Source organism: Oryx dammah, unplaced genomic scaffold (assembly GCF_014754425.2).
Source record: "Oryx dammah isolate SB20612 unplaced genomic scaffold, SCBI_Odam_1.1 HiC_scaffold_13, whole genome shotgun sequence".
NCBI classification, from domain to species: Eukaryota; Metazoa; Chordata; class Mammalia; order Artiodactyla; family Bovidae; genus Oryx; species Oryx dammah.
The window spans coordinates 19218333-19286324 of NW_024070197.1; the positions used below are offsets into that span (position 1 = coordinate 19218333).

Genomic DNA, 67992 nt, shown 5'->3' on the forward strand with positions numbered 1-67992 from the left:
CCCGTCAATGGTTTTACGTGTATTCACAGCATTGTGCAAACCATCACCGCAGCCAATTTTAGATCGTCTCATCACCCCAAAATGCTCATCACCATTAACAGTCCCCCCCCGGTTTCCTCTAGACACCTGCACCCCAGCCCTAGGCAACAACGAAATCTCCTCTCTGTCTCTACAGATTGTCTTTTCCTGGTCATTCCATAGGAATGCAGTCATACAATCTGTAGCTTTTTGTGATTGACTTCTTTCACTTAATGTTTTAAGTTCATAATTTTGCAGGATCTGTACAGTGCTCCATTTCTTTTTATTGTCAAGGAGTGGTATTTCATTGTATGGATATATCGTATCTTCTTTATTCCTTCATCACTTGATAGACATTTGGGTTTTTCCCATGTTTTGGTTTTTATGAGTAATGAGCTATCAACAGTTGTGTGCAAATTTTGGGGTGGATGTGTTTTCATTTCTTTTGGGTATATACCCTAGGAATAGAATTTCAGACGCAGATTGGAATTCTAGGTTTAACCTTTTGAGAAACTGTCTTGAGACTGTTTTTCAAAGTGGCTGGACAATTTTACATCCCCACTAGCAATGTATAAATGCTTTCATTACTACACATCCTTTTAGCTGTCTAGTAGGTGTATGAGAATGATAGTTTATTGTGATCTTAACTTGAATTTCTCTAAAGGTTAATGATGTTGAACATCTTTCTCTATGATTATTTTCTATCCAAATACCATCTTCAGTGAAATGTCTCTTCCTGCCTTTTGCCCCCCACCCCCCACTTTTTTTTTTTTTTGCTCATCTTTTAGTTGTTTGATGTTTGATGTTTTTGAATGTTGAGAGTTCTTTATATACTCATTCTAGACATGAGTTCTTTGTCAGTTAAGTGACTTGAACTATTTTCTCCTATAGTTTGTCCTTTCATTCTCTTAAAAAAAACTTTCCCAGAGCAAAAAGAAATTGATTCTGAAGTCCAATTTATATTAGGGGTCATGTTTTGCAGAGTGAGGAAGGGGGGGAAAGAAGGAGGCGTGGCTCCTCCTGGGCAGAGCTGTGGGGTTCCTCCTCCCACCCCCAGGGGAGTAGCCAGCACATAGCCTGGAGCCCTTTCTTCCTTGGGTATGTGCAGCTGCCTGCCCCAGGCACTAGTTCTCAAGATAGGGTGCGAGACCCTGCCGGCCGCTGTGTAGAGAGTGAGCACAGGGGATCATTAGGCCAGGGGCTCTGGAAGCCATGATTCCTGTCCAAGAGAGATGTTCGGGAATGGCTTTTCTCAATCAGGAATGACCCAGGAGTTTGGTGGGAGGGGAGGGACAAAGCGGTCCTTGTTGACATGCCCCGGTGCCCGGCCCCTTCTTCACCAAGTGGTCCCTCCTTCCTGACAGGTGCAGCTGTGAGACCAGCCTGGCCTGGCCAAAGCTCTTCTCCTGCTTGTGTCCCCAGCTCTGAGTCACTGTGACATGGGTGCTGACTCTTCCTCAGCTTGATGTGTCTTGAGAGAAGAGTCCTGTCAGCCTTGCCTGTCCTTAAACATACTGAGTGCTGTGTTTTCCACCAAACTAGCTCCTCTCCGCCTATCCAGAATCTAAGGAAGTGGCCAGCATCTCGGGCTCCTCTCTTCTTCCCCTCTGTATCAGCTGGTCTCCTCAGGGCCCTCTCTAGAACAGGTCTCTTCCCTCTCACCACCCACTTCCCCCTCTCTTGGACAGGAGTCATGGCCTCCGGAGCCACTGGCCTAACGATCCCCTGTGCTCACTGTCTAAACAGCTGCCAGCAGGGTCACCAAAACCCCTCCCTAATGCTCCTCTTTGTGTAACTCTCCAGCAGCTCCCCAGTTCGCTCATAGTCCCAGTCCTGACTGGGGCCTACAACCCTGCTGTGATCCAGCTCCCTTGGGCAACTGCTCAGGCTCCTATACACCACTCCAGGCATGCTGGTTGGCTTCCTTCTTGTTCCATGACCACCGCAAGTACATTCCTGTGCTGGACATTTGCACCTGATCTCGACTTTCCCTGGACCCTCATTTGCCAGAGGTCGACTGAGCTCCCCGCGCCCCTCCCTTCTTTCCGGTGTCTACTCAGTTGACTGCTTTCTAAATCAGCCAGCTTGCAGGCACGTGCTGTCCTTCTATCTCTCTTAGCTTCCTTCCTAGCCCACTCGCTATCTGACCACACGGTTCTCTGGTCTTTGTCTACCTCTTCCACTTGATGTCGGTCCCAGCAGCCAGAGTGTGGGTCTTTTGGTCTGTGCAGCAGCCTCAGAGTCCAGCACAGGCTTGGCACAAGTAAGTGCTCGGTAACCTCATGTTGATGGAACAGGTGAATTCTGGGGAGTCCAGGCGCTGGGCAGAGTGTGATAGCTGAGTTGAGTGTCATCACTAAATGTTAGCCTAAGAGATGGTCTTTGTGTCAGATCACATCACTGTAACCCAAACTTTAATGGTTTGCCTGTGACCTTTAGGACTTTTGTCCTGTCTGTGCACCACCTGAAGTATTGTTATTTTGTATGTTTCTTGAAATCAATTCACTTGATTGGTTTTTTAACTTACTTCTTCCTAAGCTTTTAGCAAAAAAAAAAAAAATCAAATTTCCAAATATCCCTTTGGGGATGGGCATGTACACACTGCTATATTCAAAGTGGATAACCAACAAGGACCTACTGTATAGCACATGGGACTCTGCTCAATGTTATGTGGCAGCTGGATGGGAAGGGGGTTTGGGGGAGAATGGATACATGTATAGGTATGACTGAGTCCCTTCACTGTTCACCTGAAACTACCATAACATTGTTCATCGGCTCTACTCCAGTAAAAAGGTTTTTGAAAAATTTAAAAACAATCACATTTGGCAAGCTAGTTTCCTTTTGCTCGGACACAGACTAAGTGAAGTATGACTATTCACCTGAAAGTCCCTCCACACCGCTCCCCGGGACACCCAGCTCACCCGGGTGGCGCTCTGGCTGGGCCTCGGCAGCACAGGGTTACTCTGATGGCTGCAATTATTGACATTGCTCTGCCTCTCAGGGCGAAGTCCTTAGGGGCATTCCTCCCCAGCCAGACCTGCTGGAGCCAGGGGCTGTTGTCAGGGGCCAGGTGCGTCAGGGCAGGTTCCCACACATGCACAGGAGAGCTGGTCAAAATGTCTAGTGGGGCTGCCTTGAAATCCCTGCTGTTCTCTGCCGCCCTCTCCAGCTTTGGCTCAGCTCCTGCAACTTTGCCAAACGTGTTTCCACTTGGGGACTTCACACAGGGCGTCCCTGAGTGACATTCCTTCCACACAGACACTCCCCCAACCCCGAGACCCTAAGTCTCCTTTCGCTCTAGTCTCTGCTAGCCTTCCCTGTTGGGAGCAGGGGTTGCATGCAGGGGCCAGCTGTTCTGTCTGATGTTATTTATTTAATGTCCTTCTCCCTGAGTGACTGCCAGCAGCGGGAGGAAGGGGCAGGCCTCAGGGTGGGGTCCCGCCCCACTACCACCTGCCTCTCTGCCTTTCTCCCGCACGGGGACAACCCATTCCAGCTAAAGTGGCCTTGTCCCCTTCCCACTCAACACAGTTTAGTTATTTCTGCCTCTAGACCTTGACTTTGGTCTCTGATGTACCCCCGACCTTCTCCAAAAGAAAAACAGGGCACAGCCACCTTCCTTAGGAATCGCCCGAATCCCCCATAGCCCTGCAGCTCTATTCTTACTGCCCCTTTGGCAACTTCATACTCAGAAGCTCCTGCTGCTTCTCACTGAAACAGCAGTGATGTACCAATGGTCAGTGCAGGGGAGGGAGGTGGGGCTCTAGGGCCAGGTCCCAGGTGGGTGCTCAAGTCAGGGCTGCACAGTCCTGTGCTAGGGGCGCTCAGGGAAGTCATGTCACCTTGTTGCCTCGGCCCCTCCAGATTCTCCACATCAGTGCATGGAATCACCAGACGCGTATGTGCATGCTGAGTCACTCAGTTGTGCGGGCCCTTTGCAGCTCCGTGGATTGTAGCTCACCAGGCTCCTCTGTTCATGGATTCTCCAGGCAGGAATACTGGAACGGGTTGCCATGCCCTTCTCCACCAGGAAGAGTCATGAAAACACAGACTGCTAGGCCTGGGTAAGGCCTGAGAATCTGCCTTTTTGGCAGGTGCCCAGGTGAGGCTGATGCTGGTAGTGCCAGGACCCCACTTGGAGAACCATTGTCAGAGTTGTCAGGGAAGGAGGACAGAGATTAACCAGGTAGAATCATGGGGCACATAGTAAGCACTCAGCAAAAATGTTAGTTGTTGATACCAATTCATGCCAGAGAGTCTGGCCTTCTTTAACTTCAAGAAGACTTGAGTCCAGGGTCTGGCCACATGATTTCCTGGCTCTGGGACCCTGGGAAAAGTCACGGGGCTTCTCAGAGCCCCAGAGTTCTCACAGGGTTGTCCTGCAAGAGGTGGGGGTTCCCTTCCCAGGATAGCCCGAGCTTCCTAGAGGGGTTCAATACAAAGCTGGTGCCTGATGGATATTTCTTGAGTCAAATAAGGTTTGAAAGATTGAGAATTCCCTGGTGGTCCAGTGGTTAAGACGCAGGGCTTTCACTTCCGGGGCTAGAATTTAATCCCTGGTGGGGGAAACTAAGATCTCACAAACAACATGGTACAACCAAAATAAATTCTTCATTTAAAAAGAAAGATTGAAGCTGCAGAATGCAGCATAAATGTGAGGCATCAAGCTGACGCAGGCTCAGGAACCACTGAGACTCGGGGTCCCCCTGGGACCCACAGGGGGAGAAGTCAGTGAGTGAAGCCAACCGGGTGGGGGACAACAGGGAATGGCGGGCACTGTGGCAAATCGGGAGCCAGGCTCCTTCCGAAGAAGAAGCCGCCATCTCAGTCAGTGAGATATGGTGGTATGGAAGTGGGAGCCTAGGGCTGTTGGTCACTCTGACTGTGGCACAAGCAGGAATGAGGGTTGTTAGGTGAAATCACCCAGCAGTCAAACATGACCTCCCATGGATCAAACCCAGCCCACAGCTGCCAGATCAGAGCAGGAACAACTTAAGAATAGCTGGCCTGGGTGCCGGGCTAGAATCCCAGAGGACCCAGGGGGAGGGCAAGGGGGTGAGTGGCAGGCTTCCCAAGGATGTGTCAGAAATCATCAGGAACTAGGCGGGTATTTGGTTTCAGGGCATTTATTTCACATCCCTCCGTACAGGTCCTGGGGCCAGGTGTGGGGGCAGGAGACCAGGCAAGGGGTAGCAATAAATAATGTGGACAGACGGAGCTCCCCTCCAGACAGATGAGGTTAAAGGAGGTTAGAGGGAAGCCACAAGGCGGAGGTGGGTGCTGGCGGGGCAGGGCAGCTGGGAAGGAGAGGGAGGCCAGGCCCCCACAGCTCTCCGTCACCTGCCCCGGCCCTTCCCTGCCCCAGCCCCCACGACTTTGGGGAGGAAGGGAGCCCGCAGCCAGTGGGGGCCAGCGAGGGTCTTGGAGGGGGTGGGTGACCGCACAGGGTGCCCCCGGCTCCCTCACTTGACGCGGATTTCAGCATACTCGGCTAGCTCCTCCGTCAGGGTATAGCTGTCCTTGGTGGGTCGTTTTCCCAGGTCCGAGTGAGAATAGCTCAGGTCCAGCTCCGGGGGTTCTCCCCGAAGACCCAGCAGCCTCCTCTCTGATCCCAGGTGCCTCTCACTCTACGAAGGGAGCCAACCCATTAGGCGGTCCTGTCCCACCTTTCCCAGCTGCAGATGCTGGGGTTGCTGGCCCAGCCATGGCTCTAGAGCATGTCAGCCTCCTTCCTCAAGGACCACCCACCCAGCCGACCCCAAGGTCCTGGGTCACCCTTGGGAGCCCTGCCCGCACCAGTGCCCCCTACACAAAACAACCTCCTCGCCGCTAAGCCTGAAAGCTGCCCACAGATTGATTGTCTCCAAGAAACCTTCATCAACCTGGGAATTTGAGGGGCACCCAATTCAACCCATAACGCCTTTCTAGATGGAAGCCACCTGGTCGGGAACCCACTTTTCCCAGTGTTGTAAGTGCCTGGCTCAGCAAATTCGGGTCTGGAGTGATCCCTCCTCAATCTGGGACATCCTCCGGGTGCAACTTCAGCTTCCCCATCACGCCTGCCGTCCTTGACCTCCCTCCTTCAGACACACACACACATAGGACAGTGGCCACAGACAGACAGACGGGAGCAGTAGTGGGACAGAATAGACAAGGCCAGGGGTGCTGGGCAAGGCCACACTGAACTGGGGACCAACCTGGACGCCTGACGGGGACACACACACATGCACGCCAACCCCAAGGCCCAGCTCGGGCCCAGAGGTGGGCACACCGAGGCCCCCGGAACCTACCTCCTGGGGTGCTCATTCCAGGGTAGAGACCTCTCTGGACTATTGGAGAAGGAAATGCAGTCATAGACCCAGGCAGGGAGGGTCAGGGCTTCTCGTTGGCCCCGAACTCTACAGGCCCGCTCACAGCCTCAGCTGAGCGCCCTGTCCCAGCCCAGGGCCGAGTCAGTCTCAGCAGCTCCTTTCCTCCCTTTCTTTGGGGCCAGCTCCCCCTCCACCCAGGGCCTCCCAGGCCCCTCCCAGACCCTCAGTGTCCCCGGCACCCAGGATCTCCAGCCAGCTTGGCGCCACGGGGCTCTGGCCTCACCTCATATTTCTCTGGCGCCCCGGAGATGCGGAAGTCGCTGCTGAACACGACGGGAGGATTGTCCCCCCCCGAGAAGCTGGGGCTTTCCGTCACGTTCTTTCTGCAGGGCAGGACATATCAGCCCCAGTGCGGCTTTTGGGTTCCCTACTCCTCTCTCTGTCTGCAATCCCCTCTACCCTTGGAGTTTGGCCCAAGAGACTCTGGAGCTGCTCCCACCTATCTCTAAGACGGGGTGGGTGGCCGCTTCGGTGAGCAGCCTCTTCCTGTCCATCCTAGCCCATCCCTCTCCTGCTAAGATGAGCCACGCCTGGGCCCCAGTCTCTGCCACCTTCAGGACCCCTGCCTGGCTCCTCTGGGTTCTCTGGGGCCATCTGTACCCCCTGGCTGCCAGGATGCGGAATGGGGAGATTAATTCCTTGTCGGGAGTGCTGATGTGTGTGTGACACAAGGAAGAGAAATAGCAGCAGGCGGGTGTGACTTGGGACTGGGGAGCATTTATTGATACCACAGATTATGTGTAGTTGTTGGGAGTTTCTGGAACCCACTGTGACTGAGGCTGTGGCCGCAAGCCGGGGTACTGGCTCTCCCCATCACAAGGGAGGGGCAGGCGGAGACAGCGGAGAATGTGGGGCACCTGTGATGACTGGCGGGAAGGGTCCCGTCCAGGCACCGACACCTGTGACCCGACCACGGCGGCTCCTGTTAGCCACTGAATTCTCACAGCGGAACCTGCCCTCTCTTACCCACACTCAGCCTCCAGCTGGTCTGCCCTGCCCCGCCCTTGGAGGCTTCCTGCACCCACCCCCCGCCCTCCCACCCCACCACACTCCAGCTCAGCCCCCATGGGCCACTCACTTTCTGCGTGTCTGGGTGATGTAGCACACGATGGCGATTAGGATGGCAAAGACCACCACAGCTCCCACAGGCCCGATCCTGGCCCACATGAGGCGGTCTGAGGAAAGAGAAGAGCCAGGCGCCCTCAGGGCTGCTGGTGGGAGGAGGACACCAGGGTTCTCAGGAGACGGGCTGGGGCAGGGGTGGGAGTGAACGTATTTACACAGCAGGCACACCCTTGCCCTGACTGGTTAGTTGAGCTGTTGGAGGGGCCCGCGAAGTGTCGACAAGCTTGGGGCAGCCTCTCCTAACTTGACCATTCGATCAACAGCATAGCCGGACCATCGCTCAGTGGCCGATAATCAGCCTCGGCGAGGGAAGCTTAGATCCAACAGGGGTCCCATCTGTCCCCTGACTCCCAGTCCCAGGCCACATCACTCACGGGCTCCCTGGAAGGGCAGCTCCAGGCTCTTGGTGCCGTAGAGGTTGTGGGAGGTGCAGATGACCCGGGGTGGGGCCTGGGCCTGCCCCCGCAGCGTCAGGATGCTGGTGAGCAGGAGGCCGCTGCGCTCTGAGTACACGAACTCGCGCTCCGTCTCGTTCACCGTCACGTTGCGCAAGGGCAGCTCGAAGGCCACGGAGGGCTCTGGGTTGGCTTTCACCACGCAGAGGCACTGCACCGTGTCGCGGGCTGCCGCACAGTGGGACTCCAGTAGGATCACAGGAGCGACTGCGGGGGCGAGACCAAGACCCGGTAGGCTGGAGATGCGGCCTTGGGGGCTTCTGGGCTGAGATGAGCTGCCTGTGCCCCCTGCACTCTCTCTTGCGTGTGCTCGCTCAGTCCTTTCAGTTGTGTCTGACTCTGCAACCCCGTGGACTGAAGCCCGCCAGGCTCCTCTGTCCATGGGATTCTCCAGGCAAGAATCCTGGAGTGGGTAGCCGTGCCCTTCTCCAGGGGATCTTCCCAACCCAGGGACTGAACTTATGTCTCCTGCATTTCTGCATTGCCAGCAGATTCTTTACCACTGAGCCACCAGGGACGCCCCACACTCTCTCTAATGCCCTCTCCAATGCTGCTCACCTTGTAAAATATAAATCAGATCATAGAGACTTCCCTGGTGGTCCAGTGGCTAAGACCCTGCACTCACAATGCAGGGGGCCAGGTTCAATCCCTGGTTAGGGAGCTAGATCCCACATGCTGCAACGAAAACATCTCACATGCCGCAGTGAAGATCTCGAGTGTTGCAACCAAGACCTGGCCCAGCCAAATAAATAAATATATATTTTAAAGACACGAGGGCTTCCCTGGTGGCTCAGTGGTAAAGAATCCACCTGCCAACACAGGAAACACAGGTTTGATCCCTCACCCGGGAAGATCCCACAACTAAGCCTGTGCTCCACAACTACCACGTGCTCTAGAGCCTGGGACCCGTAACTACAAAGCTCACGTGCTGCTACTGAAGCCTGTGCACCCTAGAGCCTGTGGTCCTGCAACAAGAGAAGCCGCCTCCATGAGAAGCCCAGGCACTGCAACTAGACAAAAGCCCGTGCAGCAACTGAAGCCCAGCACAACCAAAGATAAACACAATTTAAACAAAAAAACCTGAAATAAAATCTTTAAAAGTGATCATTATAATCTAAATCAATCAATCAGATCACGGCGCTCCCTGCTTAAACTCAGGCCCTCCAACTGCTTCCCGCGTCACCTAGACTAAAGCCCCAATACTTTGCCTTGGTCTGCAAGGCCCTGCAGGACTTGGCCACACTCAGCTCCTCTGCTTTCACTCTGGCTCACTGTCTTCTGGCCACACCAGCCTCCTTGCTGTTTCTCATACTCGTGGAACCTTTTCCCACACTCGGAGGCCTTCCGTTTCTCCCTCGGCCTCGAGCACTTCCCTGACACCTGCAGCACTCACACCCTCACTCCAGGCAGCTTCTGTGCAGACCACGCTCTTTCTCTGACCACACCATGTAAGCGGCACCTCGCTGCACTAACCATTCACTTGGGTTTGCTCCTCAGCACTTAGGTCTACCTGGGTTACATACTGATGTGAGTGCTCTCTTATTTCCATCCAGACAAGCACTTGCTCTGTCTCCACTCTGTCCCCACTGTTAGAATATCCTTTTCTTTTTTCTCTTTTTGCCACACTGAGAAGCATGCAGGATCTTAATCCCCTGACCAGGTATCAAACCCATGCCCCTTGCAGTGGAAGCTCAGAGTCTTAACCACTGGAAGGTTTCTGGAATATCCCTTTCGCCTGGCAGGAGCTCTGGGAAGACTCATGGGATGAGTGACTGAGTTCAGCCAGCTCCGCCTCCTGGCTATCCTGCAGATGCCTCCACTCACTCCCCAGAGACCCTGCGTCCTGACCCTCCTTCCCTCATAGGACACACCAGACACCACCCTCCACCCAAGATAATTTTGTTGAGCTTTGCTGCCATTTGAATTACAAAAGTGATACTGGGATGGTTTTTCCCTTTTCATTTCCCAATATGAGATTATAATAGAACATTGAATGCTACTTTTTAATCTATGTTCTCTTTCCTTCTGAGAGTTTGGCACTCGCCTCCGCTCACTCTAGACTGACCCTCAATTTCCATACGAAAAGAATATGCAGGTAACAGTGATGGGGCAGGGAGCCATGAGACTTGGGTATTTGCAATAGGGATCATTCCATTTGGAATGGGTACATATCTCTAAGTCTAGTAAATTAAAAGTTAAATAGCCCAAATTCTGTTTAGGTAGACATGTATATGCTTGCTATGTTGTTGTTTAGTTATTAAGTCATGTCCAAATCTTTTGGGACCCCATGGACCACAGCCCGCCTGCCTGTCTCCTCCTTCCATGGGATTTCCCAGGCAAGAATATTGTAGTGGGTTGCCACTTCCTTCTCCAGGGGATCTTTCCAACCCAGGGATTGAACATACGTCTCCTGCATTAGCAGGTGGATTCTTTACCACTTAGCCACCAGGGAAGCCCGATGCTTACTATAGTATTAACGAATTAACACACCACAGAGTAAATTAGTAATGACCAACCTGAACTGACAGTAATTATTTTAAAAAGTAAAAACCTTTTCATTCTAGACTGTACCGCTAGTACAGCTGTGACAGGGCTGCAGGAATGCTGACACCTTGCTGTGTACTCAGCATCTCTGCAGAGCTGCCAGCAGCCCCGAGACCTGTGAAACCCTGACTGACACTAGACAAACCCCAGGTCCCACGAAAGATGGGAGGTCTGGGGCGTGAGACAGCTTTGGCTTGAATTCCAGCTCTGCCATCTACTGGCTGGTGGCCCGAATCAGGCCACTCAGCTTCCTGGACCTGCAAGATGGACTTCTCCTCTGTGCAAGCAGGGGTAATGGGTGCTTGACTTGCCAGGGGCTACGGAGAGTACACTCTGAAGTGGGAGTACGAGTGTGTTGAAAGGAAAGCTTAACATCCCACCTCGGGATTTAGGATTAGATAAAGTGACTGAGCACGCACACATGCACATAGAACTATTCCCACAGAGGGCGCACGTGAGCAACGCCTTGGCAGCAGGAAGGCAGTGGATATCCAGCCAGGAGTTCAGGGAGATGAGTGGGAAATTAAGAGGGTCTCTAAGACTTACAGGGCACGTGGGCTCCTTAGTGCAAGATACTGTCACACTCATTTTTCATAGAAGAGAATCAGAGCTCAGCAAAGGTGAAGTCACTCGTCTGGGATCACACAGCAAGACGTGTTTGATCCAACAGAGCTTGGATTTAGACCCAAGTCCATTCAGCTCTGTCGGGTGCTGGACACCAGTAACACTTCCACTTCTTCATGTCAAACTGGAGTGACGAGCGATCCCTACCCCCAGTCACATTGTTGTGAGAACGAAACAGGTCAATATGTCCAAAGGGCTCAGACCTGCTCATCACAAGATCTCAGTGAGGGTGAGTGCCCTGCAGGGCCCCTGCTGGGACCCCCTCCTCAGAAGCACCCACCGTTGTCAGCGAGCATGGAAGCCCCAGTACTAGGAGACACAGACTTCGGGCACAGAGACGGGACTGAAGGATGGCTCTGCCCAGCAACCTGGGGCTGGACTCCCAGAGCGCAAGCACTGTGACCCAGACCTCAGAGCCCAGCGAGGGGCTCAGTCGGGGTGGGGGTAGGGGCACGGCTGCTTGTCCCCTCTGGCACATTGAAAGCCTTGAGTCCTTGGGTACCAGGAACTTCAGGGAAACTGAAACAGCCAGAGGTTTATGAACTGGACAGACAGGGTCCAGAAGAATCTTGACACTGGCCAGCCTCCCAGCTGCATGGCCTTGGGGAATTCTGTCCTTCAGTTTCTCCTCGGTGAAGGGAGATGATGACAATATGCAGCTGCTTCAAGAGGTGACCAGGGAGGGGGAGGGGGACTTAGTGTTTAATGGGGACAGAGCTTCAGTTTAGGAAGGTGAAAAGTTGGGGAGATGGGTGATGGTGAGAGCTGCCCAAGAGTATGGATGTACTTAGTGCCACTGAGCTGTACAGTTAAATATGGTTAAGATAGTGTGTTTCATATTGTGTGACTTTTACAACAATAAAAAAACACATAAAAAAAAAAAAAAGAAAGAGGCCACCACAATAACATGTGCTGGGATGCAGTCCTGGTGCGGGGTAGCCCTTCAGCGTTGTTTGCTGCTGCCACTCTTACTGTGCTTCCCTGGCAGCTCAGGTGGTAGAGAATCTTCCTCCAATGCAGGAGACCAGGGTCCAAACCCTGTCGGGAAGATCCCCTGGAGAAGGAAATGGCAGCCCACTCCAGTATTCTTGTCTGGAGAATTCTATGGACAGATGAGCCTGATGGGCTACAGTCCATGGGACAGGATGGTCTGTGACTGAAAATGTACATGAGGTGGAGTTGTGTGTACGTTCAGGGGCTTCCATCAGGTTCTCAGGGGGTTCTCTGACTCTTACACCTAAGAAGCTCTGATTAGGGAAGTAGATATAATGGGGAAGACCAAGAAGGAAGAAGGAGGGGCATGTATGAAGAAGGCAGAGTATACACAACCCATACACATGATCACAATTGATGTTGGGAGGGAGCAAACTGGGAGGAAAGATGTCTCCAAGATGAAAGGTCAGCAGAGCAGTGATGGCCATCACCTTGCCCTGGAATAATCTGTCTCCACTTTGCTGACAAAGCCATAGTCAAAGCTCTGGTTTATCCAGTAGTCATGTATGGATGTGAGAGTTGGACCATAAAGAAGGCTGAGCACCAAAGAACTGATGCTTTGGAAATGTGGTGCTGGAGAAGACTCTTGTGAGTCCCTTGGACTGCAAGGAGATCAAATCAGTCAATGCTAAAGGAAATCAATCCTGAATATTCACTGGAAGGACTGATGCTGAAGCTAAAGCTCCAATACTTTGACCACCTGATGTGAAGAGCTGACTCATTGGAAAAGACCCTGATGCTGGGAAAGATTGAGGGCAGGAGGAGAAAGAGACAACAGAGGATGAGATGGTTGGATGGCATCACTGAATCAATGGACTTCAGCTTGAGCAAACTCCAGGAGTTAGTGAAGGACAGGGAAGCTTGAAGTGCTGCAGTCCATGGGGTTGCAGAGTCAGACTCGACTTAGCAACTGAGCAAAAACTGACTGTGGCCACTTGCAGACTATTGAGTATGGACTGTGAATACCTTCTGACAAACTTGTGTGGTGGGGACCACAGTAGGTGGAATAAGTAAGTCTGGAAGTGGTGACTTTGGAGACAAGTGCCAGAGGCCAGGCTGGGGTTGGGGAGGAAGCAGAGAGAATGGAAATATGGAGGTGACATTCCAGAAGGAGGTGCTGGAGGAGGGGAAGTGGAAACCATGACTTCGGAGCTATGACCTGAATGATGGCTGGGGTGGGAGCGGGGTGTTGGCAGTGCTGTCCAGAGAAGGGAGGTCAGGAAGGGGACTGGTTGGCAGTGGAACAATGAGCTCCATTGCCAAGACAGTTAGCTTTTTATCTGCATCCGTCTCATCTCTCTGGCTGTGCTATATCTGTTAACATGCTTGGTGTCCTCTCGATCCTATCCCCCACCTCCCACTGACCCACAGCTCGTGCACATAACAAAGGCTTGATCAATGTATTCTGATGTCATAACACAGGATGAGGTCAGCTTTGGGCATTACAGAAGAGTGGAACCAGACTCCTGCATCAGAATCTCAGTTCTGCCTGGGTGACCCAGGGTGAGTGGCATAACCCCTAAGGGCCTCGGTTTCATTCTCTGGAAACTGGAGACAGTAAGAGAATCTCCCTCACTGGGATGTCAAAGAGGTGAAAGAGTAGGCTCCTGTCAAGAGCTTCCAGCAGGGCCTGACTCCTAGCGATGCTCCCAAGGTTGCGGGTTTTGTTTTAGTTAACGCACGTGTGCTTCCCTGGTGGCTCCGACAGTAAGGAGTCTGCCTGCAGTGTGGGAGACCCGAGTTTGATCACTGGGTCAGGAAAACCCCCTGCAGAAGGGAATGGAACCCACTCTGGTATTCTTGCCTGGGAAATCCCATGGACAGAGGAGCCTGGTGGGCTACAGTCCATGGGGTCGCAAAGAGTTGGACACGACTGAGGGACTAACACTTCTACACTTCAGAGAAGCAGTGGCCACAGGATTCAGAAATATCCTTGGTCAAAAGCCCATCCCAGGGTGTGGGAATATTATATTCTCAGGTGGGACTTTTTTTTGGCCAACTTGCACGGCATGTGAAATCTTAGTTCCCCAACCAGGGATCAAACCCATGCCCCGCATTGGAAGTGTGGAGCCTTAACCACTGATTGCCAGGGAAGTCCCTTAGGTGGGCCTTTTCTTGCTGTGGATCTAGCTTCCCCACCCCCATCTGCTGGAGCAAAGCTGACCCTTGGTTGGGATGCTGAGTGTCCCCCATTGAGCTCCACTGCAGGGGTGGGTGGGCAGGAATCAAGCCCACCTGCTCTCATCGGGGGAAGAGGGTCAAAGCGGTGGGGGTGGGGGGCGGGGTACTCACACTCCACAGACAGGTTGAAGGCGGTGGCCCTCTGGCCATACTGGTTCTCGGCCACACACCAGTACTCTCCGTCGTCCTCGGGTGTGACGGCAGGCAGCTCCAGCTGCAGCTCACTCTCATAGATAACCGTGGCCAGAATCTGCTTCTCCTTGAAGATGGTGAGAATAGGGTCCGGGTTGCTCTGTGTGGAGCACAAGATGGAGACTGTCTCGCCCTCCACGGCCACCACTGTCCCGTTCACTGTTGGCTTCCGGGGTGCATCTAGGGGGCAGGACAGGGGGCCAGTGGTCAGAAGCCGGGGGGCCTCTTCTGCCAGCCAACTCTCAACACCCCAGTTGGAACACACCACCTCAGGACAGCCTGGGTAACCCCAGGCCTGGCTGTCTCGTTTACAGAGATTCTGCAGACACGGTGCTTGTGTCTGAGTCCCGGCTGTACCCCTTCCCAGCTGTGTGTGGACCCATGTCTTAACCCTTCGGGGCCCCATTTTTTAAATCTGGAAACTAGACTTAAAAATATTCCCAACTTCATAGGGGTCATTGAGAATAGACTATGACTTGCACTGCTTTGGCCTGAACAAGGCAGATGAAGATCTCTGTCCATGTGGACAGATGCTGTTTAAGGAAATCAAGTATATAGTTGGCAAGATGGGGAGGAGCACTTTGGAGAAAAATAAAGGTGGGATGGGAAGTCGGGGTAGTTAGGGCTTTAACTAGGATGCTGAGGGAAGACTAGAAGGGAGCCGGGAGGAGGCAGCCAGCCATGGGGATGTCTAGGGAAAGACCATTTGTGTAGGGCACTCAGAAACTGCTGAGTAAATCAAACGCTGCCTGGCGCTGTCATTTTTATTATCCCCAGTCCTGGGCACTTTGCCTCAATAAATATTTGTGAGTGAATGAATGAATGAATGACCTCTCCTTGGCTCCTAGCCAAGAATCCTGTTTGACCCGCCCCCTCCTCCTGAAGCCCACAGGGGCTGGATCAGGCTTGGGTTCCCCTCAGCCCTCCCATTGGAACTGTAATAGGGCTCATTTTAAAATGCAGATTTCAGGGCTTCCCTCCTGGTTAAGAATCCACCTTGCAATGCAAAGGACATGGGTTTGATCCCTGATTGTGGAATTAAGATCCCACCTGTGTGTGTTCAGTCGTGTCCGACTCTTTGCGACCCCATGGACTGTAGCCTACCAGGCTTCTCTGTCAGTGGGATTCTCCCAGAAGGATCTGGAGTGGGTTGCCATTTCCTTCTCTAGGGAATCTTCCCAACTTAGGGATCAAACCTACGTCTCCTGATTGGCAGGCAGATTTCTTATGACTGAGCCGTCTGGGAAGCCCCTAAAATTTTAGGCCCACATGATGCAGCCGAATAAACAGATATTTAAAAAAAATAATAATAAAATGCACATTCCTGGGGCCAAGCCCAGCTCTACCCGCCAGGAAACTGAATTTAACAGGCTTTCCTGGGTGCGCAGGGACCACCTCTGATTCTCTCTTCCTATCTCCATCTCCTCCAAGCCAGGAGATAGGTGCCCAGTAGGTGTTCAAGAATGAAAGAATTCTCTAACCTGAAACTTCCTCTCCATCTTCATCTCAGCTGCAGGCATGGACCTGACCGCCATCGCTACCCCCATCCCCGGCCCCCCAGCTCTGCCCTGGGCGAAGTTGGTTCCCCAGTGCCCGGTGTGTGGGGCGCACAGGGCGGCGACTCACACATGACGCTGAGCTCCACGGTGCGGTTGTCTTGGCCGTAGGTGTTCTCAGCCAGGCAGAGGTAGACGCCGTCTTCGGCAGGGGTCACTTCTTCCACCTCCAGGGACAGGCTCTCGGCCACGGCCTCCCGGAGCACTGTGCCATCCCGCATCCAGGTCAGCAAGGGCGGCGGGTTGCTGTCGGCCCCGCAGAACAGGCTGACATGGGAGCCCTCGATGGCCTCGACCGTGGAGTTTATCTCCACGATCACCGGGGGGTCTGCGGCGCGGTGGGAGGACACAGGACCTCAGGGGGCGCTCGCGCAGGTCCCGCCCCCGGCCCTGGCCCCGCCCCTCCCTGAACCTGACCCCGCCCCGCCCCGCTCCTGGCCCGCACCCAGGCTCACACTTGATGTCCAGGCTGGCGTAGCCCTCGAACTGCAGGGTAGTGTTGGGGAACGAGGCCTGGCAGCCCAGCCGGTGGCCGTTGGTCTCCCTGGTGGGCACAAAGTGCAGCAACGACACCTGCACCCAGGTACCCTCCTCCTCGCGCAGCCGCCCCAGCACAGTCGGCTCCCCGAGCCCCTCGTGGCCCAGCCAGCTCAACTCTGGGTGCAGCTCCGGGCAGTTGTCAGGCACCATGCAGCTGACCTCCACTTCTGTGCCAGCCATCACTTCCGGGGGGACCACGATGTTGGGAGTGTCTACGTGAGCCCGGGAGATGGAGGGTGAGGAAGCAGCGTCGCCCACCAGCCATCCCTCACCCGCAGGCTGCTGTCGGACTCCATTCCTGGCACCTGGTTCCCTCCCCACCCTTGGATGCAGAGTTCCCCACAACCGGCTCTTCTCCTGGGTACCATTCACCCAGAAGCCCTCCGCAGATCCAACGAGGGATATAATAATAGTGGAAACAACAATATAGTGCTCTGAGTACTTCACTGGTGTTTGACTTGCCAGTCCTTCCAGCCATGCTGAAACTAGAGGGCGGGTAATGTTATTTTGCTCATTTTACGGATGAGGAAGCTGAGGCCACAGCTAGTACCAGATAACACTGAGCTTCAAACCCTGTTGCTCTTGCTTCATCATCTGTGCCCTATGTGTGCGTGCTCAGTCACTTTCAACTCTTTGCAAGTCCATGGACTATGTAGCCGACTAGGCTCCTCTGCCCATGGAATTTTCCAGGCAACAATACAGGGGTGGGTTGCCATCTCCTCCCCCAGGAGATCTTCCCAACCCAGGGATGGAACCTGAATCTCTTGCATCTTCCTTCATTGACAAGCAGATTCTTTACCAACTTTGCAACCTGGGAAGCTCCGTGCCCCAGACAATATATTATATTCCTCAAGAAACTTTTCTCCTTCCCATGTTTGCTTTGCTTTACCTTCCACGTGTGTGTGCCTGTGTGTGTGTGTGTGTGTGTGTGTGTTTGTGTGGTGTGTCCTGGAGCTGTATCTGTCTGTCTGTGCCAGTTTGGAGTTGGGGGGGGTCTCTTTCTGCATCAGGGCTGTAATCTGGCTCCTCACATGGTCTCAGAGCAGATGGGGAACCTGAATCTAAGGATTCCTTGCCTCTCAGGGCCTCTCAGAAATGAGGCAGTGGACCCTACTCTGCCCAGACTGGCCCAGAGCTGCATTTTATTTGGCGTGAACTTAAGACATTAAAAATATATATATATGAAGTAGCAGCTTATGCTGAAAATACACAGCTCTGGTTCCCCTGGAAAATTCAGGGAATTTCCTGGCCATTCAGTGGTTAAGACTCCAAGCTTCCACTGCAGGGGATATGGGTTCGATCCCTGGTCAGGGAACTGGGATCCCCTATGCCGCTTGGCATGGCCCAAAACAAAACAAAACAACAAAAACTCAGACTGCCTGAGATCTATGGCCCTGCATTCTCATGCTACCCCATTTAGCTGGAGCCAGGCTCCATGTGCCAGGCACTATTTTGCACACTTGACAACTATTCCCTTATTGAACGTTAAGTGCTGATCTTATCCCCATTTTACAGAAGAGGATAACAAGGCCCAGAGAATTTCAGCAAACTGCCTACAGTAGCCCAGCTAATACAGGGATGCAGAGGCCTTACCGCAACCCCTGAGCCCCACTGCCTTTCTCCCATGTGTCTCTGAAGAGTAACAGCACTGCTTTCCTCTGGGGAGGACAACACAACTTGGGGCCCTGCTTTGCCTCTTTCTGTCATCTGCCTGGTCATGTGGGCTGGAGGGTTGGCACCCCTCCCTCCAGCCAAACCAGCAAGTACTTGGTTCTGCCGACCAGACCTCCCCAGAAGGGCACTGGGAGGGCTTCCTGTTTCCCATGATCCCCGCCCCCGGCACAGCCCCTGAGACTCACTGATGATGTCCAGGACGCTGTGCTCGGAGAAGGTGTACTGGTTGTAGCCCCCCAGGTCCCCTCGAAAGTAGTATTTGCCGCCCAGCTCGGGGCTTAGGTTGCTGAGCAGGAGGGTGCAGTTGCGCAGGCCCAGGTCCCCCAGGAGGCGGCTGCGTCCTTGGAAGCTCTCGTGTACCACCTGCGTGCGTGACTTGAAGACCACCGGAGGGTAGTTTTTCGGATAGGGGCTATTGAAGTACCAGACGCCATGCACGACGGCCGGCCGCAGCTCATCGGGGAAGCTGAAGCGGCAGGGGATGGAGACGCACGTGCCCTCAAAGGCCGAGATGGACGATGGCATCCAGGCGCCCCACTGACCCCCACGAGAGGCTGTGGGTGAGCAGGACCGCTGAGGCTGAGAGATACATCCTGCCCGGGTGCCCCCAACCCCCACTCCCATCACCTCCCATCACCTGTGGGGTCCAAGGACCCCAGCCTGCTCAGGGGCCAGGACCCACAGACCCCCAGATCCCCAGGCATTATTACCTGAAATCATAATCCAAAACAGAGACAGTGCCGTGAGGAATATCATTTTGTACAGCAAGTGAGCAGAGCTGGAGAGGGGAGAGGAGAGTGTTCAAGGCCCAAGGAAGTGAAAAGTAAGACTTCTGGTAAGATTTTAGGAAGCAGCCTGTTCAGATGTTACCTGCTGCTGCTATTAGTATTTATGATCACAGACACGTCTATGGCATCAGCCATGTACCACCCGTGGTACTCTGCTATACAAATTCATTTGAGGTAGGTGCAATTATTATCCTGTTTTTGTAGCTGAGCTCCAGCAAGATTGAGTAACTTGCCCAAGGTCACACAGCCAGCAAGCAGCAGAGCTAGGATTCAGGCCCTGTCTGCCTGTCCAGGGTTGCAGACTTCACCACCAAACTGTCCTGACTCTCCATGGGTTTGTTGTTATTCAGTTGCTCAGTCACGTCCAGCTCTTTGCGACCCCGTGGACTGCAGCACGCTAGGCTTCCCTGTCCTTCACTGTTTCCCGGAGTTTGCTCAGATTCACGTCTATTGAGCCGGTGAAGATATCTACATGGTTAGTGACATGCTAATAATTATCTTCATCACCATCATGCCCTTGGGGATCTCCAGAAAGTAAGGATAGAGCCAAGTTTGGATGAGCAAGAGGAATCAGGAAAAGCCAGGAGGAAGGGAAGTTGGAACCCTCCCCCCTCACCTCCGTCTCCCTGAGTTGGGAATGCCTTCTGGTCCCACTTGCAGCTGTCAGCCGGCCAACCTGGAGCAAGAATCAGACAGGTGCAAGGAAGTGGGGGCCCAAACATCCCCCACCCCGGCTCGCAGGATCCACCACGAGTCGTGGCGGTTGTCAGGCTGCCCACACAGTCTCTGTTACCCATGGCCTCTGGATGTTTGAGACCCTCCCACACAGCCTCAAAGCCACCCTGTGGTCTCCTCCCATGGCAAGCCGTGATGGAGAACTCCAGGGAAGCAAAGGGGAGCAGCAGCACTTTGGGGTGGGGGGAGGCGAGGGGTGTGAATGGGGCAAGGGAGCACTTGTCCCACGGCTGAGGCCTGGGGGTGGCAGGCAGCCCCAGCCCCATCAATGACTGGGTTTCACAGCATCAGCATTCCCAGCATGCCGCGGGAATTCCTGCCGCCCTCTCCCGCCCCACAGACGGCCCCTGGTGTCCTCACCCTCCAGAGGCCAGAGCCCGGTTACAAAAGAGGCCTGTTCCCTCAGGGTGAGGGCGCCTTGTCCTGGGGGGCTTCTGAGGTACGTGGGGTCAAGAGAAGACCTGGGAATGCCTGGCCGGGCTCCGAGTGGAGCCAGGAAGGACCAGGGACTGGGGTTAGTGAGTCCCTGGCACCCGGCTCCTCTGTGGGTTGCCTCAGGTTGGAGCCAGGGTTTCCAAGTGGCTGCTTTTTTGGCCTCTGACATTGTCTTCCCACGGACAGATGCATGTAGTCAGACACACGCAAATGCTGGTATGAAATGTTACCGATCTGGACAAAACCAGAAGGAGCCGGCTCACCCCAACAGCACTGCTCAGGACCCTGCACACACCAACAGGCACCGGGACCCACGCACAGCAGATACTCACACACACCTCACGCTCCTGCCCACCACACCCCTGGACAGTTACAGGCATGGCCATCAGGCATACACACTGCATGCCGTGCTCCCAAAGGCACTCGGACTGGCACACACATGGAGGTGTGGCTGTGGCCAGACCCACCCAGACCCATGCCGGAGAACACACGGCAGATGCCGTCTTTGAACCTGCCACAGGGAGGTACGGTGGGTAAACACAGGTGAGGGCCACGGGCCCAGACTTATGAACCAAGCGTGTAGACCATGCATTCTGAATAAGGATGAAAACTGGTTTTGGGGGATGGGGTCCAGAAAAGCCTGAGTTATTATGATGGTTTGTGGCTCTCTAAAGGGCTGTGGTACATAAATGTAAACAGTCTACCCATTATCTTAAGATTTCATGGAGGAAGTGGGTTTAGGAAAAGCAAATCTGAAAGGTTTCCTTAGTGAGATGTTAAAAAAAAGATTGAGAAACACTGACGTGGATTAAGGCTCACTCAGAGAGGTGCACGCGCCCGTGCACACACACCCCTGTCGCGTGCTCAGTGTTGGAACTTGCCCACTCAACGCCCCCACCCCATCCCCTCCCAGATGGCAGGATACAGACCTGTGATCACCTGGGCATCCTTTCGGTCTTCTCCTGGCCCTGGACCACTTCCACCCCAACTGCCACAAACCTAGGAGCCCCAGGGCAGAATCTCCACCGGAGGGGTGCCGAGGAGGGTGCCTCATTCTCTCTCTCTCTGTGGTTTCCTCCCAAAGCCCAGTCAGTGTCCATGCCATGATCCCAGCCCACGCCCAGCTCAGTCCTGAGCAGCGCCCTCCCCCATCCTAAATTAGTGGCAGTTCACAGCCACCATCCACGGCCCGGAACGCCCTACGGTGCACGCGCCCTGGGCGACCCAGCCCTGTGCTCTCAACCTGGGTCCTCTGCTCTCCTCCCCATCCCCAGCCCTCTCAGCTGCAGTACTCACTTGATTCTCTTGCTTCTGCACCCTCTGCTCTGCCGGCCCTGCTCGCAGTCCCCTGGCCTCCCAGGGTCTAGGCCCCCACTCGCCAGCCCCTCCCCTCCCCCCGGGTGCCAGGGGCCGCCTGCCTCCAGGGCCCAGCTCCTCCCTGCCCCCGGGGGAGGGGGGCACAAAGGGCCCTTGTCACCACAGCCCTAACTGGGCAGCCTGACGCCTGGGTTCCACTAGCTCCTTCCTGGAGGGGCTGGGGGTGGCTGCCTCACTCATTCCCCGCTCCATCCCCGTGCACCCTAGTTCTGGGTCCCTGGGAGGAGGGTGGGGGGGGGGGGGGCGTCTCTAACATCTCTGGAAGTCTCAGGCTGAGAGGCAGAATGTGTTGTCCTCAGCTTCTGGGGGATCTTGGTGGCAATGCTAGTAATAGCCTTAGGCCCAGGAGGCCACAGAGGCCAGTGTGACCAGAAGGAGGCAGGCTCTAGGGCTCGCTCTCGGATTTAGTCCCCTCCATCTTCGCTAGAGGGTGGGTCTTTGGTGCCCACACCCTGGTCTATTCTCTTCCAGGCTCTTCTTGCCATCAGAAATGACTTTATGTATTAACTGTCTCCTCCCGTGAGAACATGACCTTCAGGAGGACAGGGCTTTGCTTCCTCCCAATCTGTCCTGCGGGGAGACGGATGCCTGAGTTAAACTTCCTAAACACAGAGTGGGTGCACGAGTGTGTTCCTCAGATACCCTCACTGGAGCCCTTGGCGCTGTTCCTTCCTCCTGGAAACTCCCCTGCCCTGTTCCACTTCCCGATCCGCTGCTGACCAGCCCCTCTCCGCCAAGCCGAGACCCCTGTTTAAAAGCTGCCCCGGAGGCTTCCCTTGTGACTCAGTGGTAGAATCTGCTTGCCAGTACAAGAGACATGGGTTCGATCTCTGGTCCAGGAAGATCCCACATGTCACGGAAAACCCCCTTGCACCACAGCTACTGAGTCTGTGTTCTAGAGCTCATGCTCTGCAACAAGAGAAGCCACTGGCAAGGAGAAGCCCTCATTCCACAACGAAGAGCAGCCCCCACTCGCCGCAAGCAGAGGAAGCCCGGGAGCAGCAGTGAAGACCCAGCACAACCGTAAATAAAATATTTAAATGCTGCCTGGCCCTTCCATGGCCCCCAGCACCTCATTCGCCCACCTGCACCCTCAGTGAGCTGCTTCCCCACTGGCATCTGAGCTCAGGCTTCTGCCTGTCTATCTGTCTGTCTGTCTATCTGTCTTGTTCACCCTTGTGTCCCCTAGCACAGTGCCTGGTGCTCGAGGGTGCGCAACCCGGGCTGTGCTGACTCTCTGAGCTGGGTGGAGACCCTCTGTGTACAGATTCCATGGGGATCCTCCTGCCGCCCCAGGCCCGGTCATGACCTTTGCATGGTGGTGGTGTGACTAAGTGTTCAGTTCAGTTACTCAGTCGTGTCTGACTCTTTGAGACCCCATGGACTGCAGCACGCCAGGTCTCCCTGTTCATCATCGACTCCCAGAGTTTACCCAAACTCATGTCCAGTGAGCCGGTGATGCCATCCAACCATCTCATCCTCTGTCGTCCCCTAAATGTAGTAGTGGCTTGATCGTGAGCTGCTCAGCCACACTAGGGCATCTTCTGTCCTCCTTCGGGCCAGAGCAGTGGGGAGGAAAGGAGGGAGAGAGGGCCCTTTCTCCCAAGGGAGAACCTGGCCCTGAGGCACAGGGATGGGTCAAGGCGGGGAAATCCCCAGACTGGGGAGTGAGGAGTCAGAGAAGCCTGGGAGCAGGGGGGATGAGGAGTCCCACCCCCACCTCAGGCTTCATGATGTCAGACTCTGCCCGTGCCTTTCCCAGGCAGGGACAAAGGCCCATTGAGAGTGGGGTGGGGCCTGAATGCCTGGGTCCCAGAGAAGAGAGGGACCTGGTGCGTGGGCTTTGGGGGAGGACATGGAGATCTTGGAGGACTCAGAATGTCACAGCCTTCCACATCAACACCAGCCGCGTTGGAGTTGTGTGTCTAGTTTGGGGGGTCCACCATCTCTCTGGGTGTGAACTGGAGGCTGTCCCTGGGGGCGGGCTGCACAGGTGAGTGTGTCCCACAGAGGGTGCTATTGTTGAGATCTGCACCCAGGTCCCCAGCTCACAGGAGGACTCAGAGACCTGAGAGCCTGTGCCCGCAGAAAGGTGAGGTGCCACTCAGATCCAGCTACCAGTGCTGCCCAATCACCGGGTCTTTCCAGGCAAGGCAGGTTTTGCTAGGGTGACTGTGACAAAGCCTCATAAATCAGGTGGCTTAAAAAATAGAGTTTATTGTCTCATGGCTATGGTTTCATCAATAGTCACGTACAGATGTGAGAGTTGGACCATAAAGAAGGCTGAGCGCCAAAAGACTGATGCTTTTGAACTGTGGTGTTAGAGAAGACTCTTGAGAGTCCCTTGGACTGCAAGGAGATCCAACCAGTCCATCCTAAGAGAGATCAGTCCTGGGTGTTCATTGGAAGGACTGATGCTGAAGCTCCAATACTCTGGCCATTGATGCTAAAGCGCCAACTCCCTGGAAAAGCCCCTGATGCTGGGAAAGATTGGGGCAAGATGAGAAGGGGACAACAGAGGATGAGATGATTGGATGGCATCACTGACTCAGTGGACATGAGTTTGAGCAAACTCCAGAAAATAGTGAAGGAGAGGGAAGCCAGAATCAGACACAACTCAGCACTGAACAACAGCAACAAATTGTCTCATGGTGCTGGAGACTAGAGTCTCCACATCCACGTGGTGTTCTCCTATATGTGGGTCTCTGTGTCCAAATTTCCACTTGTTATTAGCACACCAAACCTACTGGATTAGGACCCACTTAATGACCTCATTTTAATGTGATTATCCCTGTAAAGGCTCTATCCAAGGACATCGGTTTGATCCCTGGTGCAGGAACTAAGATTGCACATATTGAGCCAAGCAATCAAAGAAGAAGAAAAAAGACCTTATCACCAAATAAGGTCACACAATTGCATTGGGGGTTAAGATGCCAACATTTATGTTTAATTAATTAATTAATTTATTGGCCATGTGGCTTGCAAGATCATAGTTCCCCAACCAAGGGTCAAACCCAGGCCCCAGCAGTGAAAGCACTGAATTGAGTTCTAACCACCAGACTGCCAGAGAGTGAAAGTTGCTCATTCGTGTCCAGCTCTTTTCGATCCCATGGACTATACCGTCCATGGAATTCTCCAGGCCAGAATACTGAAGTGGGTAGCCATTCCCTTCTCCAGGGGATCTTCCCAACCCAGGGATTGAACCCAGGTCTCCCGTATTGCAGGCAGATTCTTTGTACCATCTGAGCCACCAGGAAAGCCCTGCCAGGGAAACCCCAGCATATGAATTTTAGAGGGACCTAGTTCAGTCTGTAACAGCAGGAGTTCAGATTTCTATGTGAAATATCTCAGTCTTTAGGTACTTGCCCAATTTTTACCTAAAACATTGTACAGACTGAGCTAAACTCATCTCAGGACAGAATCAAGCCCTTGCGCCCCCTTTCTCCACAAGCTCTTGACTGGGAGCTTGGTCTAACCCAGAGGCACTCTCTGCCATCAGCCAACAACAGGAGTCTTCGAAGTGTGGCCCCCAGGCCAGCAGCAGCAGTATCAGCTGGGAGCTTGTTAGAAGTGCTCATTCCAGGGCCCCACCCTGGACTTGCCAAGTCTGCCTTTCATTAGGCCTTCTGGGAGATTTGGGTGCACACTGATGTTTGGGTACCTCTACTTCCCATCACTAGGACCACCTGGAGGACTGGCTAAGGTGAGAGAAGAGCACTGGTGTGGGGATGACCCTGGTGGCCCAGTGGCTAAGACTCTTTGCTCCCGATACAGGGGACCCAGGTTCACTTCCAGGTCAGGGAACTAGATCCCACATGTCACAATTAATACCCGGTGCAGCTAAATAAATAAATAAATAAAAATAAATATTTTTTCAAAAAGCCCTGGTGTCATCAAATGAAATCAGCGATTTCGAGTTTCCTACCTCCGGGGTATTTATTTATGAGGAGGGTCTGAGAGGCCTCCACCTCCTCTGGCGGTACGAATGCTTCCCGTTGATGAGGCATTGGTCGGTTTCCAAAACCACTTCACACTCCTCTCTTGCTGAGCATCGTGACAGTCCAAAGAACTGAGGACTCTAGAAGCTTCTCTCCTTTTACAGATGAGGAGGTGGGGTTTCAGAGTGGGGTGAGGACGCCTGAGAAATCCCACAGCTGAGAGGTGCAGCCAAGCTCCCCACACAGCTCTTCCTCTCCCTGTCCTTCCATCTCTGTTTAGGAAAACCTCTGGCAGAGGACGAGCCTCTTGTGGCTTCCAAGGCAGAAGCTGATGGTGTGCAGAACCAATCTGGCTCCCAGCTGGGTTTAGTTTGGCTCCCAGAGTGTTGATTTTTTAAAAATGGGATTCCTTTCATCAGTTGCCAAGATTTTAGGCATCAGGAAATTTCACATAAAAATAAGGATCGCCACCTTCTTTTGGAAAGTAGCTCTAGCGATGTTTGGCCTGCCAGTGGGTGCGGCAGCCCTGCCTGGCAGCCCTCGTTGAAGGGGCCCCCAGCCTCCCCACTCCCTGTCTTCACACGACACTGAGGCCAAGTGGCTGAGGCCCTTTATCACTGTGCTAGCGCCGATGTGCTCTTACGGGCTAAGATGATAATGAAATGCATCTTGCATCTCCTCTTCTGTCAAAAATGGGCAAATCACATAAATTGAGAGGAATACAGTTTTCAAGAAGAAAAGGAGGGAATTCAAGCCCTGTGGAGGTGAATGGTATTGTCCCATGGGTCCTAGGCCAAGCGTGTCTAACTGAGAGCATACAACTGAAGACGCTCCTGTGAAACAAATCCATCAGGCCTCACTCATTTATTGCACCTGTCTGCTCCCTGAAGGCCAGTGTTTCTCAAACTTTTTGGTCTCAGGACCCCTTTATACTCTGAAAACTTGTTAAGAACTTCAAAAACCTTTTGTTCTAGTGAGTCATCTTTATAGTTGCTTTATCTATTAGAAATTGAGACTAGGTATTTTTTATCTTTTACAACTTTTTTGGCTGCACTGGTTCTTCATTGCTGTGAGTGAGCTTTCTCTACTTGCAGCCAGTGGGGGCTACTCTCTAGTTGTGATGTGCAGGCTTCTCATTGCTGTGGCTTCTCTTGTTGTGGAGCCTGGGCTTAGTTGCCCCACGGTGTGTGGGATCCCAGTTCCTATAGCAGGGATCGAGCCCGAGACTCCCAGATTGTCAGGCAGACTCTTAACCACTGTATCACCAGGGAAGTACCGAAACTGGGACATTTTTAAAGCACCAGACGCAAAGCACACCATCAGCTAGCTGTCAGAAGGATGAGAGCAACACATGTCATGGGGCCTCTGGAGAGCTCCACAGTCTGTTCTCAAGAGAATGAGTGTGAGAAAGATAGGTAGCATCTTTAGTTGTCTCCACTTTGTGGGGCCCTGGAGGGGTCCCCAGACCTTGCTCTGAGAACCCTTGCTAAGGATCTGAATTCACCCCTGTTTTTAAGAAGATTTCAAAGAGGAAGCTTGAACTTTCACTCCCTGCTGTTGCAAAGTAAATTCAAGGTCTTTTGAAGTGGAGGAAGAAGAGAAAACATATCCTTCACCAAGCTTCCTTGCGACCTCCCAGTACACACAGACCCTGCACACCCCACCGAGGAGGACTGGCCCTCCGAGACAGGGCCCAAGACAAGCTTCTGGGCTAGACCTGGGCAAGGAGCAAAGACAACAGAGACTCTGGTTTGGAAAACAGGAGCTAGAACCAGCCATTTTATTTCAAGACTATTGTTGGAGGGCAGCAGGAATAAATAAGGGAGGAGGGCACGGGGTGGTTTTTTTTTTGGGGGGGTGTTCTACGTCTTGCAGCACATCCCACACGTGCCTTTACGACAGCAGCCGCAGCAGAAGATGCAGATGGGAAAGTGGGTGTCTCGTCTCTGCCTCTGGAGCACGGGCTGTGGAAAGGAAGGGCAGTGAGTCGGGCGTAGGGGGAGCAGGCACGGGAAGGTGGGTGAGGCTCAGAGGGGAGTCCCAGGGGCTCTCACCGTCAAGCCAGCTGCCGCTCCAGCTGTGTGCTGGGTTTGGAGGTCTGTGAGCTGTCGTGTCTGTGAAAAGCAAAAGAGGGTACTGAGGACAGCAGGGCCCTGGCAGAGCTCTCAGTCTAGCTCCCTCGGAGCAGTGCCTCCCCAGGGCTTGGCATCTCCTGGCTCAGCTGGAGTCCCAGGACTGGCCTCTCGTTCAGACCTTTCCTCTCCTTCCCACGGGTGGTTCTCCTGTCTGCAAACATCCCAGATCTGTCTCCTCCTCTCTCTACAGCTGCTCACTCTTCCATAGGACCCTCCGTGGCCTGGAGGCCCGTCCCCACCCTGTATCTTGCCCCTTACAACCCGTTTCCCACGTGTTATCAGTCAGATCTCAGCTTTCCCCATTCCCCAAGCCTGCAGGGCTTCCTCTGCACTTGCCTACAAGACTTGGCATGGCCACCCCTTGGTCTCTCCCCAGTTACCATCTCCTTCACTCACCCAGCCCTCTGCTCCTCAGGTCCACCATACTTGCCCCCACCTCTGTCTCTGCTGGCTGCCCCCTTCTTTTATCCTCCCAAACACAGGTCAAATCACATTTTCTCACAAATAGCCAACCCCCACCATCACTCTCCCACCATCTTTTACGTTATTCATGGAATAGCATTTCCTAAACACAAGTATTTCCTTGTTTTAAGTTCATTGGCTGGTTTCCTGCCCAGGATGTATGAGAATATTCATGAGAATATTCAAGCTCCATGAGACTATTACAGCTCGGTCACCGCTGTCTAGAACAGGACTTACTGCCGAGCAGGCACTTGGTAAATCACTGTGGAATTACATCAGGGCTCCCCAGACCCTGCTGCTTGGTACCCCATCTCTGCGCTCTGAACAGCTGCCTGTCCCCCCTTCCCTTGCCCTGAGCTCTGCCCCCCATGCTGGGGGTCTCCCGCTGCCCTCCGCAGTTGTCTCCCAGGGGCCCGGGGCGATTCCGGCTGCCCTCCGGGGCCCCAGGCACTGTGGGCTCTCACCTGGGGAGGGAGAACGGAGCCGCTGGTCAGGCTGACCAGGACAAGGAGCAGAAGGCAGGCGGCCCAGGTCTGCGTGCTCAGTGCCATTGTGCCGTCTTTCTGGCCGTCCTGCTGTTAGGTCTAGGACCTGTTCTGGTGTCTGGGAGCCCAGTTACAGATGCTTTTATGGGTCCTCCTGGGGGAGGCGGGGATGCGAAGCCCTCTCCCCTTTGGCCCGACTCATTTCCAAGAAGGTGGTGGCGCCGAAAAGGCGGGAGAGATAAGCGGGAACAGAGGTGACAGGGAACAGGGTTGTGTCACCCTCGGTCGGCAGAGGTGTGTCCAGGAGGTGGGGCAGACACGACCGCTGACACACGCCTCTAGTCAGCCACCTGGGAGACACTTTCCCCAACATGACATCACCTTGTTGACTTCAGGAAAAAAAATTCCCTCTTTTGCCCCTGCGGTAGAACGGATCGAAGGGCAGGAGTAAGGTTTCTTCCACCCCCACCTTTCCTAACCTCATCATTCGTAAGCAGTATGGCTGTCACTTCCCGGGGCCCCTTGTCACTCTCCCACCATCTTTTCTATTATTCGTGAACAGCATTTCCTAAACACAAGTGTTTCCTCGTTTTTAAGTTCACTAATTCCTTGACCAGGATGCCAGCTCCACGAGAATATTCTTCTCTCATCTACCTTGTTCACAGCTTGGTCACCACTCTCTAGGCTAGGACTTAACGCAGAGCAGGCACTCAGTAAGCCACAGTGGCACTGGATAGAGGTTGGCTTCTGGGAGGGAACACTGGGGCACCCATGTGCAGGAGCTCGTGTCCACAGGAGCCCCCAGCACACGTGTGGGGTTTCTCAAGGGTCAGAACCTTAAGACGTGGCCCTGTGGATCTGGGAAATGTTCCTGTGAAGTTTTGGCCAAACAGGACAGTGGTGACGGTAACAGCGAGCATCCGATGACTGCACCTCACAAGCCAACAGATTCACTGACTCATTTCTGTGTTAACTCAGCCCGTGCGACCTTGCCTCTGAGCAGCTCCTGCCCGCCCCATCCCCGGCTCTGCTCTGCTTTCAAGCCCTAGCTGCCTTCTCAGCCACCAACCCCCCGGCTTCCCAAACCCTGCTCCTGGGAGAGGAGCCCACCATGCCCACCTAAGACTTTTTAATTAAAGATTTATTATTTATTTATTTATGGCTGCCCTGGGGTCTTTCATTGCTGCACGTGGGCTTTCTCTAGTTGCAGCGGAGTGGGGCTACTCTTTCTTGTGGTGCCTGGGCTTGTTGCGGGGGCTTCTCTTGTTGCACAGCAGGGGCTCTGCAGTGTGCGCGCTTCAGCAGTTGCAGCGCACAGGCTCAGTAGTCATGGAGCATGGGCTATGCTACCCCGTGGCATGTGGATTCTTCCCAGACTGGGGATCAAACCCATGTCCCCTGCATTGGCAGGGGGATTCTTAACCACTGGACTCCCACCAGGAAGTCCAGAGACTCATCTTCTTCACTTTTTAGGGGGAGGAGCTGAAGGCAAAGATTTAAGACACTGCCAAGGCTTGGTCAGCCAGAGGCAGCGTTGGGCCTCCACCCTGGCTCCTGTGTCCTTATCACCAGGCTTTCCTGCCTCCAGAAAACACAGGAGGGCACGGTGGGTCTGCTGGACCATGCTTGTACTGGCTTAACGAGCGCACCGTGTGCAGCCCAACTCCAGTTGGGAACATCATGTTGGCACCTTGAAACCCCCACTGGTGGGTGTACTTACACCACAGACATTGGCAAACACCACAAATTAGGCTCTCCTTTGGAGGCTGGCTTCCTGCATACGATTAAAGAGGAGCTGAACCAAGGATGCCTGGCTATGGCGATCTCATTGCTACAGATGACCTGGACCATCTTAGGGTGCACACAGCGCAGGGGAACAGCAGATCGTGACTCCAGAGATAGGCCCTTGGCCATCTTCTCTCACTCCCGGGCCATCCAGTGACAATGCTATGAGCCTGGGGATGGTGCTGCCAAGGAATGAACTCTTCTTCCTGGCCCTGAACTGCTACCAAGGCCCACTCAAAAAGCATGAAAACAGGGGACCCTGGGAAGCAACAGTTTCCTGCCATCTGTTAGGCTCCCCAGCTGCACACAGCCTCACGCTCCAACAGAGGAATGACCAGGACAGGAGACAGGGCTCTCAGAGGGAAAGAAGAAAGCAGCCGGGGGTATCTGGGATGGGTGCGGGGTGGCGAGCTCAGCAAGGTGACCAGACCTAGATTCTGGGAGTGGCTGGAGTTGCATGGGGGCTGCATGCTCACCCACAGGGAGACACAGCAGCACCCCCCCGGCATCACTGCATCATCTCAGCTCATGCCAGGTTTCATCATCAACCAGGGGCAGGGGTCACAGCACAGGCGCCAGAGTCGCGGTGCAAGGCGACAGGCTGACGGGCCAAGCCTGGCTTCCTGGCCATCTGCCCTCCCTGAGGGTTGGGGGCTCAAGGCCAGGCCCCACCATTGGCTGGTGCAGAGGGGAGGGCGTTAGCCCAGAAGGGCAGGGTCAGGAGATAGTGCTGATTTTAGGAACGGGTGACATGAAAGACCCCAGCCTCTCCTCCAAAAGCATGTGGCATATCCTTGACCCTGGCTCCCCCTGCCCCCCACACCACATATGCACCACCTGGGGCCTCAAAGACACTATTCATTCCTTAATTCCTCCATCTGTACAACCAACAGACTGGGTCCCGGGCGGCGCGGGATGGCCGGGACTGGTACACAGCCACGAACAGAAGAGCGAGGCCCTGTCCCCGGGAGCCCTGCATAGACCCCGGACCCCTCCCCACATCTGAGATGGACAAATACGCAGACAGACAAGGCGGGGCCACATGGGGCCAGTTTATTGCAGTTAAATACCTCTCTCTCTCTATTTTTTTTGTCCATTTTTTCCATAAAGAAAATTAGAACACACTCACACACCCAGAGGGGAGCAGGGTTCCAGAAACAAGAGGTGGGGTGGGACATGGCCTCCCTGCTTGGGTCCAGGTCCCCCGCAAGACCCCCTCCTCCCCATAAGCACCCTGGTCTCAGTACCTCGAGAGTCCGAGGAGGCAGCGGGGTGTGGCAGGGGCTCTGTCCTCCTCCCTCTCGCCTCAAGGTGAGACCACTAGAAGTGCTGGGTTGAGTGGGGGCCGGGAGAAGGGAGACGGACAAATGGGGGAGGGGATATGGTTTCCAAATTGAGGAGGGCGGTGGGCGCTTATCCACAGAAATGCATTATTTCTCCCCATTTTTTTTGTTAAAAATCTACTATAAAAAACGCAGCTGGGGGAGGGGCGTCTGTCCCTCTCTGTGCTAAGGGCTGGGGAAGGGGACGGTGGGGGCCCGGAGGCGGCCCCCGCCGCATGGTAGGTGGTGTCACTGCCGGGCGCTCTCGCCCACCATCTCCAGGTTGTGCTGCTGCAGCTGGGCACGGAGCACGGCATTCTCGTTCTTCAGCTCCTCGATCTGCCAGACACGGGGGACAAGCAGCCAGAGCTGGTTCCCCGCGTCCTGGGGTTCCTGGGCACCCCCTGTCCCCGCCCTCCCAGCCCTGTGGCTCACCTGTTGCCGCAGGAGCTCATTGTCCATCTGCAGCCGCTCGGCCTCCTTGAAGGTCTCCTGCATGCGCTGGTTGGTCTGGCGCAGCTCCCGGATGTAGTCGCAGGCCTTCGACAGGATCCCTCCTTTACTCTGGGGGGTGGTGGGCATGAGCATCAGTGAGCACTGCCTGGCAGCCGATGCCCACCAGTCGTCTCAGCCCGAGATGACTCCCATGCCCAGCACTCAAGACGGATTCCCTGCAAGGGGGTTGGGGGACCAGGGGTTCACTCACCGCTCCTGTCTTGCTATTATCTGCATTACAATCTGGAATGATTTTTGAAAGCTGGACGATCCAGTTGTTGATCTTGTCCCTCCGCCTCCGCTCCACTGTGGCGAGAACAGTAGGAACAAGGCTGTGTCCACAGCGCTCCCTCTGTGCCCGGGCAAGTCACCTCCCGAGGCAGATGCCACGAGAGCTGAGGCTGCCGAGGCACAGCCGGGCACGCCCGAGGTCACATGGCTAGCAAGTGCAGGGGCCCAACCTGAACCCAGGCAGCCGGCTCCAGCCCACTCCACATGGCTCCTCAATAGGAGCCAAGAAATTCAAGTGCCACCCTCAAGTGCCACATGTACCCTCAGGGAAGCATCGACAGCTAAGGGGCTGCGGGGTTTGTTCTGTTGGTTGGCCCAGCAGGTTTTGAAAAATCTGAGTCAACATTTAAAAATTAGAAAAGTTCACGTAACAACTGGCCTCTTTTGAAAAAAGGAGTTGTGGTGTAGTGGGCACATGTCCCTGGGAGGCAAGAAGGGGCCAGAGTCCCTTTACACAGGACCCGGGTGACCCTTTCCAGTCCCCACAGCCCCTGAACTCGATTCTCCATGGTGGTACTCATGTATCCCAAGTTCTGGACCCCACAGTCCTGTTTTCCTCTTCATCATTAAAATCCCAGTCCAACCACATCTCACTCCACTTACAATCCTCAGCTTCCCCGGCTGGCACTGCAGTTCTCAGGGGCCTGGCCCGTCATCAGGGTACTCAGTGGGTCACCCAGAAACACCGCGAACCCTATCTTGAAGGCCAGCTTTGACAAGCTACTGGCAGATTTTACTTGGAAAGTCCAGATGTGTGATTTATAACACACTACTGTCTCACTCTGTCTGCTGAGTCGAGTGGCAGCTGCCCCCTGCAGACAGGGCTTCTATGCATCCCTGCTGTGGCCTGTCATGACTTATGACAGTGGCCTGGGGGCTGCCTGCACTGCAGCCTGAGACCCCTGGTTTGGGGCTCACTGAGAAAGCTGTCCCAGCCTTTCCTCACCTTCTAAGCACAGTACGAGGCACTACTAGGGACAAACAAGAAAGCCCAGTTGGCCCCACACTCTCACCCTACTGCCAAGGCAGTCCACGGACAGGTGTGGAGAGTCCTGTGGATGGGATTCGGAAAGGAGGGTATTTTCTCAGGTTTGGGTGACTGGGGAAGAAGGTCGGGATGCGAGTGAGAAAAGTGGGGTGGGCCAGAAGGCTGTCCCTGACCCCTCTCCTCCTGAGGCCTGCACTGCCCCTCAGCCCAGCTGTTCCCTCAAAGAACGTGCCTGGCCACTAGAGGAAAACCCGACTGTCTTCCCCCGGCGCTTGCTTTTGACCACTCGCTGCTGACCGGCCCTTTCAAGTGCCCCCACTCTGGCCTGGGTGACAACACCCTCCCACGTGGACTTGCTTCCTCCCTCATTCTCCTCTCTTGCCTCCCACAGGCTCCCTTTACCACAGGAATAAGAAGACTGCCCGGTGTCGGGCTTCGCCTGACCCTGGCCCTGGGGTCAGTGAGTACACAGCCATGCACCCCATCACTACCCTGGTGAGTGAACCTTCCCAGCCAGGGCGGCCACGGCTTACAGTCTTTGGGGATCTGTGGCCCCAAACAGCAGCTGAGCTGAGTCCGCCCCGGCCTCCACATCCATTCTGAGGTGCCAGCTGAGGAGCTCGCGAGCAGACAGCTGCCCTTCGCTACTCTCCTGCAGTCTGGCATCCTTGAGCCTGGGCCCCATGCTGCTGCCGCATCCCATGCCCACTGCTCGCTTCCTCACTGGGGGCTGGGCTGGGGGTAGGCGACACCTCTAGCTTGTATTCACTTCTTCAAAACTTACTGCTTGCCCTACTGTGTGCAGGGCACTCTGCGAGGCCAGAGTCCATGGCGGACTCAATCGCTGTTGGACTGGCACTCACAACACCAACGTGAAATTCACGTGAATGGGAGACACTGACACCACAGACTGGGAGTTACAACTGAAGACAGCACCCAGTGCCTGGGGAATGCCAGGGCGGAGTACTGCTTTCCGCGTGGAGTCGGGGGACTGTCTCTTCAGAGAGAGGTTTAGAACGGAAAGATGGGGGCTGGCTTCTGTGAGGAAGGACCGTAGGTAGACAGGCATCATGAAACCCAGAGAAGGAGACATGGAAACACTCTGGTGGGCACAGGAGTTGGGGCAGGGGGACAGGAAAAGGTGGCAGAAATAGGTTGTGAAGGCCCTGAATGCCCTGTCAGTGGGTCTGGACCTTGTGTGCTCTTCCCCGAGGGGTCTAGCCCTCGAGTCTGGGGCCCCTCTTGGCCTGTGGTCAGGCCTGTGGCGTGCGGAGACCACTTTGGCACAACCGAAACAGAGGAAGATCAGTCAGAGCCAAAGCCGTGTCTGTTCTTCAGAAGGCGTAAGCCACAGCCGTACAGCATTCAAAACACAGCTTAGAGAAAAATCTGCTAGGACTAATGGGAGAAGTGGGCAAATCCACGAATATAACTAGAGACATCAACACTCCTCAGTAACTGACAGAACAAGCAGACAAAAAAACGAAGACAGAAAATCTGAACACTGTCAGCCAACGTGACCTAGTTACCACTGATGGAACACGCCACACACACCCGCAGATATGCCTTTTCAAGCACACACAGAAACTTCACCAAGATAGACTGTATTTAGGGCCGTAAAATAAAGTCTCAGTAAATTCCAAAGGACTTAAGTTATACACAGAGTATGTTCTCTGATCACAACAAAACTCATTTACAAATCAGTAACAAGAAGATACCAGGGGACTTCCCTGGTGGCCCAGCGGTTAAGAATCCGCCTGGCAAATGCAGCGAGGTGGGTTCAACCCCTGCTTGGGGAGCTAAGACCCCATGTACTGTGGAGCAACTAAGCCCTCACACCACAACTACAGTGTCTGGGCACCGCAACGAAAGATCCCACATGACGCAACAAAGGCCCAACGCAGCCAAATAGATAAATGTTCCAAAAAAAAAAAAAAAGATATCCAGAAAACCCATAAACATTCCTAAGTTAAACAACACATTTCTAAATAATCCCATGAGTCAGTGAAAAAATAATCAGGAAAACAAGAAACATTCCAAATTGAATAACAAGAAAACACAACATATCCAAACGGCATGAAGCTAAAGCAGTGTAAGACTGAAATCTGCAACTATGGAGGCTTATACTGAGAAAAAAGAAAGGTTTAAAAATCGTCTTAAAAAGCTGGGGGAAGACACCCAGCAAACTAAACCCCAATTAAGCAGAACAAATAAATTGGTCACAGTATGAGTAGGAACCAATGAAATAGAAAAAGCAACTAAGAAATTAGTTTTCACGTAAAGACCTGGATTTTTGGCTTCTTCAGAGGTTCTGGCAGCAGTGAGCCCAAATCCTGACACGGCAGCAACGGCAGGCACTGTGAGACCACCTTTCAGGCAGGACAGACACACTGGCCCCCAGTCACTGCTGGGGACCACCACTCCCCTTTCTGCTACACCAAGTATACTGACTTCCTTGGGGGCCCTGGAAACATCTGCCTGCGGCCCAGAGATGGGCCCCTGTGATATCAAGAAACATGGGAAAGAGGGCAAAGCAGAAAAGGTCGATTGGAGGTCCACTTCGGCACAGCGTCTCGGGTCCTGCGGCTGTGAGGGAAGAAGAGGGCAGAGTTGAAGTGGCCTGGCTCTCAGGTCCGGCTGGAGTAATCATGACAGGGATCCCTCTTGCTGCTCTGGAAGAAGGAGGCTTTGGAAAGGAGGGACAACGGGAGGTTCCGGTTTGGACAAGTTGAGTGTGAGATGCTTCAAGGACATCCAGCAATAGAAATTTGGAACAAACACCCCAAGACATGGGTCCACAGGAGCATGAGAGAGATGGAACAGAAAGACAGCTGTCGGCAGTGCACCGGGTAGGGGAGCCCTGGGAGGACATCAGGGAACAGTCTCATCTTTTTGGAGTCACATACTTTTCTGGAGAAAGCCCGCAGACCCTCTCCTGGGAGAAATGACACACACCAACATCTGAGGATAGAGACTAGGGGAGACTGACCATCCCCGGGCCTGATGTTTCACTCTCCTGACCACTGGAAGAAGGGGCTGGACCCCAAGAGGTACTAACAGCCAAAGCAGCTTCCCAACTTTACCCATCATGAAGAGTCACCTGGGGAACTTGTTTTAGTGCAGACTCCCAGACCCCCTCGGACCTAGCCATTCAGCATCTTGTGAGGACAACCTAGAGATGGTGATCATTAACAAGCTTTCCAGGTGACCAGGAAGCCCTGCCCTCAGAAACAGGCTTGGAAGGAGAACCAGGGCAAGGAGAGTAGAAAGGAATGTTCCTGAGAGGAGGGGAATGGGCAGAGCCAGATGCTTGGAGTGCAGGCAGGAAAGGAAGCTAATGGATTTGGCAATGAGGTCGTCACGGGTGACCTTAAATGGAGCCGTTTTGGTAGAGAAATGAGCCAGATTGCCAAGGGTACAGGGAGGCTGCCGGGCAGAGGGTGGGTCGAACGTTCTGCAGGTTAGCAGAGAGTGAGCTGGCTACAGCTGGTCAGAAAGGGCAAGGTCATGAGCAGGACTGACTTTTATAGGATGAGGAAGAGTCAAGACTTGGGAGATGGATTAAGCCAGTGACAGACAGAGTGACAGTAGGGTGGAGAGTGACTGGCTCATCTTCCAAGAGTTGTTTGCTGTGGTCTTACCAGGTAGCACACTAGCCTGCAGGTAGCTGAGGGCTCACGTCTCAACGCGCTGCACCCTCACTATGAGCCTCTGAGGTAGTCATGTTAACACATTCGTACACAGGACTAAACAGGCACAGAGATGAAGAACCAGTCCAAGGTCACACGACTGGTATGTAGTAGAGCTGGGACTGCCCGGGAGCCAATAGGAGACCCCTCAAACCCACCACACCCCAAAACCAAGCTCACGCTCACTGCTTCCCTTTAAATGGACCTGACCCCATCATAAAATCCTGATTCTTCAGCCTTGGCCTTCTCCGTACAGCTTGTCCCCTCCCCTGACCCCCTTTCACGCCCTGTCCTGTCTGAGGTCCATAGCTGCAGTCACCTCCTGTTTTCCTAGCTTCAGGCATCCCATCACCCTTAGTGTCCAGTCTCCATATACAAGCCCTCTGCGGACTTCCCCTCGATCCAGGAGTGGGGGCGCTGGGAGGGCCTGTGACAAGACCCATGTGATCTGGCCCTGGCCAGTCCTCCCATGATTCTGCCAACTTCCTCTTTTCTTTTCTGAATTCTGCTCTTCTGCAATCACACCGAGTCTGTTCCAGCTTGGGCTGGGTGTTTGTACTTGCTTATCCCTCGCTGTCTGGGACTCTTCCTCAGGATTGTGGCCAGCCCATTGAGGCGCCTGCTCAAGCGTCACTTCTAGAGGGGCCTACAGAGCCCCCTGCCGCCATAACCCTCCAAGTCCTTACCAGCCTTATCTCCCTTCACGTGACACATGACTTACGTTCCCTGACGTCTTATTGCACTTTTGTGTAGTTTCTGTCTCTCCCACCAGAATGAACACCCTCTGAGAGCCAAGGTGCCTGTTCCATTATCTGGGTGTATCTGAGGCCTAGAACAGGGGCTGGGACCTAGCACATACATGCTGAGTAAAGGTCTGAACTCACCGAGCCGCTCAGAGCATAGCTGTGTCAGCCTCCCCCCATCAAACCCAGTGAGGACTCTCAAGGCCTCACCCTGACATTCAAGGTCCTCCTTGGCCCTCCCAAGCACTCCATAAGGAACCTCTGCTACAACCAAACCAGCACCCCCAGAGCAACCCTTCTCCACCCTGACTTCCTGTGCTTCCCTCTGCTGGACAGGCACTCCCAAAGGCCACCTCCCGGGGGAAATATCACCTGCTCCTCCAGTCGGTGTTCAGTCACACACTATCTTGAGCCACCGCCAGTTTCCTAAACACTCCACGCTAGGTCCTATACCTAGCACAGGGCATATACTGCCCAGCCTAGAATCCTCCTTCAGGAAGTGTCTGCCAAGTGACGGCTACTTGAGTGGAAGTGTTCCCTGGACATGTTCATGCTCCGGCCTCAGCCAGAGACACAGACTTTCTGCAATTTCATTTCAGATGCACTCTCTCTCAGATCAGAGCTACTTCTGGAAGCCAGGCTGGCAGTGGGGTGGGGGGCTTGAGCTGCCACATGGGAAGGCAGGTCCGGCTGCACCAGAGCAGCCCAACTTTCCCAGAGAAGCAGAAAATCCACACATGAATGTGAAACTTGCCACTTAAACTGCTGGTCATTACTCGAGAGTCCCCATCCAGGATGACAAACACACTACAGCTCATGCCTCCTGCCTGTATCTGCTCCTGACAAGGAGCCTCTCTGCTTCTGCCTTCCCAGCATTCAACCAACACCACTCGAGCACTTGGATCCATAACCTGGCCACTGATCTGTGACTCCAAACACCCAGCTGGGGTTGAGCCCATGAGGCCCAGCAGCTCCTGCCTGACCTTACCTTCATTATGCTGAGCTCTCCTTCTCTCATCCCGTGGCGTTCTCGTTCCGTCAATTTTCCTAGAAGAGAATGGAAAAAATGGGTACATGTTACCTCCAGCCCGTGTGTCCAAACATTTATTAAAGAGACTGAAAAATGATCTCTGCAAGACAAATCGATGTGTAGAGACAGAGAAAGGGAAGAAATGGTATTTTCTTTACTTAAACTAGAAAAGCAGAAGCTGACCAAGAAATATACCAACTGCCTGCTGTGTATTCAACTGCCTGGTTCCCATCCCAAGAAAACCTCCTCTTCCTTGGGTGCCCACAATAGGCCCTCCCAGCGTTCCCTACTCCTGGGACCAGGTCTCCTGCACGTACGGGGAGTAGGGGTGTGTCCGAGGTGCAATCGTCCTCTGCGTTCCTGTCTGAAGCACGTCCTGGGGCGTCATCATGACATAGAACTGGCCTGCAGGGAAAGTGGGGGTTAGTGCTAAAACTAGGGGTAGAGTCAGAACTGGCTTGGGGTTGGGGGGGGAGCTTCCCTCCCTGCTAGGCCTGTTGCCTCCCCTGCCTTCCGCCCTGGCCCCTTCCTTCCTTTACCTCCAGCCTGCAAGCTCTGGTCTGTGGTCTGTACGGACACAGCCGTGGTATCTCCCACACTGGACGCTGGGAAATAGGCAAACCGGGCCTCCCCACTGACAGCCTCAGCAGCCGGGCTGCCACCATTGCTGAAGGGATTTTGGATAACAGCCTAGGGAGCAGGAGGACAGAGGCCACCCTTAGCCATCTTTGCTTCCCAATCCATCCCCTAGCCACCATATTTGATGTTTACTGCATTCTCTACAGAGAGTGGGGAACCCCTGTGTCCCACTCTTCCTTGTGTCTCACAGCCCTGGAACTTGACAGATACTAAGCAATCACTCGGGGGAGCTGACCCACTTTTAACTCTAAGAGAGTGCCCTGTGACCATGATTCCCATTTCACAAAACAAACAAAAAAAGATGTTCCGAAGGTCTTGCCCCAGGTTTCACCGTGCAAAACAAGAGATCTGACCTGAGGGCCTGAAGGCAGCATCTTAGTTCCACGTGCCCCACCCCCTTGGCGCTCCCCAAGAACAGTCAGTGTACCCCTTCTCCATCCCCCCAGAGGATGCTGGGCACCTACCAGTGGGAAGGGCGCTGCGGGACCTGGGGGCACAGAGGCAGCAGCGGGGCCGGGGCGCTGGGTGGTCCCATCCACACCCACCTGGGTCACAGCCTGCTGCCCCCCTGCGAAGGCAGCCGCAGACACGACGCTGACGGCGCCTGCTGTGTCGCCCTGGCCGTCCAGCTGACCATCAGTCACCTGGACTACGCGGTACGTCACCTGCAGGGGGCGGCAGAGCAGCGAGACCCGCGCTGGGGCCCGGGCAGGGGCCAGGTCCGAGCCCCTCCCAGCCCGCCAGCCCGCCCGCCCGGGACTCAACCCTCCACTTGCCCGCCGGGCTCCGGGCCCGCAGCCTCACCTGTCCTCCATTATTCTCTGTGCGGAACTGGTACTGGATGTTGTGGTCGCCGAACGCCGCCTGCTGGACGCTGGCAATGGCCACCGCCGTCTGCTCCTCCGCCCCAGGCCCGTCCCCGCCTGCGGTCGGAGGAGGGTCGCGAGGATGGTCAGAGGTGGCGCGGGCCAGGGCGCCCCCAGTGCCCTCCCGGGCGCAGGTCGCGGCCCCGGTGGGCCCCGCGAGCACTCACCTTCCTGCAGTTCAACACTCTCCTCTGCCTCGGGTCCCTTGTCGTGACTGCGGGAAGCACAGGAAGAAGAGGGGATCAGAGCTGCCCGCACCCCCGCCCCTTCGCCCAGGTGCAGGGCCCCCATCCCGCCCGGCCCAGTCTGCGACGGCAGCCTCTCGGGGACCGGGAACCGGGGGTATACGTGCCGGTTCCCCCTCCCTCGCGGCCTCCATTTTGAGCTGGGCCGGGCGGCCGCTCGGGATCATGGCGGCCCGGTCGCCAGGCCGAAGGGCCGGGACCAGGGCGCGCGGGGGCACGGGCCGGCCGGGCTCCCTTACCTGGCGGCGGCAGCAGCGGTGGCCGAGGCAGCGGGATCCAGACCCGGGTCCAGCATGTCCATGGGGGGGTGGGGGCGGGGGGGGCGCCGGGCCCGGGGGGGAGGGGAGGGGAGGGGAGGGGAGGGAGGGGAGGGGGCGGGCGGCCGGGGGGGCCCCGAGCCCGGCGCTCACGCCGCGCGGCAGGAGGGGACGGAGGAGACACGGGAGCCGCTCGCGCTGATCACGGGGACAAACAGTGGGGTCATGTGAGGAGGAGATGCCGCCGCCGCCGCCGCCGCCGCCGCTGCTCCAGCAGCCGCCTCCACCCGCTCGCCCGCCGGCCGGCTCCCGGCGGCTCTAGGCTCCCGGACGCAGCGCAGCCGCCCCCCGCCCGCTGCACGCGGCCCTCGGGCCTCCTTCCCTGAGTAGCCGCCGCCGCGACTTTTTTTTTAAACCCGGCCCGCCCTGGATGGCCGCCGCCTCTCCCCTGGATCACCGGCTTGCGCGTCCGCCGCCCGGCCTGGCCCAATACGGCGGCGGATAGCTGCTGCAGCCGCGGCCGCTTTCTATTTTTTCCCCCTTTTTTTTTTCCTCCTTTACTTGAGCTGCGCGCGCGCGGCGGCGGCGGCGGCGGCGCGAGCCCGGGGCCGACGCGCGCGAGGGGGGAGGGCAGCCCCTGGGGAGCGCGCGCGCTGTCTGTCTCCGACGGAGGGCGGGCGCGCGGGCTCAGGTCTCGGCTAGGAGAGAGGTTGCCGCCGCCGTCTCCGCGGCCGTCGCCCGGCACCCGCCTGCGGGCCTCCCGAGTGGAACGTGGGCCCGGATGGAACACCGGGGGACCTGGAAGAAGGCCTCTGGTCGCCGAGGACGAGGCAGGCGGCTGGGTTTGGAGACAGTAAAGTAGGTCGGGGGGGAGGGGCGGGGGAGGGGGCGTTGGGTGGATGGAAGGGAGCGCGCACGCGCGCCCCCGTTGACCGGACTGAAGTGCGCGAAAGCGGATGCCCTGGGCGCATGCGCACGTCTGGGCGGGGCCGGAGCGCGCACGCGGGGCGGGGCGTAGCTAGCGTGGGGCACGTACTCCGGGCGGTGGAGAGTCGGCAGAGCCGGTCCTTTCCTCCTGGCTCTGGACACAGGTCCCATGAGAGAACTGGACGTGCGGCCTTTTGCAGACACCCACAGCAGCTGTCTGGGCTCCCACCTCGCGCGGCAAAACAAATGCTTTCCTCCAGACTCAAGACTTGTGATCAGAAGTTTTATTAGTTTTACGAGATCATCAATAATTCCTCCAATTAAAAAAAAAAAAAAGTACAAAAACTACATACAAAATGTTGAGATCAGACGACTAAACTTTCCCGACTCAGGGCCAAGTTCTGCAAGGGAGAAAGAAAGATGGATATGAGCCAGGGAGGACTGGAGAAGAGGGTCCAGGAGGGCTTTCAGGGCCTTATCACTCACCTTCTTAAGCCTCCGCTCCCGGGAAGCCTGAGAGTCAGTCTCAGAGTAAGGGGGAGGCGCTGGAGGGTAGTAGGCCTCTTCTTCCTCTTCCTCCCTGTAAGGCCTCCTCTCCGCTGGCCCCTTTTTCCTCAAGGCCTCTTCTAGTAGCCGCCCGTCATAGGGGGGGTCCCTGGATCTGGAGCCATCATCCCGAGGGTCCCGGGAGCGCTGGTAGCGGGCCCGAGGGTCAACATGAGGTTGGTCCCTAGACCTGAAGTCATCATAGTGGGGATCCCGGGAGTGTGGAAAGTGCCTAGAGTCGTCTTGGTCTTGGTCGTAGAGATCATCGCGGCTGCGACTTCGCGGAGGTGCATAACCCCGGCCTCTCCTCCCACTGCTTGGGGGAGATCTCCTCCCTGATTCAGCAGAGCCCGGCCGCGTAAAGTCATCCAGAGCATCCACAGAGCGGGCTCGGGGCCGCCCCGCACCCCGGCTGTTCCCTGGCCGCTCCAGGGGGGCCTCTTGCTCCCACCGCCTGGAACTCCGGGGGGAGTGGTGACCCCATTCCTCATCCCTGATGGGGGTGAGGGCAGGGCCCCGTGAAGGCCGGGATCTCCAGTCGTCCTCGTGGAGAGAGGTGACTTCACTCATGGCTGTAGGGAAGGAAGATGTCTGTTACTGGTGGGAGGCGGTCAGGACCTAATGTCAGGAGCCCCGGGGCCCAGTAGTGTCACTCACTTGGCTCATACATTCTCAAGGGAGCCCCAGGCCTCTCACCTGTTTAGTGATGGTCTGCAGGGTTCTGTACACTTCACTGTGGCCATGGTAGGGAATGAGGGATTGTGTTCAGGATGTGGAGCAAGCGTCCCTGGGCAGTTATCAGGGAGACCTGCTTCCCCCAGCCCCCTCAAGAATCTCTCAGATCCTAAGGCTTACCTCGTTCTACACGGCCATTGGGGGGCCCGGGTCGAGAAGGGTCGAAGTTGGCCAGCTCCTTCTCCATGTAGTATAGGACCCGCATGGAGTCGTCCTGCTGGTTGGCCTGAATCCTGTAGCCACTGCGGATCTCTAGGGACAGGAGTTGGAGGTGATCAGTTCCAGAGGTTGGATGCTGACCACCACCCGCCCCATAGGCATGTCCAACTTCCTAAGGATTGGTTCTCACCAGAGGTCACGCTGCTGTCTGTGTCACGAAGCAGGGGTACCTGGGAGCTGTGGCCGCCAACTGGGGGAGATTGGCTGTCAGGAGCAAAACCCTGCATTCCCAGCCCCCTGCCCCCAATTCCCTCTTCCAACTCCAGACTCCTTAATGGCCAAAGGCCCAGCCTCCCTGCACCCCTCCACCTCCCACCAGCTACTCCTGGCTGTCCCCAGGGCCTCACCTGAGCTATTCCTGTCGAAGTCTCCAGAGTACCCATTGTAGAGAGGGCCCATGGGGATCATGGCTGGCGGGGGCGGGGTCTTGGCAGGGGAGAGGTGGGCGTAGGTGCTGGGGGCGTAAATGCTTGGGACGCCCGAAGTGGCAGCTTTGCCTGCAGCATATACTGGGGAGAACACACACGACATGAGAAGGGCCCCAGGGGCCACATGCCTTCTCCCCAGTCCCCCTGTTGAGGAGCTTCCCTGGGTGCTTGGTTGTTGCTATAGAGTTCCTGAGGTCAGAGGACATGAGCCGCGTTGAGTCCACACCTCCTGTGCCATTCCTCAAAAGAGTTTTAGGATGGGAGGGTGTACGCCAGCGGCCCCAATCAGGAATGCCAGTTTGTTTAACAGTACAATGGTTTCCCAGCATCTGACAAGGTTTTCCGTCAAACTCTGCTGCCAACTTATCATAGGACACGGCCACCCTGGACCTGCGTTCTTACAGAGCAACAGAGACAGAGGTGTCTTATAGATAAACACCCATGTGTTGGACCCACAAGCCAGAAACAAGTGTTCCCTTTGACATCCGAGCCCCTGCACTAGAAAAATGGATCATCTGGGGGCGGGGATCCCATGCCTGCTCCCCTTTCATGCCTGCTGGGTCCTCCCTGCAGGGTCTTCCAGACCCCGAGGTGATGGGAAGCCGTCTTGGGAGCCTCCGCATTCACTTCCTCAGCCAACCAGCAAAGCGTCTCCTCCAGTGTTTCCACCTTGTGGGCCGCACCCATCCTGCCCCCGCCCGGTTCTAGGCTTGACAGCTCAAGGGCACATCCTCCCCAGCACCCTCCTCCCTGGGCAAGAGGCTGGGGTCTGGTGGCTGCTCTGAAGCAGAGTCATGGGCCTAGGGAAGTCGCTTCCGTCCCGGAGCTCCGAAGATGATGGAACGCTCTGTGTAGGCCAAGCCCCACTGGGAAGATGGAGTGGGGCGTTGGGCTCGGAAAGCTCCCTTCACCCCAATTCAGCTGGGCAGCAGAAGGCTCAGTGCTTAGCCCCCCCACACCAAAGAAGCCCCTCACCAGTTGTTGGATGTGCTGCTTTATAATTAGCTCTGGGAGTTGCGGCTCTAGGACGGTTCAGGAGGGCTGTGGCTGTGGCAGAAATAACAGCGCCTCTGGCAGGGAGTTAATGGGATCTCAGTTTGGGGGAGCAGAGTCTCAGGATGGAGGAAATGGGGCCCTGGGACTGGCATTCACAGTCCTGGTCCCTGCCTTAATTAGCAGGGTTAACTGCAAACTTGTTTGCAGCCCTGGGGGGAATCCCACCCCACCTGTGAAGTGGACTAACACCCACCCCGCCAAGTAATAAGCAAGACGCCCACAACTAAAAATATTGAGAGGGAGGAGATGGCCAGCGCAGGCCTCCAGAGAGCAGTGGATTTGATTTCTCCAGGCAGGGGTGAAACAGGTTGCCCACTGCTGAGTTCAGTCAGTGACCAGAAAATTAGCCAGCATGGTCTGAGCCGTGGCCCTGTGCTGGGCCCTGACACACAGCATTTCCCTTAATGCTCATGACACCCTGTGATGGCAGGACCCTGCAGAGAAGGAAACCAGCTGCTCACCTGAGGTCACATGGTGTGAGTGGTGGGGGCTCTAATTTGCATCCTGGCCCTCGGTCATTACCGATGCTGACAGCAGCGATGTCTGGCAGCTAGTGCGCGTGGAACGCTCTGTGTAGGCCAAGCCCCACTCTAAATGCGGGACATACCAGTTCACCGGATCCTGACTCATGCTGTACAGCGGGCTCTGCCGTGGCCCCATTTTACAGAGGAGGAAACTGAGGTTGAGAGGGGAAGTCCTTCAGTGGACTTCCCAACAGGTAAAGGGGTGCAGCCAGGCCTCAAACCTCCACCTGCCCAAGCTTGCGATGACTGCCTATGATTTTAACCTGGACTGTGTTAGCACTGGAGTCACGGCACGTGGAAACCCTAAATGTCAGGATGCTCCCATACATCCATCTGAGCCACCTGGGTAATTCTTTCTACCACGTGTTCACTCTTGGCCTAGAAATGAGCAGGTGCCATGAGAGGGGGCAGGTCTGTCCCTCTTCTGGTCTCTCCTAGTCTAGGTGCGCCTAACACGGAAAGTTACTTCTTTCTAGCCGCCAGGGTCATCTGTCTGTCAACCAAAGATATGGTGAACTTGACAAAGGAAAAGGTGAGGCACCCTCACTGAGAAGTATGTTTTCATGGCCTACTTTCAGTACAAGGAACGAGAGCAGGTACGTCTGGGTCTAGAACTTCCATGTCAGAGTTGATGGGAATTTCCCCATAACTGAGTACAGAGGTGCCCTCGGGAAGGTAACCAGGGAACTGGCAGCACTGACGTCCCCAAGGGGGCAAATGGGGCAGCAGAAGGGAGGTGGCGCTCTCTTCCTTTCCCGCCTCTCCTGTTTGCTTCTTCCCCCTCCACCTCGAGTCCCATGTCTAATCCCAGACCCGCTCTGATGTGCTCAGTTCAATTCAGTTCAGTTGCTGAGTCGTGTCCGACACTTTGCGACCCCATGAACCGCAGCACGCCAGGCCTCCCTGTCCATCACCAACTCCTGGAGTTCACCCAAACCCACGTCCATCGAGTCAGTGATGCCATCCAGCCATGTCATCCTCTGTCGTCCCCTTCTCCTCCTGCCCCCAACCTGATGCGCTGGATGGTCCTTAAACAGCATCCGTGAAAAAATCCAGCATCCTTATGTGGATGTGGGTTGTTAAAGGGCTTAAATTTGGTGGGGCTGTAAACCTCGCTTGGTTTCTGACCTTTTTCACTTCAGATTTTGTTTTTAAAAGGACTTTTACTTCCTGGTGAACAATGTTTTGTACTATTTGAATTTTTTTTTTTTTTTTACCTTGTGCATAAATTATACCTTCAAAAGGAAGGACTTGAAATAAATGAAAACTAAAAAAATAAAGTATGTAAATGATAATGTAAAGTAGCAGGTCCTCCTTGGCCCACTTTTCTCCAAACTACTCCCCTCATGACCTCCAGAGTGACACTGTCCCAGGAGGCAGGCAGATGGGCGCCTCCTCCCCTTGGACCCAGGACAGACACCGAGTGGGAGTGGACGTGCGGCGGGTGAGGGGTACTCACGGGCCTCGGGGCAGCAGCACTTTTCCGGGCAGCAGGGGCACCTGACGTAGCAGCAGCAGGTATGGGGGCAGCACTGACACCAGCAGATGCCCAACAGGAGGACGACGAGGAAGGCCGCCAAGCAGACGACGACCACGAACAGCCAGTCTGCGGGGACACGAGAGCTGGCCCTGAGCCAGGAGGCCTGGGAGGGAATACGGATGTGGGCACTGGGGGCGGGGGGAGGGGAGGGCGGCGCCTGTCTGCAAAGCCCATCGGGGAAGCTGCAGCCCCAGCCCTTGTTGGAGTCTCCACGCCAGGGGCTGGGGTGCAGCCCCAGAGTGATGCCCGCTCCACTACAAGCCAGGTCAGCACCAAGGTTAGGGAACCCACCCTGGGCGCATCTGGACAAGGCAGTAAACGAGAGCAGACCTAGCCAGAAGAAGATGGGCTGTAGCCTTGAGAGGGGACAGAGCCAGCTGCCCAGACCCCGAGCGCTAGAAGAGCACCACAGGCACCAGTCACGGGAGCCCTCTGTCTACAACCCAGGCCCCTCACCAGCCAGCCCAGCCCACAGCCCAGAGCCAGGCCGCTAGACGCCCGGAATCGGCGGGGTTATTAGTGGGGTCCGAGCAAACTGTTTAGAAAAAGGGGGGGGATACTTAGAAGCGATAAGTGGTCTGTGGGGGGGCTCCACCCCCGTACCTTCCATGGGCCCCGCCTGAAAACCAGGTAAGAGCTCAGCCACCCCCGAGGTCCTGCCTGGAGGGACAAAAGAGAGACAGATTATGCTGACCAGGACCAGCCCAGGCCAGCCCTGCCCTGAAGCCCAGCTCCAGGCTCATTAGGGTGGAGGTGTGCTCTGCAGAAGAGATGGGGGAGGCGCCAGGAGGGTCCTGGCCTGCGGTTCCTGCCCTCGCAGCCCCGCCCCGTGGGTGCTGTCTGCCAGAAGGCTTGTGTCACATGGTTCACTCACTGTCCCCACAGAGGAGTCTGTTGCCCAGAAGGGGGCCAGCACACATCCCATGGGCTCAGGAGGCGGGATCTCAGTTTGGAATTCCATCTCTTCCACACACACAGTCCTACCATCCCAGGTAAGGACAGTCCTAGTCCATGAGGCTCAGGAAGACAGTGCACTAGGGCCCAGGAAAATGTCTTAACTGTACTGTCAAGTCTGAAGAAGAAAAGGTAAAAATACTGAATACATAGTAATGAATGGTCTTTGTAACAATCTAACTGTAAAAGAATTTTTGTTTTTAATCTGGAGGAAGAGGCCCTTGAAAGCAAAAGTGCCTACAGTCCTGGTGGTCCAGTGGCTAAGACTCCATGCTCCTGCTCCCAGTGCAAGGGCCCTGGGTTCAGTCCCGGGTCAGGGAACTAGATCCCACATGCTACAACTAAGAGTTTGCAACTAAGAAAGACCTGTCACAGCCAAATAAAAATAAATATTTTTAAAAGTGCCTTCCAGCCCATAAAAGTCACAGTATGGCCCAGGTTCACTGCCCACCAAGGTCCCCTGTGCAAGTTTCATGACCCAGCTGGTGCCTCCTTTATGTGCCGCCCACCACTCTGTGCCGCCCAAGTGCTGTATCCCCAGGGGTGTCCACAGACCTGGCTGTACATCAGCACCCCATGCCGCCTGCCCCCAGGAGGAGGGGTCCAGCAGGTGAAACAGTGGTTCTCAAAGTGTGGTCCCATCCTGGAGGCCAAGCCATGTTCCGGATAACTAAGCCACTGCCCTTTTTACTCTCCAGCAGAGATACAGCGGAGCTTTCCTGAGGCTCCATCACACATGATGACGTCATTTGCTCTGATGGTAATGCTTGTGTGCCAGTTTCAATTTCAAATATGTTAAGCAACTGTAAATGTAACCCACAAAAACTTAAACAAACCTTCTTTGAAATCCTCAGTAACCTGAGTGTAACTGGCTCCTGAGACTAAATTTTGAGACCTGCTGATGTACACTGTGCATTTTCTGGAAGAACACGCATGAGTTCTGGGGGCCGTGGGTACATGCGTTCTGTCACCCAGACATGAACTCTTGTCACGTTATCTGAGCACCCTGGGGCATGGCCCCCCATCACATGTGCTCGTTCACACGTGTGTCACCTTGCATCAGGCGTGTGATGATGGCAATGTGTGGCCCAACAGCATGTCACATATAGCACGTGCCACATGGGACTATATGTGTCGACCGAGAACAGAGCATCTGGCTAACAGCAGCATCCCTTCCACATGTGGCAGGGGGGCCTCACGGTGGGGCGGGGGCTGCTGTCGGGGATCCCACCCCACTCCTGGGCATGTGGGGGGAGGGCTTGCTTGAGGGGAGCACTAACTATGCAAGCCACACAGCACCATCCCAGCAGGGCAGAGGGACTGTGGGGTGAGATGTGGCCTTAGGTGGCGGGGCGCGGGGTGGGAGTTGCAGGGGCGGGGTGAAGTGGCCTCTCGATCGCACACACCATCACCGCTCCTGGCTCAATGCCCATCCACTCTGACCATTTCTGTGCTTTTAAACACTGAGGCCAGGAAGGGGTAGAGGCCCCATTCCTCTCCACTCCTGGTTTGGCTCTGGCTTATTTGAAATGTTGCGGGGCAGGGGAGGGGGTCCCTGTCTGGGGTGCAGGGTACAGATAAGCCCAAGTGACTGGTGGTGCTGTGAGGGGAGAGCGGAGGAGGCGACAGAGCCCAGAGAGTGAGCAGGAGGGCAGAGGGTGGACACATAGGATAACAGGAGAGGCCCATCCCCAACCCTGTCCCTCGGGGCCCAGACTCACCCAGGACGATGAGCTCTGCGTAGGCCTCGTTGTTCCCCTGGAGGTCCTGGGCCGAGACCACGGAGCAGTAGTACACACCACTGTCCCCCCAAGCCGTCTGGTCGAAGGTCAGGTCAGCATCTGCGGCAACGGGGTAGACGGGTGAGGGCCATGCAGGTGGGGGGCTCCTGGGGGGAAGGGGGCAGGGGCAGGGGGATTCAATCCCTCATCCTGAGGGCTGGATGCCACGCAGACTCTGTTCTAACCCTTTCACATGGGGAACTTCAAGCAGGCTGTGAGGTGGGACTGTTATCTTTCCTGTCTCGGAGAAAAGAGCAATCTGCTGAAATTACTGATGAGCTGTGCAGATGTGGTGAAAACGGGGGTGGTGGGCCAGGATGGTCTGACCCTAGTCAGCTTACAGCCTCCACACCCCCCCATCCCACCCCCCCACCGCCACTCCCCTCCTCATCCCACCTCTCAGAACAAAAGTCAACCCCCTGACACGACCCGCTGTGCAGCCTAGGGCAGACCCAAGGACTGGGGCCTGCGTAAGGAGGCAAAGATAAACAGGCCAGATTCCAGGAAGCAGGAGACTCCCGCACCCAGCAGAAGGCAGGGGTGTGAGGGAGAGACTTAGACCAGTTCCCTCCTCCGTCCAGCTATCAGTCCCCACATTCCAGGTCAAGGCCCAGGGCTGGGGACGCTCCCGTGACACAGCCCCAAGCAAAGAGCCTGTTAATTACAGGCGATAATGAAAGTCTTTCCGCACATCTGGTTTCCTCTCTACTCCTCAGGCCCTAATTAGTTAAATCCCTCAGCCATTCTGCAGGGTGGGGCCCGCTGGGCAACTCCACCTTGGGCCTGTGGCCCACAGGAGGTAGGAACCTTATGAACCGATCAGAGACATCCTCACAGAGCATCCTCACACCCTTTCTCCCCAGCTGCTCTGGCTCCCGGGGACCTACCCACCACCTGCCCCACGGACCTCCAGCCCTTCCCCAGGATGGCTCAGAGGGCAGCCACTGTGTGTGCCTCACTCTGTAGTACCTGGGCATCAGTCAGTTGCCAAAGGAATGAGAGAACCAGAGCCTTCTTCCTTCTTTGGAAAGAAGACCTCACATCCATAGTAAAACATCCTTTCAGTGCCTATCTACACCATTCCAAGGGCTTCCCAGGTGGCTTAGCAATCAAGAATCCGCCTGCCAGTGCAGGAGATGTAGGTTCGATCCCTGAGTCGGGTAGATCCCCTGGTGAAGGAAATGGCAACCCACTCCAGATTTCTTGCCTGGGACATCCCATGGACAGAGGAGCCTGGTGGTCCATGGGGTGGCAAAAGGGTTGGACACAACTTAGCGACTGAACAATGACAGCACAGCATTCCCACGCCTTACCCTGGCCCACAAGGCCTTTGGAGCCATCTGCCCCCTGGTTACCACACCAGCCTCATCCATACCGCTCTCCTCTACTCGCCAGAGCCCAGACACGCCGGCCTGCTCACTGTCCCCCACCACGTGCTGGGCTCACCCTGGTTTGGCGTGCACTCTGGCTGTTCCTCTGGCCTGGCTCTGTGTCCTCAGACCCTCACAGGGCTGGTTCCACCCCCCTAACACAGCTCCCCTGCCCTACTGCCAAATTCTATCAGCCTGCTTAGGGGCTGATTGGCCCTGAGCCCATCCCCAGGGGGAGGTGGGCTCCAGGCGAGCAGAACCTGGAGTCCCCAGGCCCTGGTCAGTATCGGGAAACAAACCCCTTTCCTCCTCACACTGACTTTCCTCAGTGTTCTAGACACGTGGCTGTCCTCAGTTAGGCACATGATACAGTCATTCAGTATTTGAGGCATTGCATGCACCTGATGTTTCAGGCAGTATCTGAGGTACTGCCATACTAGAGAGCAACAGTTCTCAAAAGTCTGCTCCATGGAGCCTGGGGCTCCCCAAGACGTTTTCACAGGGGGTCCCTGAGGTCAAAGTTATTTTCACCATAATAGTAAGATATTTGCCTTTTTCTCTTAATCTCATGAGTGTAGTGTGGAGTTTCCCACAGGTTTCTGGCTTGTGTTATCATAATATTCTGAATGCAGAAGCTCCTTTGAGAATCCAGCTTCTATGCAGCCAGACTGTAAGGAGATGTGCAAAAATATAAAAGCAACACCATACATTTTCATTAAAGTTTTTTTTTGTTTTGGGAAATATGGTTATTTTTTTCATAAAAGTATGTTATTTAGACTAATCTATAGTTTATTAGGGCTTCCCAGGTGGCGCGAGTGGTAAAGAACCCACCTGCCAAAGCAGGAGACAGATGAGACATGGGTTCCATCTCTGAGTAAGGAAGATCCCCTGCAGGAGGGCATGGCAACCCATTCCAGGATTGCCGGAGAATCCCATAGGCAGAGGAGCCTGGAGGGCTACAGTCCATAGCGTTGCAAAGAGTCGGACACTTAGCATAGCACGTGAAGCGGCTTAGCACAGCACACATACTTTATTATCATCATTAAAGAAATTTTTTTAACTTCTCAATTTTCTAGCTGTAAAAACAAAGTTCTTGGCGGACCTCAGTAAGTGTGTAAAGTGACCCTAAGAACCACATGTTTGAGAACCACTGCTCTAGAGGACAGCTAGGAATCCCCACCCAGACAGGGTTCAAGCTCTTAACTGGAAAGAGCGACAAAATTTAAACATACTGTGCTTCAGATGATGATAAGCAGTACAGAACTCAGACACGAAGTGCCTCTGTCGTGGAGGTGGCAACTGAGTTTAAAGTGACAGCAAGGTAGGGTGACGTTGGGCACTGACACTCTCCTTTATGGTCAAGCATCCAGCCCCCAGTTATTGATTTTTTACTATGTGTTAGATACCTTTGTCGGAGAAGGCAATGGAACCCCACTCCAGTACTCTTGCCTGGAAAATCCCATAGACGGAGGAGCCTGACAGGCTGCAGTCCATGGGGTCGCTGAGAGTCAGACAGGACTGAGCAACTTCACTTTCACTTTTCACTTTCATGCACTGGAGAAGGAAATGGCAACCCACTCCAGTGTTCTTGCCTGGAGAATCCCAGGGACGGGGGAGCCTGGTGGGCTGCCGTCTATGGGGTCGCACAGAGTCAGACACGACTGAAGTGCCTTAGCGGCAGGTACCTTTGTATATATTCTTTCATGGAATCATCCTAAAACTCTAACCTACATTCTCCCAAATCCTCTGAATTCTCTGTAACACCCTCTCGGCCTATCGTTTTTTCCACTTGTATCTTTGAATCAGACTCTGAACGCACCTCTCTAAAACCAGAACCCTAGACCAGGGCCCTGCCCAAAGCTGGAGTGGGGCTTGAAGGCAGCCTCTGCCCCCTCCAAGAGCTCCTAGGCCGGGAGCTGAAATCTGGTCCTGTGGGCCGGATCTGGGCCTCAATGCGTTTTGTTTGGCCTATATGATGTTTTCAAAACTCACGAAAAACATGGCTTTCCGGCTTCTTTTGATCCGTTTTAAGGCCTGAGTTCACCTCCTTCCTCCCGGCCGCACCCTGTTCCCAGTCTGGGTCTGGTCCTGACATCACCTGGGCTGGGCATTGCTCTAATTGTTTTAGATATAGGGAGAAAATGCCAGGTCTCCAGCTGGGCACAGGAGCTGGGCTTCCCTCCACCTCCCTGGGCCTCCGGTTCCTCATCTGCACACAGCAGAAGCGGCCCTCGTGATCTCAGAGGTCCCACAAGCTCCCAGGTCCAGAGCTACCAAGTGGGGGTGCACGTGGTTCCCAAGCAGCCTGAAGAGGTAGAAAGAGGGCCCCGATTCAGGCACCCCATCACCCAAAGCAGGGAAGAACAGAAGTGGAAGCGGAACCACCCAAGCTGAGGCACACCTCTCTGGCTTGCCCAGGACAACTTTCACTTTTAAAACCTGGGTGGCTGGTGACCCTAGAAATAGCAAAGGCAACTCTGCTTTTCTCCATCCTCAAAGCTGAAATGGAGGAAGCTCCCGTGGCTACTGGGCTTCCTGAAGGGACATACACACAATGGATGTTTATAAATCACGGCCTGTATCAAACCCGGGCCCAGGGTCGAAAACCCAGGGCCTGTGGGCCTCTGGAGCAGGAAGAATCTGCCCCAGATGGAGCCCGAAGGTCACTCCAATGGGGACTCACAAAGGGGACACGATTCCAGGCAGCCTTCAAGGGCACCCTCAATATGGGAGTTGTCCTGACAGTGCTGGCCGGTCATACCTGATCCAGGCTGGAGAAGCCCCTGGATTATGGGGTAGGGGCCTATAGAGGCTGAACCACCTCCACCCCCCTGCCCCGGAAGTCTTTTATCCATAGGAACAGCTGCCCAAGGAAATTCAGGGCCAGCAGGGCTAGTCCCTCCCTGAAACAAGACTGAGAGCCTGGGTCCCTGCCCATTGTCCAGACAGAGAGGGAAGGGGTGTGCTCTGAGGCCTGGTCTCCTGGGGTCTGCAAAGGGATGCCCCCTTCCCTCCTCTGCCCCCATGCCCATGATTAAAACACTCATCCTTAATCCCTTGCCCGCTGCTGCCCATCACCCTCCTCTCTGCCCACTGGATTCTTTAGGGTCCAGTCCCAGTTCCTCTTCAAATTATATTCACAGCAGTCTTGAATCATGATCACCTATCACCCAGGTGGGGTTTCTTTGTAGCACTCAGCGGCACCCTCTGAAATCCTCTTACTCTTTTGCTACTTATTTGTTGCCTATTTCATCCAACGAAAGTATCACCTCCTTGAGTGCAGGGATTACCTGTCCTGATCACCTCTCTAGCCCCAGCAACTACCATAGCTTCTGGCGCTTAGATGATACCCAATAAATGCCAAGTGAATGGACCAATGAATGAATGACTTCCCCACCCCTAACCTGGTCCCAAGAGGCACCTCCTATGAGCAGGTAGCATGACAGTGAAGGACAAGGGCTAGGTTCAAATCTCAGTGCCAGACCTTTACTATGTGTGCACCAAGATGAACTATTTGATCTCTCTGTGACTCAGTTGTCCTGAGTGTAAAATGGGCATAAAGCACCTGGCAAGATATAGGCTTTCTCCATTAATATCCCTCACTCCTTCGGTTCACTCCTGTTCAGGTGGGTTCTTTGCTGACCTTCCTGGGTAAGTAACCTGAGGGGTTACTAGCTTGGAGACTAGGCCCCAAAGGGCTGACTTATAATCCCACTAGCTGTGTGAACCTGTGCAAGTCACTTTAGCTCTCTGGGTCTTTGTAAAGTGACAGTAACAGAAGCTACTTACTCCATTATTAGCATCTAAATGCGCTAATTCACATCAACCTGGATTAGAGCCTGGCACCCAGGAGGCCTTTTACAGGTTATTAGTTATACGCGTGCATGTGTGCTAAGCCGCGTCCTGCTCTTTGTGACCTATGGACTGTAGCCCACCAGGCTCCTCTGTCCATGGGATTCTCCAGGCAATACTGGAATGGGTTGCCATGCCCTCCTCCAGGGGATCTTCCCGAGCCAGGGATCGAACCTATGTCTGCTGTAGGTCCTGCATTGCAGGTGGATTCTTTACCACTGAGCCACCAGGCAAGCCCCTGTTACTTATATAAATTTTACTTATTGTTGATGATATTACAAGTATTATTACAGAACCCCTGCCTCTCTCTCCATTACCCACTTTTCTTTACCTTTAAGCACTTGAAAGTATGTGTTTATTATTGTTGTTTAGTTGCTAAGTCGTGTCTGACTCTTTTGTGACACCATGAACCATAGCCTGTCAGGCTTGTGTTTGCCTTATTTGTCTGTCTCACTGGAATTCAAGCTCCAAGAGGGAAGGCATTTGATAATTTTGTTTACTGCTGTATTTCCAGGGCCTCAAGTGGTGCCTGGTATACGTTAGGTGCTTGATAAATCTTTGCTGTTAAATAAAGGGATAGATGGATGGGTAGAAGGAAGAATCCATCCCTTGGCCAGTGCTTTCAGACATCTATGCTGATGAACTTCTAAGAGGGAGCCAACACCAAAACTCAAGCCCACCCCGTCCAATCCCCTGCCCACGTACTTCCTGTGATGGTGATCCTTCGGCCCTGATAGTAGTCTCCCAGGGTCACAGCATTGCCCTGCTTGGTGGCCACAACCCTGACGGTGCGTGCACTGTCCTGGCACTCCACGTAGGGGTTGTAGCCTGGGTTACCAGCCGCCAGCTGGGCGTTGAGCTGGTTATCAACACTGGCAGGAGAGAAGGCATCAGTGATGCGGTCCCGGCAGAAAGACTTGTACTTCCAGATCACGATGGGCGCCGTGGGGGTCGTGGTCAACTGGTAGGTGCAGGGCAGGGTCACGGGTTGGAATAGGATCACCACGTGGTAGGGGTCTGACACAGTCACCTGGACGGCGCTGGTGGGGGCTGAGGACAAGAAGAGAGTCAGCAGAGGGACCGCTGTGAGCGCAAGGAATTACTTCAGCAGGAAGAAGCCACATTACTTGCCACATCACTGACATTTACAAGTGTACGGTTTTAGAGAGTGCCTGGCACACATTGCTCCTTAATCCTCAAGGCAGCTCTGATAATCATGCCCATTTAAGAGACCCAGGGGTTTGAAGTGGCCACTGCAAGGTCACACAGCCAGATTCCTTGGAACATCCTGTCCATTCCTCTAACCAGAGTGCAGCCTCTGCAGAGTGCAGCTTCCAGTCCCCTCTTCCCTTGGCCACCCTCTCATGAAAAGGGTCTGTGGCCTGTACAGACAAGCCCAAATGGTGCCCCCCAAAGCCCACAGTGCTCGAGGCCCCCTTTCGAAAAAAATGGAGTGTTCCAAGTTACTCCGGGTTTTTTGAATGGGGGGGGGGGGGGGGGGCGATTCTGGAGTTGTTTGGATTGCTTCCCATACAGTAGCTAAACCCCTAGTTATGTCACCACCAGTCTTTCACCCTGCCCTACCCAAAGCCATCTCAAATGAATATGCCAAAACCGCTTGCTGGAAGATAAAGTCCCCCAGAAACCCCCTGCCCAAACAAACATCAGATCCAGCAGAAGATGGTTTCCAAGTTAGTTCATATGTCCGTTTCACCAGACTCTTACGCAGATATTCTTACGACATGACTGGGTTAGGGGGTGGGGAATTTTTAATACCGCACCCACTCGACGCCTGGGCGCTGCTTCTTAATCTCACCCCCTAGGAATCGTCCGATCCAGCCCTCAGGTGCCTTCTCCCTGTTACCCCAAGACTCAGAAATCTCGACCTGCTACCGAATCCTCATCCCCGCCTTTCTCAGTGATCGGGTGGTCCTTCATCCCTACCCCACAAAGGGTCCCATTCTCCCTGCGGCTCCCGGGTTCGCAGTCCCGGGAGTTTCACTTCCTGTTATCTCTGAACAAGGGCGGAGGAGCGCTCTCAGGCACTAACAGAGAATTCTTCTCCCTCTGGCGCACAGGGATCTCCGGAGACCTTGGGGATCAGGAGGTCTTAGTCTCTGCGCTCCCCCTCCCCCAGTTCTCCTGCCTCCCGGGCGCTGTGGAACTCCAGGCATCGCCCTTCTATAGTGCCCTCCCGGCGTCCCGCAGCACCAGGGGCCCCGCGCTCCGTACCTGTGCACAAGGTGCTCAGAAAAAGCCACACGAAGACCACCGCGCCCCAGCTCAGGGTACCCGGGCAGGACTCCAGTCCCCCGGAGAACGGGCGGGCCAAAGGCGCCATCGCGGCCGTCTGGGCGCGTCGCGCCCGCGCGTCCCCTCCCAGGTACCGGGAGGGTAGGGGGCGCGGCCCCCACCAAGACTGGGAGGGGTGCCTGCTCCTCCCCTTCCCGCTTCCGCTCCTTGTTTCTATTCCAAGCCCACTCTACCCTATTCTAGGATTTTTAACTAGAGGAAGCATCGTGGATGAAGAGCACGCGTCCAGTTTGCAGGGAGAAACTTGCTTGCCCCACCGTGGCTCTGCGAGCCACTCCACCCCTCCGTGGCTCCGGGGAATGGATCGGCCCAGGTACACAGGGTGAGAGCGGAGGGCAGGGATAGGGGGTGGGCGGCGGGGAGGGGCTCCTCCACCTCCCTCCCCGGAAGTGGGCTGACCCAGGTGCGCTCCGGCCCAGAGGGTTGGAACCAAGTGACCAGCCCGCCGGGAGGCCGGTTGAAGACCAGGGATCGCGGTCCGGCCCTCTCCTGCTTCGGTCACTCCGAGCAGAGTGTGAATCACGAGAACAGAGACTCGACTGCGTTGATTCACCTGTTGAGAGAGGCGGGACGCGCCGCGCACCTGTTCCCTCTCTTCCCACACCCCTCTCCTCGGCCGGCGATGGACCCGCCTAGGTACACACTGCGGGGAGGGGCGAGTCTGAGCGAGCTTTGGGCTGGAAGAGGCTTGTGAGTTGCCGCGCTTGACTTTGCCACTAGCTCTGGGCGTCCTCCCGTCCCGGGGGACGGAGGCGCCCGCAGCCCTCTCGCGCCTTCCACTTAGATGATATGAACAACCGAGCTAAGTTCTCGGAAAGGAAGCTGCCGCCTTTAGGGGACGCCCGAGGGGACTCGAGCCCAGGAAAAGTTGGGAGTTCTACTTTGGAAGTTTTCTCCGCCTGTATACCCCCCCCCCCATTCCTAACTCTTGGTTTGGCCTCCGGGCGTCCATCGCCCCGGGTCAGGCGTCCGGAAACTATGGCTCTTAAAGGGGCCGAGTGGAGGCATGGGACTAGGGACGGGTTTCCGCCTAAGGATTCCTAGAGACTGGGCCACCTGCACCGAGGGCGGGGCAGGCGAGGCCAGGCTCCTGGAACGCGAGGCGCTCACGCGGCTCTGTTGCCCCCTGATGGCGGCTAGGGGAAATGCATCCTGGGGAACGAGGAGCTTCTGAAGAGACTCCCCCGGAGGCAGGTTAGGTACCCAGGGATGCTTTGTTCGACGGATCTTGTTAAAACCCAAGTTGATCCCGACCCTCTGCTCAAAACTTTCCCAAGACTCCCTTTCCCAGCAGAAGTCAAGATACTTATAGTGTGGCCTGATCCCTCTCTGAACCTCTGCACTCACCCCGTGGCTTACTCAACTGGACACCTCAGCGTTCCGGAATGACTCTCACCCTCCCACTTCAGGCCCCTTTCCTTCACTATTTTGGGAACACCTTCCCCTCAGTTATCCACCTGATCCTCCACATCCTTTAGGGCTTCACTTAAAGGTCACTTTTGCGGTGACATCTTTCCTAACCACTTCTATAAAATTTCAACCGGCTCACATGCCTCCGTCCACCCACTTCTTTTTTGTTCTTTTATTGTTTTGCAAGGATACAATTCAGTGGCAGTAATTACATTCACATGGTTGTGTACTCATAACTACTGCGTGCATGTTAAGATGCTTCGGTCCTGTCCGGCTCTTTGTGACCCTATGGACCGTAGCCCACCAGGTTCCTCTGTCCATGGGATTCTCCAGGCAAGCATACTGGAGTGGGTTGCCATGCCCTCCTCCAGGGGATCTTCCCAATCCGTCTCTTATGTCTCCTGCATTGGCAGGCAAGTTCTTTACCACTAGTTCTGACTGGGAAACCCACTCATAACCACTAGGTATACCCTAATCTTTTCATCACCCCCAATATAAATTCTGTACCTGTTAAACAATAACTCCCCATTCCCACCTGCCCCCAGCCCCTGGTAACCTCTATCCTACTTTCTTTCTTTATCAAATTGCCTATTCTAGGCACCTCATTTAAGTGGAATCAATGACATTTGACCCCTGTGTCTGGCTCATTTCACTACATATGTTTCAGGATTCATCTACACTGTAGCATATATAAAAATCAAGATTTCTCCCTTTTAGGTTACTGAAAATATGCAGTGTTAATATTAGCAATTGTTAGTTGAAGTAATTTAAATAGTTCAGTTATGCAGCTTAAATTTGAGCTGTGGCTTATATTACACATGTTGTTTGTATACATTGTTTTTAATTATCTTACATGATTTAAAAATCCTACCTCTAAAAGAAATTCAGAAAATTCGCCTGACGTAGGTACTTTGACCCCCCCCCCCGCCCCGAGAAATGTACACTTGTATCAGTATTGGATTTTGACCAATGCTCCAATATAAGGAAGTTATTGTTTAGTCAGTAAATCCCATCTGACTTTTTTGTGATTCCATGGACTGTAACCCTTCAGGTTCCTCTGTCCATGGAATTTCCCAGGCAGGTATACTGGAATGGGTTGGCATTTCCTTCTCCAGGGGATCTTCCCAACCCAGGGATTGAACTTGTGTCTCCTGCATTGGCAGGTGGATTCTTTACCACTGAGTCACCAGGGAAGCCCATAAGGAAGTTACTACTTTCACATAAAGCAAAGTTTTATTTTCAAAGAAAACAAAATATTTTTTCTTTTTATGGCTGAATAGTATTTCATTGTATATATATACACACACACGTCATTATATGCATTTACTTATCTGTTGTTAGATATTTGGGTGGTTTCCACCTTTTGGTTATTGTTAACAATGCTGCTGTGAGCATTGGTATACAGACAGTTTCTTTCAACCCTTTTGGATTTATACCTAGGAGTGGGATTACCAGTTCATAGAAAATTTCTATTTTTAAACATGAGGAACCTCCAAATTGTTTTCCATATCCATGCACCTTTTACATTCCCACCAGCAATGCACAAGGGTTCACATCCTCACCTACACTTGTTTTTATCTTTCTCTTTTAAAATTTTTATTGGAATATAGTTGATTTTACAATGTAAGCCAGGCTTCAGCAATACGTGAACCGTGAACTTCCAGATGTTCAAGCTGGTTTTAGAAAAGGCAGAGGAACCAGAGATCAAATTGCCAACGTCCGCTGGATCATCAAAAAAGCAAGAGAGTGCCAGAAAAACATCTATTTCTGCTTTATTGACTATGCCAAAGCCTTTGACTGTGTGGATCACAATAAACTGTGGAAAATTCTGAAAGAGATGGGAATACCAGACCACCTGACCTGCCTCTTGAGAAACCTATATGCAGGTCACGAAGCAACAGTTAGAACTGGACATGGAACAACAGACTGGTTCCAAGTAGGAAAAGGAGTACATCAAGGCTGTATATTATCACCCTGCTTATTTAACTTCTATGCGGAGTACATCATGAGAAACGCTGGACTGGAAGAAGCACAAGCTGGAATCAAGATTGCCGGGAGAAATATCAATGACCTCAGATATGCAGATGACACCACCCTTATGGCAGAAAGTGAAGAAGAACTAAAAAGCCTCTTGATGAAAGTGAAAGAGGAGAGTGAAAAAGTTGGCTTAAAGCTCAACATTCAGAAAACGAAGATCATGACATCTGGTCCCATCACTTCACAGGAAATAGATGCGGAAACAGTGGAAACAGTGTCAGACTTTATTTTTTTGGGCTCCAAAATCACTGCAGATGGTCACTGCAGCCATGAAATTAAAAGAAGCTTACTCTTTGGAAGAAAAGTTATGACCAACCTAGATAGCATATTCAAAAGCAGAGACATTACTTTGCCAACAAAGGTCCGTCTAGTCAAGGCTATGGTTTTTCCTGTGGTCATATAGGGATGTGAGAGTTGGACTGTGAAGAAAGCTGAGCACCGAAGAATTGATGCTTTTGAACTGTGGTGTTGGAGAAGACTATTGAGAATCCCTTGGACTGCAAGGAGATCCAACCAGTCCATTCTGAAGGAGATCAGCCCTGGGATTTCTTTGGAGGGAATGATGCTGAAGCTGAAACTCCAGTACTTTGGCCACCTCATGCGAAGAGTTGACTCATTGGAAAAGACTCTGATGCTGGGAGGGATTGGGGGCAGGAGGAGAAGGGGACGACAGAGGATGAGATGGCTGGATGGCATCTCTGACTTGATAGACGTGAGTGTGAGTGAACTCCAGGAGTTGGTGATGGACAGGGAGGACTGGCGTGCTGTGATTCACGGGGTTGCAAAGAGTCGGACACGACTGAGCGACTGAACTGAACTGAACTTACAATGTTGTGTTAGTTTCAGGTATACAGAAAAATAAATCAGTTATACATATATCCACTCTTTTTTTAGATTCTTTTCCCATATAGATCATTACAAAGCATTGGGTAGAATTCTGTGTGCTGTACAATAGGTCCTTATTAGTAATCTGTTTTATATATAGACTGAAGTGACTTAGCAGCAGTATGTATATGTCCTCCTGATCGCCCAGTTTATCCCTCCTCTTATAACCATAGATTTGTTTGCTACATCTGTGACTCTGTTTCTTTTGTAAATAAGTTCACTTGTATCTTTTGTTTTTAGATTCCACATATAAGCCATAGGATATTTGTCTCTGTCTGACTTCACTCAGTTTATCTGTTTTCTTGATTAGAGCCTTCCTAGTTAGCATGAAGTGGCATCTCATCAGGCTTTTGATATGCGTTTCCCTAATGACCTCGAGCATCTTTTTGTCTACGTCTTGGCCATTTGTATGTCTTCTGTGGAGAAATATCTATTTCAGACATCTCCCCGTTTTTGACTTGTGTTGTTTGGTTTCCTGTTGTTGAATTGTAGGAGTTTGTTTTGCCATGCAAAACACAGCTTGCAGGATCTCAGTTCCCTCACCTTGGGCTGAAAGCCCAGAATCCTAACCACTAGCCACCAGGGATCTCCCTGTAGGAGTTCCGGGAGTTCTTTTTAATCTTCTGAATATTAATCCTTCATCAGATATATAATTTGCAAGTATTTGTTCCTATTCTATCAATTTTCTTTTCACTTTCTTGTTAGTGTCCTTTGAGTCACAAAAATTCTGAATTTGATGAAGTTTATCTAGGCCTTCCCTGGTGGTGCAGAGGTTAAAGCGTCTGCCTGCAATGTGGGAGGCCTGGGTTCGATCCCTGGGTCAGGAAGATCCCCTGGAGAAGGAAATGGCAACCCACTCCAGTATTCTTGCCTGGAGAATCCCATGGACGGAGGAGCTTGGTGACCTACGGTCCACAGGTCACAAAGGACTGAGCGAATTCACCTCACTTAGTTTATCTATATTTTTTCTTTTGTTGTTTGTGCTTTTGGTGTCATATCTATGAAAATGTTGCTGTATCCAAGGTCATGAATATTTTCACCAGTGTTTTTCTGAGAGTTTAATAATAGTTTTAGCTCTTAAGTTAGGTCTTTGATCAATTTTAAATTATTTTTTTATATATGGTATAAGGTAAGTGTATAACTTAATTCTTTTGTATGTGATTATCCAGTTTTCCCATCACGGTTAAAAAGATTGTCCTTTACCCACTAATTGATCTTGACACCTTTGCCAAAAAATCAATTGACCATATGTATAAGGGTTTATTTCTGGGTTTTCTATTCTATTCCATTGGTCTATATGTCTACACTTATGCCAGAGCCATACTGTTTTAATTTCTGTAGCTTTGTAGTAAGTTTTGAAGTTGGGAAGTGTAAGTCCTTGAACTTTATTGTTTTTCAAGATTATCTGGGTTCTTAAGGGTCCAGTGCAATTCTATACAAAAGATTTGCTTCCATTTCTTTGAAAAAGGCTATTGGAATTTTAGTAGGCACCATGTTGAACCTGCAGATTGCTTTGGGCGCTGTTGACATCTTAACAATTTAAAGTCTTTCTATTCATTCATGAACACAGAATCTCTTTCATTTATTTAAATATTCTTTAATTTCTGTTAGAAATCTTTTGTAGTTTCAGCATAAAAATCTTTCACCTATGTGGCTAGATTTGTGCCTAAATATTTAATTCTTTTAGGTGCCATTGTAAAATAAAATTGTTAATGAACAATTTAAGAAAATTTCCTCTTGGTATTGTTCCATACTGGTGTATAAAAACACAATGGATTTTTGCGTGTTAATCCTGTACCCTGCAACTTTGCTGAGTTCAATTGTTAGTGGATTCTTTTTGATTTTCTATATGTAGAATCATGTCATCTGAGATTAGGGATAGTTTTACCCCTTCCTTTCCAATTTGGGTGCCTTTTTCTTCTTTTTCTTGTTTGAGTGCTGTGGTTGGGACTTCCAGCACAAAGCTGAATAGCAGTGGCAAAAGTTGGCATCCTTGTCTATTTCCTGGTCATAGGCTGAAAGCATTCAGTCTTTAACCATTGTGAATGATGGGTTTTTTAATTTTCATAATACCCTTTTATCATGTTGAGGAAGTTTCCCTCTATTTTTAGTTTCCAGGCGTTTTTGTCATTAAAGAATGTTGGATTTTGTCAACTGTCTTGTCTTTATCAACTGAGACAGTCACATGACTTCCCCTTTTCATTCTACCAGCATGATGTATTACACTGGTTGATTTTCTCATGTTTAATCGCCCTTACATTCCTGCATAAATCTCACGTGGTCATGACTTCTGCCATTTTGCCATTTGTTTTCTCTATGCCGTATTGCTTTTTAGTCCCTCATTGCCCCATTATTCCCTTGCTTTGTTTAGTTAACGTTTTTGTAGTGAAATATTTTGATCCCCTTCTCATTTCCTGTTGTGTATATTCTATGGCTATTTCCTTTGTGGTTACCATGGGATTACTTTACATACAATTTCCTAAAGTTATAACACTTCAGTTTGAATTTATACCTGATTAACTTAATAGTGGGCTTCCTAGGTGGTTCATTGGTAAAGAATCTACCTGCCAGTTAGGAGACATGAGTTCAATCTCTGGATCAGGAATATCCCATGGAGAAGGAAATGGCAACCCACTCCAGTATTCTTGCCTGGGAAATCCCATGTACAGAGAAGCCTGGCAGTTAGTCCATGGGGTCACAGAAGAGTTGGACACAAGTGAGCGAATAAATGACAACAACTTTAATAGCATGTAAAAACGCTGCTCCTATACATCTCCATCATCTCCTTTCCATTATTAAGGTCACAAATTATACCTTTATACATTGTTTTCCCAATGACAAAGGTTAATAATTTTTTACGTTTTTTAAGTCATGTAGAAAAACTAAAATTGGATTTTAGTATAATAATGTTAGCTTTTATAATTGCCCATGTATTTATAACTACTGGAGACTTTTATTTTTTCATATAATTTCCAGTTACTGTCCAGCATCCTTTCATTTCAAACTAAAGGAGTCTCTTTTGCATTTCTTGCAGAACAAGTCTAATGGTAACAAACTCTCTAAGCTTTTGCTTATTTGGATATGTTTTCACTTCTCCCTCATTGTTGAAGGACAGTTTTGCCGGTTATAGAGTTCCTGGTTGAAGGTCATCTCTGTACTTTTCTGAGCTTGCATCTTCCTCTGGGTTTGTACAATGACTTTCTAAATCCCCATGTATTGTGTATGTATCAGTTATTTTTGAATGTCCTAATCCTTAATGTCTGGCTCCCAATAGCAGAGAAAAGGGAGAAAACCCAGCTCTCCCTTTACATTTCTGGGAAGTCACATTAGCCAGTGGAGCTTGAAACAATGATGTCCTGCCTTTATGCCTGCATATCTGTGATCAGAAGCACTAATCAGCAATCAGAACACAAAACCCTGATACTTGGAGGTCCTTATTGCCCATTCCTCAATAATGACAGCTTTTTCACTCTGCTCTTTCATCCTCATCGTGAAGCCCTTTAGCTCCTCTTTGCGAGAGTGAAAAAATTGGCTTAATAAAACTAAAAGTTTTATTAAAACTAAAAATAAAACTTTTAATAAAACTAAAAGTTGGCTTAATAAAATAGCATTCATAAAACTAAGATCATGGATTCTGGTCCCATCACTTCATGGCAAATAGAAGGGGAAAAAGTGGAAACAGTGACAGATTTAATTTTCTTGGGCTCCAATATCACTGTGGATGGTGATTGCAGCCACGAAATTAAAAGATGCTTGCTCCTTGGAAGAAAAGCTATAACAAACCTAGACAGCATATTAAACAGCAGAGACATCACTTTGCCGACAAAGGTCCATATACTCAAAGCTAGAACTTTTCCAGTAGCTGTTGTACAGATGTGAGAGTTGAACTATAAAGAAGGCTGAGCACCAAAGAACTGATGTTTTTGAATTGTGGTACTGTAGAAGACTGTTGAGAGTCCCTTAAACTGCAAGAAGATCAAACCAGTCAATCCTAAAGGAAATCAACCCTGAATATTTACTGGAAGGACTGATGCTAAAGCTCCAATAGTTTGGCCACCTGATGTGAAGAGCCAACTCATTTGAAAAGACCCTGATGCTGGAAAAGATTGAGGGCAGGAGGAGAAGGGGACGACAGAGGATGAGATGGTTAGATGGCATCACCGACTCAATGGACATGAGTTTGAGCAAGCTCCGGGAGATGGTGAAGGACCGGGAAGCCTGGCATGCTGCAGTCCATGGGGTCGCAAAGAGTCGAACATGACTTAGTGACTAAACAATGAACAACAAACAATAATGACACATAATCATATATAAAATGAGCACTTTATATATACAATATCTCATCAAACCCCCATAAGAGCCCTGTGTAGCCATTAAAATTCTTATTTTAAAAACGAGGAAACTGAGGTTCACAGAGAGAGAGCCATTTGACCAGGCCTTCATTTCAGGAAGACACTTTGTTGCAGCTCCACAAATATGTGAGAAAGAAAAACGGCCCTTGGTAGCTGGCAGCTGACCTGGCACTAATAATGGGATGCTGGTATTCCTAGAAATTGTCCCAGAACTTGCAGGTAGGCCATCGAACATAAACAATTTCATAGAACATCAGCATCACACAAAATCTCTCTCTGACTGCGATGAACCAAGACGAAAACAAGATCACTCCATAATCATGTCTGAACACAGACAAATTAGGAACGATGTCCATGCCACAGAAGACCTAACACCTCCCTTTCCTGTTCTTCTTACCTTCTAGATAAGATAGAATTACTCCCACTTCCTGACAACACCCAATTCAGAGAAAATCTCCACTTCCTTGAACTCATGCCCAAATCACATAAAACAAGCCCAAATTCTACAAGTCTTTTCTCACACTTTCTTACTGAAATGTTGTACCATTCCTATGGTGTGCCACCTTCCCTTACTGAAGTTAGTCAACAAATCCAACTTTCTTCAGCCACAAGTGTGTTCCTGGTCTTTGGCTAAACTGCATTCACACATGCCAAGCATGTTTCCACCTCAAGGCCTTTGTGTGTGCTATGAGCTTAGTCCAGACTTTGTTCCCTCTGGCTTATCTTATGTGGGTCTGCTCAAATGTCACTTCTTCAAAGAGCCCTTCTCTCTCCATCTCATTTAAAATTGTCACTGTAGGGACTTCCCTGGTGGTCCAGTGGCTAAGACTGTGCACTCCAAATGTAGGGGGCTCAGGTTCAATCCCCAATCAGGGAACTAGATCCCACATTGCTGCAACCAAGAGTTTGCATGCCTCAACTAAAGATCCTGCATGTCACAATGAAGACTGAAGGTCCTGTATACTGCAACTAAAGATTCAGTGCAGCCAAATAAATAAGTAGAAAAAAATGTTTTTTAAAGTCACTGTATTAGTTTCCTAGAGCTGCCATAACAAATGCCACAGACTGGATTACTTAAACAGCAGAAATGTGATTCTTTTCAGTTCTGGGGGCTAGAAGTCAAAGATCAAGGTATTGGCAGAGTTGGTTTCACTCTGAGGCTTCTTTCTTTGGCTTCCAGAGTTCAGTTCAGTTCAGTCGCTCAGTTGTGCCTGACTCTTTGTGACCCCATGGACTGCAGCACACCAGGCCTCCCTGTCCATCACCAACTCCCAGAGTTTACCCAAACTCATGTTCATTAAGTTGGTGATGCCATCCAACCATCTCATCCTCTGATGTCCCCTTCTCCTCCCTCCTTCAATTGTTCCCAGCATCAGGATCTTTTCTAATGAGTCAGTTCTTCGCATCAGGTGGCCAAAATATTGGAGTTTCAGCTTCAACATCAGTCCTTCCATGAACATCCAGGACTGATTTCCCTTAGAATGGACTGCTTGGATCTCCTTGCAGTCCAACGGACTCTAAAGAGTCTTCTCCAACACCACAGTTCAAAAGCATCAATTCTTCAGTGCTCAGCTTTCTTCACAGTCCAACTCTCACATCCATACATGTCCACTGGAAAAACCATAGCCTTGACTAGATGGACCTTTGTTGACAAAGTAATGTCTCTGCTTTTTAATATGCTGTGTAGGTTGGTCATAACTTTCCTTCCAAGGAGTAAGCATCTTTTAATTTCATGGCTTCAGTCACCATCTGCAGTGATTTTGGAGCCCCCAAAAATAAAGTCTGCCATTGTTTCCACTGTTTCCCCATCTATTTGCCATGAAGTGATGGGACCAGATGCCATGATCTTCGTTTTCTGAATGTTGAGCTTTAAGCCAACTTTTTCGCTCTCCTCTTTCACTTTCATCAAGAGGCTCTTCAGTTCTTCTTCACTTTCTGCCATAAGGGTGATGTCATCTGCATATCTGAGGTTACTGATATTTCTCCTGGCAATCTTGATTCCAGCTTGTGCTTCTTCCAGCCCAGCGTTTCTCATGATGTACTCTGCATAGAAGTTAAATAAGCAGGGTGACAATATACAGCCTT

At 53.0% G+C, this 67992-nt stretch overlaps 4 protein-coding genes, 1 long non-coding RNA gene and 1 other non-coding gene across 10 annotated transcripts; 2 read left to right on the forward strand and 4 right to left on the reverse strand.

Moving 5' to 3' along the window:
* Nucleotides 1-5126: 5126 nt before the first annotated feature.
* On the reverse strand, nucleotides 5127-21614 carry MAG (myelin associated glycoprotein). 3 transcript variants are annotated; one of them, XM_040252943.1, is made up of 12 exons: nucleotides 21528-21605; nucleotides 19678-19737; nucleotides 18984-19051; nucleotides 18459-18827; nucleotides 16515-16811; nucleotides 16130-16387; nucleotides 14423-14683; nucleotides 7889-8176; nucleotides 7468-7564; nucleotides 6613-6712; nucleotides 6309-6347; nucleotides 5127-5645 (listed from the first exon to the last, which is right to left on the reverse strand). In XM_040252943.1, exons 3-11 carry the CDS (start codon nucleotides 19027-19029, stop codon nucleotides 6321-6323), a joined length of 1743 nt encoding a protein of 580 aa, XP_040108877.1. In that variant the 5' UTR covers nucleotides 19030-19051; nucleotides 19678-19737; nucleotides 21528-21605; the 3' UTR covers nucleotides 5127-5645; nucleotides 6309-6320. The 3 variants fall into 3 exon arrangements, with proteins under 3 accessions (XP_040108877.1, XP_040108874.1, XP_040108876.1); XM_040252940.1 differs by lacking the exon at nucleotides 6309-6347 and having other exon boundaries at nucleotides 21528-21614; XM_040252942.1 differs by lacking the exons at nucleotides 6309-6347; nucleotides 21528-21605 and adding an exon at nucleotides 21161-21517.
* TRNAV-CAC lies at nucleotides 8559-8630 on the forward strand. Its single transcript has one exon. It is a non-coding gene; the product is annotated as a tRNA-Val (tRNA).
* Nucleotides 21615-27296: 5682 nt separating the features above from the next.
* Nucleotides 27297-28861, reverse strand: LOC120872603 (hepcidin antimicrobial peptide). Its single transcript, XM_040253111.1, has 3 exons — nucleotides 28608-28861; nucleotides 27601-27660; nucleotides 27297-27510 (listed from the first exon to the last, which is right to left on the reverse strand). The coding sequence occupies exons 1-3, from the start codon at nucleotides 28692-28694 to the stop codon at nucleotides 27409-27411; spliced, it is 249 nt and encodes an 82-aa protein (XP_040109045.1). The 5' UTR covers nucleotides 28695-28861; the 3' UTR covers nucleotides 27297-27408.
* A 2578-nt stretch (nucleotides 28862-31439) lies between these two features.
* Nucleotides 31440-41507, reverse strand: USF2 (upstream transcription factor 2, c-fos interacting). 2 transcript variants are annotated; one of them, XM_040253037.1, is made up of 10 exons: nucleotides 40961-41507; nucleotides 40644-40690; nucleotides 40415-40533; nucleotides 40075-40275; nucleotides 39511-39661; nucleotides 39289-39376; nucleotides 38930-38988; nucleotides 32442-32536; nucleotides 32171-32299; nucleotides 31440-32074 (listed from the first exon to the last, which is right to left on the reverse strand). In XM_040253037.1, exons 1-10 carry the CDS (start codon nucleotides 41020-41022, stop codon nucleotides 31985-31987), a joined length of 1041 nt encoding a protein of 346 aa, XP_040108971.1. In that variant the 5' UTR covers nucleotides 41023-41507; the 3' UTR covers nucleotides 31440-31984. The 2 variants fall into 2 exon arrangements, with proteins under 2 accessions (XP_040108971.1, XP_040108972.1); XM_040253038.1 differs by having other exon boundaries at nucleotides 31446-32074; nucleotides 40156-40275; nucleotides 40961-41206.
* An 80-nt stretch (nucleotides 41508-41587) lies between these two features.
* On the forward strand, nucleotides 41588-46686 carry LOC120872624. Its single transcript, XR_005723294.1, has 2 exons — nucleotides 41588-41836; nucleotides 45890-46686. It is a non-coding gene; the product is annotated as an uncharacterized LOC120872624 (long non-coding RNA).
* Nucleotides 42175-57565, reverse strand: LSR (lipolysis stimulated lipoprotein receptor). Of its 2 annotated transcripts, XM_040252950.1 has the most exons (10): nucleotides 57143-57565; nucleotides 55616-55960; nucleotides 49629-49748; nucleotides 47557-47613; nucleotides 46873-47019; nucleotides 43753-43914; nucleotides 43536-43595; nucleotides 43307-43438; nucleotides 42392-43023; nucleotides 42175-42306 (listed from the first exon to the last, which is right to left on the reverse strand). In XM_040252950.1, exons 1-10 carry the CDS (start codon nucleotides 57249-57251, stop codon nucleotides 42271-42273), a joined length of 1800 nt encoding a protein of 599 aa, XP_040108884.1. In that variant the 5' UTR covers nucleotides 57252-57565; the 3' UTR covers nucleotides 42175-42270. The 2 variants fall into 2 exon arrangements, with proteins under 2 accessions (XP_040108884.1, XP_040108885.1); XM_040252951.1 differs by lacking the exon at nucleotides 47557-47613.
* Nucleotides 57566-67992: the final 10427 nt, after the last annotated feature.

Bases quoted from the DNA above. Each gene is read 5' to 3' on its own strand.
- LOC120872603 (XM_040253111.1), bottom strand. From the start codon at position 28,694: ATGGCACTGAGCACGCAGACCTGGGCCGCCTGCCTTCTGCTCCTTGTC. The intron at 27,661-28,607 runs GTGAGAGCCCAC...TGCTTTTCACAG, and splicing joins GCTCCGTTCTCCCTCCCCAG to ACACGACAGCTCACAGACCT. The intron at 27,511-27,600 runs GTGAGAGCCCCT...TCCTTTCCACAG, and splicing joins GAGCGGCAGCTGGCTTGACG to CCCGTGCTCCAGAGGCAGAG.
- MAG (XM_040252940.1), bottom strand. From the start codon at position 19,029: ATGATATTCCTCACGGCACTGTCTCTGTTTTGGATTATGATTTCAG. The intron at 18,828-18,983 runs GTAATAATGCCT...GCTCACCCACAG, and splicing joins GTTTTGGATTATGATTTCAG to CCTCTCGTGGGGGTCAGTGG. The intron at 16,812-18,458 runs GTGAGTCTCAGG...GGGCTCACGTAG, and splicing joins CAGCGTCCTGGACATCATCA to ACACTCCCAACATCGTGGTC.
- USF2 (XM_040253037.1), bottom strand. From the start codon at position 41,022: ATGGACATGCTGGACCCGGGTCTGGATCCCGCTGCCTCGGCCACCGCT. The intron at 39,662-40,074 runs GTAGGTGCCCAG...CCTGCTCCCTAG, and splicing joins CCGCAGCGCCCTTCCCACTG to GCTGTTATCCAAAATCCCTT. The intron at 38,989-39,288 runs GTACGTGCAGGA...ATTCTCTTCTAG, and splicing joins CGGACACACCCCTACTCCCC to GAAAATTGACGGAACGAGAA.
- LSR (XM_040252950.1), bottom strand. From the start codon at position 57,251: ATGGCGCCTTTGGCCCGCCCGTTCTCCGGGGGACTGGAGTCCTGCCCG. The intron at 49,749-55,615 runs GTACGTGGGCAG...CCGTTGCCGCAG, and splicing joins AAGGATCACCATCACAGGAA to ATGCTGACCTGACCTTCGAC. The intron at 43,915-46,872 runs GTGAGTACCCCT...TGTTCTCCCCAG, and splicing joins GTGCTGCTGCCCCGAGGCCC to TATATGCTGCAGGCAAAGCT.